Source organism: Phaseolus vulgaris, chromosome 4 (genome assembly GCF_051622355.1).
Source record: "Phaseolus vulgaris cultivar YP4 chromosome 4, ASM5162235v1, whole genome shotgun sequence".
In the NCBI taxonomy this organism is placed as follows: Eukaryota; Viridiplantae; Streptophyta; class Magnoliopsida; order Fabales; family Fabaceae; genus Phaseolus; species Phaseolus vulgaris.
In genome coordinates this window covers 32,730,404-32,802,492 of record NC_143501.1, presented here as the reverse complement: position 1 = coordinate 32,802,492, position 72,089 = coordinate 32,730,404, and the positions used below count along the sequence as shown (strand labels likewise).

Sequence of the window (72,089 nt, the reverse complement as noted above, 5' to 3'; positions counted from 1 at the left end):
TTATTAGGTAGACAACTTATTACCCCACAATTTGGATGTTATGCACATTGAAAAAAATGTATGTAATAATGTGGTGTTTACATTGTTGAATGATAGTTCAAATAAATGCAAAGATAATCTAAAGGCACGACTGGATTTACAATTATATGGGGTATTAGACATGATCTTTGGCCTGATGAGAATGGTAGATATCTCCCTGCTATATATACACTGACAAATGTAAATAAAGATATCTTTCTCAAAACTTTGAAGAACATAACTATTCCAGATGGTTACTCTAGTAACATTAGTAGATGCATTGTATCAAACATCATAAGCTTGGAGGATTGAAAAGTCATGACTCACATGTTTTGATGGAGCAACTTCTACCTTTGGCAATGAGAAATACGCTTTCTAAGGAAGTCTGTTATGTTTTGATTGATTTGTGTTTGTCTTTTAGACAATTGTGTAATAAAGTATTAAAAATAAATGAACTTAACCAACTACAAAGTAGAGTTGTCCTCACATTGTGTCACATGGAGATGTTATTTCCTCCTTCATTTTTCACAGTCATGGTTCATTTAATTGTGCATTTAGTAGAAGATGCAAACCTTGGAGCACTCATCCAATATCGATGGATGTATCCCATTGAGAGGTATCTAGGAAAATTAAAGTCTTATGTCTATAATAAGACACAAGTTGAAGGGTCAATAACTTAAGGATACATGGTTGAATGGGCTTTAACTTTTTGTTCTAGATATTTAGATGTTGAGACTATATTCAATCGATTGCATCGTGCTAATAATGAGCTTGATCTTGTTCCTTCTAATTGGGGGTTTTACTTATTTCACTCTATCTGCAAAGGAAAAGTTGCAAGCACATCGTCATGTGTTAACTAATTGCACCATAGTTGACCCATTAGTAAGTGTATGCACCATAGTAATTTTTTTTATAATTGATTTTCCTTTCAATATATAACTTATATATTTTGTATGTTTCATATAGGGAATTTAGAGACACTCTATGAAGACAAATAAGAAGTCGCACGCAATCATCCTCTGTGATGGACAAGAGGGTTCATAGGGAATTTGCATTGTGGTTTTCACATCGTGTATGTATATTTACACCAGTAATATTTGATTCCTATATATATATATATATATATATATATATTACACCTCATATGATTGTTTATTTTTTTCTGTTTTAGATAAGGAATGAATCAATTGGTATCCATTCAAATGATTTAAAATTCTTAGTTATGGGTCCAATTGATTGTGCAAAGCAATATAGTGCCTACAATGTTAATGGGTTCAATTTCATATATTGGAGCATGACCTTTTGGCTTAAAACACAAAATAGTGGAGTCTTTGGTACATTTGGGACAAGGAGTTATGCAAGTAGTAGTGATAATCAAATGTGGTTTGGCGGTGTGTCGTATTAAGGTCGATTGGTAAACTTAATTGAGATAAATTACCATGATTCATTCTTAGTTGTTTTATTCAAATGTATGTGGGCTAATACAACTACTTCTAGACAAATTATGAATGACGAGTATGGATATACATTACAAAGTTTTTCACATTTGATCCACACTGGTGATAACGATGATGACGAGCGATAATTAAGGCATCAGAAGCTCAAATGGTGTATTGTATAGAGGATGAGTTGGATAAAAATTGGTGCTTACCTGTTCATTTAAAGCCTAGATGTTAGAATATATGGCCTTAAATAAGAGGGGGTGAATTGTTTATAAAAGATTTTCACAAACTTTAAAGCTATAATGAAAGTCAATGAAGAATCACAAAGAAAGAAACTAAGGAAAGCAATGCACAAATCTGTTTTAGTTTATTTCCATAAAATCAACCGGTTGTTTTTACGATTCAATCGGTTGTTTTTATCAACAGTTAATAAAAACAACTTAAAATAGATATATGTGAGATCAGGAAAAGAGAGAATCACACAAACATATTTATACTGGTTCACTCTTACACCAAGAGCTACATCCAGTCCCTAGAAACCACTGGGTATTCCACTATGCAATCAAAATTCAGATTACAAACACCACCAAAGAAGTGACCTTGAACAAGAGGGGGGTGAATTTTTTATGAAAGATTTTCGCAAACTTTGAAGGAAGAGTGAAAGACTATCAAGAATCAATCAATTAGAAATATGTTCAGCCAATTAGAAAACTGTTTTTAGTTTGATTACAGAAAATCAACCGTTTTTTTTTTGCGAAACAATCGGTTGTTTATACCAGCAGTTTATAAAATCAAAGCTAAAGTAGTTTAAAGAGTGTAAGAATAGAGAGATTCACACAGAATGTTTATACTGGTTCACTCTTAACCAAGAACTACATCCAGTCCTCATAAACTACTGAGAATGTAATCAACCCTAGATTACAAGCTACACACACAAAGAGTGATGATCTTGAACCCCTTAAGAACACACAACACTCCTTGGCAACACAAATACATAAATACAATAATCAAGGAAGAAGGGAATAGAATACACTTAGGTATTACAAAACTTAAAATTCATAATTACAACTCAATCCTATTCCACACACTTAAGAATGATCCAAAGCTCTTTCAAATCTTGGAAAAACTGCTTTTGATAAACTCTTTTTCGAAACAATCGGTTGAATTGACTTGACAGCAAAGTCAAGCTTTTCAAAAACTACTAAGGTAAAACAACCTGTTGTTTCGAAATTTCAACTTGTTGAAATTTCAACAGGTTTTATAAAACCCATCTTTTCAAAAGGTTAAAGATTCAAATGAACTTGGATCATTTTAAGGAGTGAATTAACAAGTTTCAAACAACTAGACAACACACACCCAACAGCAAGGTCTTCAAGCTTTCCTCTTGGATTTGGAGACATCAAAGCATCTTGTTCAACATTATAGACTTATACAAATGGTTGAGGATGATGTTGACCATTTTCATGAATTTGACTCATTTGAACAACAAAACTTAGAAGAATTATTTTAGACGAGGAAGGAAATATATAGCTAACAAGGTTTTGTTTTACTATTTCATTTTAAATTAGTATCCTTCATTTTTGAATTTGACGTTTTTATCTAATTGTTTGTAAACCACCTAGAGATGAAGAAAATATCAATTTACAAAAATAGCTCACAATTGGTCACACAGGTGAATCTAAGAGCATTGCAAGGAAAAAAGATGAAATGGTGATAATAATACATATGTTCATGTGAAATTATGTTTTAATTTCTCGTACATTCTGTCATATAATTTTTCTTCAATTTATAGGAAAAAGGGTGTGGCCACAAGGTTAGTAGAGGAGAGGTATGGATAGCTACACATAAGCATGCTAATGGAGCATTTGCGTGTGATGAAGCGAGGGAAATTGGTGTAAGTTCAATTTGAATAAAGTCTATAATTGTCAATCACACTTAATGTAATTTTAATTACTTTCTTCCTGTGTTATTTGTAAGAAAACATTAAAGCATATGAATCAACCTCATCCAAAAAATATCAATTACCGATTCCTTAGCTTATGCTTCCAGAAATCGAGAATAATGTGGACGTGTTAAGGGTTCAGGTTTGGGTTCTTACCCATCTAAAGTGTTTGACTCTAATGCTCATTCATATAGTGGGACATCTTTTAGTTCTCCTTCATATACACAATTACAAAATCTGGTTCATAAACTTTTAGCTTTGAGCATATTTCTTTTAATTTAAAACTGAGACTTGTAGTCAACAGTTCCCCATTAGCAATCAGAACCATAGTTTTGGAATTGCCTCGTGATTTTTCTATGTTTCACACATCACCGATAATTTTTAAATCTTTATTAAATTAATATATTTTTTATAATAATTGGAATGCTAGTAAATATGACTACTTTTTATATATTAGCCATCTGATCAAGGAAGTGTTCCTACGATGAAACAAATGGTCAAGATCAAGAATCATTATCAGTTTGAACAGATTCAGTAAATCTAATACATTGCAAGTAGTATAGTTTATTTTTAAAATAACTTTTGGTGCCCATTTTGTTATTATGGCAAAGAATGATTGGAAGCCATATCATGATAGGTAAAAAACTTACTCTTTGGATCTCTAAGGTAGGAATTGACTTCAAATATACTATAATCTGTTTGACTATTATTATTCTATTTGTTGTTAGAGTTTGTTGTAGTTGGTGAAAATGGATGTTGTAGTTGGTTGATTTTGAAAGCAACATTGATTGGTTGTGAATAATCATATCTTCTAGCTCACTATTATGGATTCAAATATCCATTTGCTAAGTATTTAATGGGGTGAGTTCCCATCACTCACCTCCTATCACACAAAGGGACCCAAACTCATATTCTCACCAACCTTTCATCAATTTGCTTATTTTAATTTAAATCAAATCCAATACTTGTTGCGTCATATGCTGCAACAAAAGAAAAATTACCTTTCAGGAGAGTTCATTATCTCATAATAGAATATTGAGAAGTTGAGTGCAAGTCAAAGGCAGGTTGAACTTTTTTAATAGTAAGTTTTGACAATAATAATAAACCTAGTTGGCCTAAAATATTGTGTTTTCCATTGTAATCCGAAACAATGATTGGGTGTTTTTTTTTTGGTTTTATATTTTAATGATTAAATAATTTGTTATGTGTTTTAGAACTTTTATGTATTCTAATTAAAATGATAATTCCATATACACATAAGTGGGCATTAGGGAACTTGTTTAGGTTCTTCCTCTAAGAAAAAAAAAATTAAAAGTTGGAGCCAATTGAGTTTTCAAAATTTTTAAATATTTGTCTTTTATCATTTTTCAGTAGTTTTAGGATTTATATGCATTAAAAAAATACAATCCATTTAAAAAACACAAAAAATGAAAGTAATGAGGTTTCGAAAACCCCTGGAAATAGTAAGGGTTTGAAAAACCTCTGGAAATAACGGAGGTTTGGAAAACCCCTGAAAGTAACGGCAGTATACAGAACCCCCAAAAACCGTCAGTAATTCATTAACAACGCTGGATCTTCAAAGAGAAAAACAAATCCCGGGTAACACACTTAGCGGGGGTTAAAACCGCTAGAAACAATAAATATAACCCTCGTTAAAAAAAATTATAATAATTTTGGTCTCTAAAATTAGTTTCTATTTAATAAATTTTCTAGTATAAAAGATGAATTTAATGTTAAAAAAATAAGTTATCTTATAATTATGCTGGAATAGTTGTCAATTATTAAATGTGAGAATTGAAAGTTATTAGATAAATTACATTTTTTATCAAAACTCTTGCAAGTTACATTAAATATATCAAATGCTTTGTTTTCTAATTTTTAAGGTCTTTTAGCTCCTCCATTTTATTATCCGCGCACCACTCTATACTTATGACAATGATGGTGTTCTGAAGGAAGAAGATTTTACTAAAACATGATATTAAAGGTTAATTTGTATTTATACAAAATTTCTTCAAAAACTTTTCAATGTTTATATAGTTGTTTCAATTTCAAAATTTGATGTGATAACGCATTTAGTTTTCTAAACCATTAACAGAGTTAGAAAACATATTTTTGGGAGAAAAACAAATACAACTATATATTTTAAGAATTAAAACATATTAATTCTTTTATATAGGGAGAGAGTAATAAAAAATGGATATAATTATTATTACAAGAAAAATAATTGTTATATATATATATATTACATATTACATATTAGATTTATTATAACAATATAGTAATCATAATAACTTTTCAGCTATATGTTTCATTTTATATTTAGAAAATTGGTCCTATAAATTATTATAGAACTCGTTAGATATAACTGATATATTCTCTTCGATTTGTTACTAAAATTTTGTCTTTGCATGAAATTTCTACAAAGACTAGAATATGCTCGCTTGTTTGACTTCTAAAATTTTGATGTGGTTGCCTAATTTTCTAATCCACAAGAAAAGTTAGAAAACGTAAAAGACAGCAATACCTAAAGTAGCACAAGGGAGGATCAGAATGGGAATGATGGTAGAGAGACAACCTAAAACGAAGAACGTAAAAGAGAGAAGGAGTACATCTCTGAAACCCAAAATGGAGATTAAAATAAGAAAGATTTTTATTGTGTGGATGATCAATGGCTACCACGCTTGGAATTAGAACTTAATTAACAGTCACATTATACTAAATGGTAAAAATTTAATTAAAACATATACAATTTTAGGTATTTAATAGATAATATTTTTTTAATAAACTTAATTAAAAATACCTAAATTTATTAGAAACTTAAAATTGAATTAAGTCTTTTTGCTAAATATCGTTACACTTCTTAAATTGCATTTCACATATAATAAATATTTTAAAATATAATTTAGAATTATTAGTGCAAAAAAAACTATTTACGACACTAAATTCACAACGCTTCTACTACTAAACGTTGTTCATCAAAACGTGATGACATTTTTTAAATTAGAAGAAGTGTAAAACGACAGTTGTCAATGAAACTGTTGTTTTAGACCAAAGTTGTGTGGTGTAAAACGACGATTTTACTTAAGAACTGTCATTTTAGAGTTATTTTATTACCCTAATTTAAAGCGCGCTACTTACGCTTTTGTTTTCATTTGTCTTTTCGTTTGTCTTACTCTCGTGCTCTCTACTTCTTCTTCATCTCCGTTGCGACCTTCACTCAATATTGTAAGTTCTTTCTCGTTCACCATTCACTCATTCCATCCTCCTCCATTTTTTATTGGTTTCTTTTTTTTGTTTCTCTTCTCCATTGGTAAGGTTTTCTTTGTTTCCACTACTGTTACATTGGTCCACTACTGTTTTCATTGGTTTCTTGGTGCCACCACTGTTTTTCTTTGCCGTTGCTAGCCGCCACTGCCCTTTACCTTCTTTTCCCTTCACTACCGTTTTTGCCTTCACGCACAAGGTTGGTCTTATTTTATATTTTTTAATATTTTTAGTATTATTAATATGTATATTTTGTATTTATTTTAAATTGTATTCATTTTTAATTTATATTTATATTATTTTAGTTGTTAGGTTAGAATAGAATTATTCATTAGATTTTAAATAGATTTATATTATATATTATTTATAATTAATTTAATGATTTTTATTTTGTATAATTAATATTTATTTATTATAATTTGTATTTATTATTAATTTATATTAGGTTAGTTGTTAGGTTATAATAGAATTATCATTTTGGTATTGAGTTTGGGGGTGTTTGACCCTCGACAATTGATATGTGTTGGTATTGAGTCTGGTAAGACAGCCAGCAAATGACATAAATGTTTATCTAAGTCCCCTATTTGAGGATTTAAAGTTAATGTGGGATTAGGGTGTTAAAGTATTTGACGGATTTGCTAATGAAACTTTCAAGATGAATGTCATGTTTTTTTGCACCATCAATGACTTTCTAACATATGGTAACTTTTTAGGGTATAGTGTTAAGGGTTATAAATCATGTCCAATATGCCAAGAAGACACCGCTTCTCAATAATTGAAACATGGAAGGAAGACAGTATATATTTGGCATCAGAGGTTTTGTAGAAGTCATCATCCTTATCGGAGGTTGAAAAAAGCCTTTAATGGACATCAAGAGACTAGCAGTCCACCAACTCTATTAACTGGTGTTGAGGTTTACGAAAACCTAAATAACATAGACCACACCTTTGGTAAGTCAAAAAAGAAGTCATCTGTGACAAACATATGGAAGAAAAAATCAATCTTCTTTGATCTTCCGTACTGGTAGAGGTTAGAAGTCAGACATTGTATAGATATGTAATGCATGTTGAGAAGAATGTGTGTGATAGTTTAATTGGTACACTTCTTAACATTAACGGGAAGACGAAGGATGGTCTAAATGCTCGTTTATATTTGATTGAGATGAACATATGAGGTGAGTTGGCACCAATACAAATGGGTAAGCATACATATTTGGCCTCAGCCCGTTACATCATGTCAAAAGATGAAAAAAAAAAATTTTGTCAATGTCTAAAGGGTGTGAAAGTGTCACAATGACATTCCTCAAATGTGAATAGCCTAAAGAAAAGTGTTTCTCGCTAACCCCTCTTACTTTCCCCAAGGTCATCACTCTTCGGCGGATTGATTTGTTCATTCCCTGCCTCACTCCTGGGGTGAAAAGGGTTTCGGACTAAGAGCCTTACTGGGCCAATATTGGTGTATGCCAAGTGGGTAAGGACATTTGTCGAAATCTTTCCTTTCCCTCTCTTGGTCTTACTAGCACCCCTGGCTTTTCAAAACCTTAGCTGCTTGCGCTCACACCTGGGGTGAGGAAGACTTAGATCGGTGCCAGTGCTTGCACCTAGGGCAAGTAAGGCCTAACCGATCTCCTGCACTTGCGCCTGGGGCAAGGAGGATTTTAACTTTAATACTTGCGCACACTCAATATGCTGGAAATTCTTTTTTTTTTAATTGGGTGGCCTCGTTAAAAACCCTCCTTAGGGAAAAGAGTGCCCCCTTGTCTGTTCAACTGTTTCCACCACATACAAAGCATGTATCTTTTAGCGCGAGAACGCAACTACTTTACAACTTAACTGAAGTAAAATTTTAAATGGGTGGCGTTCCACGTTCTGGGGATTGCTCCTCCCTCCAGAGTTTCTAGCCGATAAGCTCCGTTCTCCAACGTTTCAACCACTCTGTACGGGCCTGTCCACTTTGGGGACAACTTGTTCTGCATCTCATTTTGATGCGCCTTTCTCATCACCAGATCACCTTCCTGGAAGCGCCTGGGCCTCACCTTAGAGTTGTGCCTCCGCTCTAATCTTCTCTTTACGGCTTCAGCACTGACTCTAGCTTCCTCTTGCACTTCGTCCAGCAGGTCGAGATTCACCTTTCGCTCTTCATTGGACTCTTCAGCGAAGAAATTCAAGAATCTGGGGGAGCTCTCCTGTATTTCCACGGGAATCATGGCGTCTGTCCCATAGACAAGGCTGAAGGGTGTCTCATGGGTGCTGGACTGTGAGGTGGTATGATAAGACCATACAATTCTGGGGACCTCCTCTGCCCAGCCTCCTTTGGCCTTGTCTAGTCTTCGCTTCAGTCCCCTGAGCAGTACTCGATTGGCCGACTCCACCTGCCCATTGGTTTGTGGGTGTTCCACTGAAGCGAAAACCTGTTGTATCTTTAACTCTTCACACATCTTCCTCAGCTGATGACTCGTGAACTGGGTGCCATTGTCGGAGACCAACCTCTTGGGTATTCCGAAGCGGCAGACGATGTTCTTCCAGACGAAGTGCTCGACTTTCTGTGCGGTGATGTGTGCGACTGGCTCTGCCTCCACCCACTTAGTGAAGTACTCGATGGCCACGATGAGAAACTTCATCTGCCTTATCGCCAGGGGAAAAGGTCCTAGGATGTCGATCCCCCATGTGTGGAACGGCCACGGGCTATGGATAGACCTCAACTCCTCAGGGGGTGCCTTGTGCCAGTCTGCATGCAGTTGACACTGTTTGCAGCGCTGAGCAAACTTTATGCAGTCTTCCTTCAGCTTTGGCCAGTAGTACCCCGCGCGAAGTATCCTACTTGCCAAAGCGCGACCACTTACGTGGCTTCCGCACACCCCCTCGTGCAGCTCTGACATGAGTCTGGTGCATTGCTCGCCGTCCACACAGATCTGCATAGGGTGAGAAAATCCAAATCTAAAGAGGTTTCCATCTATTAGAGTAAACTTACTTGAACTCCTCTTTATCCTTTTTGCCTCTGCCACGTCGAGCGGGAGTACACCATCTTCTAAGTATAACTGGTATGGCGTTATCCAGGTGTCGGGTTCCTTCTCCGCGTGGACTTCCATCGACTCATCGGTCTTCGACGGTCGCGATCTCACCCTCGGTGCTCTCAGCGTTTCTTGAGTCAACGACCGATGACCGATCGTTAGACGCTCCATTGATTTGCACACATGGAATACCTGGTTGTCCGACACGAACGCTCGCGGTACCTTCAAGGTCTCCTGAATGACGGTCCTCTGCTTCCCCCCTTTGCCTGAGCTAGCCAGCTTGGCAAGCAGGTCTGCTCTGGCATTTTGCTCTCTTGGCACGTGTACCAATTCGAACTCGGTGAAGGACGTCTTCAGGAGCTGTACATACTCCAGGTAGGCTGCCATCTGGGGATCCTTTGCCTGGAACTCCCGTGTAACCTGCCCCGTGACCAGCAAAGAGTCACTTTTGGCCAGCAGGTTTCTTGCTCCCATTTCTCTTGCTAGCAAAATTCCTGCGATCAAGGCTTCGTACTCCGCCTGATTGTTGCTGGCCTTAAAGGCAAAGCGGAGGGACTGCTCGATCAGTACCCCGTTTGGGCCTTCCAGGATGACTCCAGCGCCGCTCCCCTGCTGATTAGAGGAGCCATCCACCGATAACACCCATCGGAAATCTAAACCTCCTGCAGGTGTCGCGATCGGCGACAGCTCGACCACAAAGTCCGCGAACACTTGCCCCTTGATCGGTCCTCGGGGCTCGTACTGAATGTCAAATTCTGACAATTCCACCGCCCACTTGACCATCCTGCCTGCTACATCAGGCTTCTTCAGCACGCTTTGGATAGGCAGATCAGTCATCACCACCACTGTGAAGCTGTGGAAGTAATGCCTGAGTCTTCTAGCTGAAAACACCACCGCCAGGGCAGCCTTCTCGAGGGCCTGGTACCTTGTTTCAGGGCCTTGCAGCACCTTACTCACGAAGTAAACAGGCCTCTGGGTCTGGTCTTGCTCTTGCACCAGGACTGAGCTGACTGCTCTCTCCGTCACAGCGAAATACAGACGAAGAGGGATGCCTACCTGAGGTTTTCGCAAGACTGGTGGGCTCGCCAGATACTCCTTCAGTTTGATGAAGGCCTCCTCGCACTCCTGTGTCCAGAGGAATCTGCTGTTGCGTTTAAGACACTGGAAGTATGGATGACCTTTCTCCCCTCCAGCGGACATAAACTGGGACAAAGCCGCCAAGCGACCGGTGAGCTGCTGCACTTCCTTCACCGTCGTTGGGCTCCTCATTGCCACGATTGCCGCACACTTCTCTGGGTTAGCTTCGATTCCCCGCTCTGTTAAGAGGAAACCCAAGAACTTCCCAGCCTCCACACCAAAGATACATTTCTCAGGGTTGAGCTTCAGCCTGTACTTGGCAATGGTGGTGAATAGTTCTTCCAGATCAGCTGCATGATGCTTATTCTCTTGGGACGTAACCACCATGTCATCTACATAGGCATGTACGTTCCTTCCCAGCATGGGCGAGAGCACCCTATCCATGAGCCCCGCTGGTAGGTAGCCCCCGCATTCTTTAACCCGAATGGCATGACCTTGTAGCAATAGCAAGATCGTTCCATCATAAACGCGGTCTTGCACTCATCCATGGGGTGCATCCTGATCTGGTTATACCCCGAGAAAGCGTCCAAGAAGCTGAGTAATTTTCCCCCTGATGCGCTATCAACCAGGGCGTCTATACTGGGTAAGGGGTAAGAATCCTTGGGGCACGCCTTGTTGAGGTCAGTGAAATCCACGCACATTCTCCACTTGCCGCTTGCCTTCTGAACCAGCACCATATTCGCTAGCCACTCGGGGTACTGGATCTCTCTGATGTGCCCTGCAGCAAGGAGCTTCTGCGCTTCGTCGTGGATCACCTTCCTCTTCTCCTCGTTGAATTTCCTTCGCCTTTGTCGCACATGTCGAACCTTAGGGTCCATCGACAGACGATGGCAAAGGAAATCGAGGTCGATTCCTGGCATGTCGGACGCTGACCATGCAAAGGCACCCATGTGCTTTTCGATCACACCAACGACCAGCTTTCGCTCTTCTTCAACGAGGGATCCCCCCAATTTGAACTTTTTCCCCTTGATGTCCACTTCGACCCACCCTTCAGCTGGCGATGACCGCCCTCGCGATCCCTGACTCGCGAGGAGCGATCGCGCCTTCCTCTTCTTCTTCAACTTGGGCTACCTGGGAGCCCCCTGCCGCAGCGTTCTCCATCCTCTGAGCGCCCTGTGTCTCCCTAACCACCGATCGCTCTTCGCGCACACCTGGTGGTGGTGTCGTGGTGATGTGGCAAACACTTCTCTTTTGCTTCAGGCTGTTCTCATAACAGCGTCTTGCCTCAGCCTGATCCGACTTGATGGTTATTACGGTCCCCTCCATCGAAGGCAACTTCAACTTCATGTGCCTCGTTGATGGTATTGCGCCCAACCTATTAAGTGTTGGCCTCCCCAACAAGACGTTGTACGCAGAAGGGGCGTTCACCACCAAGTACTTTATCCTTTCGGTGCGGGCTGTCGTCCCATCAGTGAACGTTGTCCTCAGCTCAATGTAACCCCGCACTTCTACCCGATCTCTTGCGAAGCCGTAAAGACACCCGGTATACGGCCTCAGTTGATTAGGGGACAACTGCAACTTGTTAAACGTTGGCCAGAACATGACGTCTGCCGAGCTTCCTTGATCTACGAGCACTCGGTGCACTCGTCTTCCAGCCGTGATGAGGGAGATGACCACAGGGTCGTTGTCGCGCGGGACAACGTCCCGTAGATCAGCTTTCCTGAAGACAATATCTACTTCAGGGTAATGGCTCTCATTTACCGCATCTACCGCCATAACCGACCGAGCGTACCTCCTTCTCTGTGACACTGTGCATCCCCCACCAGAGAAGCCTCCCGCGATCGTCTGCACTTCCCCATGTACAGGGACTTCATGCTGCTGTTCTCCGGTCTGGGATCCCGACGCGCGATCGCCCTGCGGCTCACGCAGGTAATCTGCTAGGAACCCAGACTTCACCAACTCTGCCAGTTGATGACCCAACGCTAAACAGGAATGAAGTGTGTGGCCAAAGGCCTGGTGAAACTCACACCACTCATTCTTCTTTCTACCAAGTACCTTATCAGTTTTCTCCGGTACGCGTAGTCTTGCTGCTACAGCGGGAAGGGCGATGAGGTCCGCCAATCCCACCATGAAGTTGTATCTTGGGGGTGCGTTATTCTCCCTTGCACGCCCCCTGCTTTGATCTTTGCCTGGTGCATAGGGACGAGGTTTTTCCCGCACCTTTTTCCCCTCCTTGGCCTCATGCACCCTTGCTTGCTGCGGTTTCCCTTGCCCTCCACGCGGTCTTGGTGGTGCAGCACTTCCCCTTTTCTCAGAAACCTCTGTTTCTGCCACTATGTGCGCCACCGCGCGTCGTCGGATCTCTGTAAAGGTGTTGGGATGGCTCCTAATGAGAGTCTCGCTGAAGGGGCCAGGCAGTACTCCCTTCTTAAACGCGTGCACCAGCATATCTTCATCTTTGTTGGGCAGTCTAACCACTTGTGCTCCAAAGCGGTTGAGGTAGTCCTTCAGCGACTCGCCTTGGTACTGACGCACGTCGAACAAATCGTATGACACCACTGCAGGTGCTTTGTTGACGATGTATTGCTCAGTGAAGAGCTTCGAAAACTGAGAGAAAGACGTGATATGTCCTTCTGGTAAGCTCATGAACCACTCCATGGCGATTCCGCTTAGCGTGCTCATGAACATTTTGCAGTACACAGCGTCTGAGCCTCCAGACAACATCATCTGGGTGTGGAACGCCGTCAGATGCGCCTCCGGGTCTTCTACCCCCTTGAACGGTGCCTTCACCCCCACCAGGTTGGGAGGCACCATGGTTCCCATGATTTCAGGGGAGAATGCCATGGGGAACGCTCTTGGAGGTGACGGCTGCCTAGACATCCTTTCGTCAACCACGTGTTCCCTCTACGCCTGCAACGTCCTTCTCAACTTTTCGTTGACGCGATTCAGCTCGTCGTTCCTGCTTTGCAACGCGGCCAACTCCGTCTGCATCCTCTCTTGTTCAGCTTTTGACACTGCGGCGTTATCCTACAGCGTGCGCACCATCTCCAGGACCTGCGCCATTGTCACAGCTCCTTCGTTAGCAGATGGCGCAGGTGATGGTTGTCTGTTTCTTGGCATCTTTCCTTGTCAAAGAAGTTGGTAAAACTCTGGTAAGCTTCAAAACTGTGGTGTATATGGGACCACGATTCACTCGACCAAATGATCCTGCCGGCAACTCGAACGTGGAGGAATCGCTTTGTAACACTCTCTGTCCCGTCTACGCGACTGCGTTCTCTGTAGAATCACCCTCAGAACCTTCTCTTGGATCTCCAAACGTGACCTGCAAAACACACAGACGGCGCCTCTAGCGGCCGTTTGCACTCTGACGATCAAGTTAGTCCACAGAACCACCAAAGATGAGAAAAACTAGTAGTGTGTGAAAAACTCTTGTTCTCTCTTTTCTCGTATCCCTCAATCTCTCCCTGATTCTCTCTTTATGTCTCTCTCTCTCTACTTCTGGGCATAACAGAATTCTGTTATGCTTTTCTGGCATGTGTCAGAACCCTGTTATGCCTTTCTGAGACAACGTACTTCTAGAATCAGTAGTGAGAGCGTGAGAGTCTGTGCATGTCTGCGCGTCTCTGCGCTTGGCTGCGCCTGTCTGTACCCTTAGTGGTACGGAGTGCACTTTTGTCTGGACCGCACCCCTCTCAGATGATGACACGTGGAGGCCTGCAACTCACATCTAACCACACACGTGTCACTTACTGGAAGGGCTCTAGCGCTTCTCTTTGTGTGCCTAAGTTACGCCCTTGCGGAGTAACTTAGGATATTTCTCTCATCTGGGTAAATCGCATACTCTTAGGAGAACGCCAGGTGTGGCTGGTCTAGGCACACTCACCAAACGTTTCTCTCTGCGTATACAGCTTACCCTTCACGGTGTCACGCACATAATGGGTTGAGGGAATCACCAATCACTGACTGGTTTACTAGTTCCCTCAGGCCACTCTCGTGCATGATTCCCTGAGATGTGCTCATGCGAGGTCCATGCGTAACGCTCTCGCTGGGAACCTCAGTCCCAGTTTAACTGCGTGTAACACGAGACCCCGATGACTGATCAGTGCTCTATTGCTTCTCGCGTTTGCCCCCAGGCGCTCGCATGGGAACTGATATGTTGGTGGCCACTTGGTTACTGACCACCGATCACCATTCTAGGTGATCTGTCCCCTGACTTCTCTGCCGCCTGATCTGTCGGTGGTCACTTGGTTACGGACCCCCCGATCACCGCTCTTGGCGGTCGTCTCCCTGATCTCTCTGCCACCTGGTCCACGTGGTCCCCTACTGCTGACGTCATCGACGACCGATGACCGATCGGATCACACCTTTTTATTCATTAAGCAATTTAAATTATGCTTTTGAATTATTTTGTGTCAATTTTTTTCCCTTAACTCTTTTGTTTGAGTCTTTTGTTCTTAGTGTTCTAAGAGTTTTTACATCCATTCTACTTATTTTGCTTTTAATTGTGAAGAACTAAAAGCAACTAGAAATTGTTTAAGTGGTAGTTAATTTAGTTCCAAACAAAGAAATGAAGTGGTCATATAAATTGAATCCCATTCTCTTTGTGAAAATTTGAAAGTGAAGTTAAAAAAAAAAATATGCATACCAAGATTATGGACATTTTTGAATCCATAAAACAAAAACAAAGTTTTTGCATTTCACTTTTCAAGATCAAAATTACTAAAAAGAGAATTCTTTTTATGTGGCAAATTGTTTTCATATTTGTGGAATTTTATCCTTCTTGCTTTTACCATTTATAAAAATAAAAAAACTTCACAGTTAAAAGTTTAAGTAAGTTTCTTTGAATCTTCAAAAGTGCTTTTCTTGTTTGTGTTGTTTTAAGTTTTGTCACCATCTTAATTCTAATTTCGTTTAGCTTTCTTTCTTTAACCTTTTCTTGCTTGTCTTCAAATCTTTCTTTAAGTTTTTATTGGGGGTTCTTTGGTGAGAAAGTGTTTAAAGCTTTGACCTCTTTCACTTGAAGTGTTGCTACCAAGTGTAAACCCTTTGGAAAATTTGCAAAACCTTTCTCGAGTGAAGTTAACCTTTTTCCATCCTTCACTAAAAAGTCGAGTGATACACGTGAGTGAGTGCATTAAATCGTTGTTTTCACTAATTGTTTGCTTTGATTTGTGCAAATCATGGCTCATTTGTTTTCAGGAGAATCTTCAAAAACTGCTTTCTCCTCAAAAGACACGTCTTTTGGGGGATACCAAAATGAGCTTGGCTCACAAAGAAGAGGAAATGAGGTAACTAGTGGAAAAAATGCAAAGGTTAGAAGATGCTTAAGAGAGACAAGCTAGAGAAAGGAGGCGGGAGCCTACAAGAACTACGAGACATTACATGCGCTATGGAAATCAAAAAGAAGAAGAAGAATGGAAAGTGCAGAATTATGAATTTAGGCACCATCATCAACACCAACCAAAGAATTCTTTTCCTTTTGTAAAGTTACCTAGTTTTAGTGGGGAAAGTGACCTTAATGTATACTTAGGATGGGAAGCTAATGTAGAACAATTTTTTTAGTGTGTACGAGGTCGAAGAGGAACAAAAAGTTAAGTTAGCTTCCCTAGAACTTTTAGACTATGTCATGCAATGGTGACATCAAACTGTAATGGACATTGAGCTAAACAAGAGATCAGTCGTGGTCTCTTGGGACATCGCTTTCCTTATGCTATACTTGTTTCAAAATTGATTGATTTCTTTGGTGTTGATGCTTCAAATGAGAGAAACGAACCCATCAAGGCTGTAAGTGAGATTGACATTTCAACTCTCACAAAAATGGGATTTCACAAAATAGAGGACAATTGGGTGGTTCTCAAAGGCAAGAATCCTCAAGAAGAACATGGAGCCTCAAACGTCAACAATGAAGATGAGGATGAAGTTGTTCCCATGGAGGATGACACAGTTCAAGCTGCAAAACACTCATGTTATGTTATCCATCACTCCTATGGACAAGAACAATCTGCTGAACATGCTGGAAATTAAAGGATAAGTTCTCCATCTGTAGAAGTCAGAGGAGACTCACCTGCTCCACAATCAGTGCATGAAGAAGCTGCTGCAACTCATCAAAAAGCCATTGTTGCCTATCAAACTCCAGAATATCGAGGTGAACCATTATCCATGTTTGAAAGGCAAGTTTTGTATCGCCTTGATGTCATGACTGCAGAACATAGGGCATATTTTGAGACCACTCAAGCAAGGTTTCAGCATCTTGATCATCAAATTGAAGGTGTTCAGGTGCCGCTTGCAGAGCTATACTACAAGGATTAGAAGTATCTTGCTTTCCATACTTTTTGTTATCAATTTTTAAATTCTGTAATGCTGAACAATTTGTCTTTATTTTTTGAACTATTATGGTTATGTTTCTGGTTTATCTTTGTTGAAGATGGTTGCTGCCCCTTCAAGATTGTGTTTGATAAAGGCTTATTTGTAGTGTTTGATGAAGACCTATATGTACATTTCATTTGTTCTTTGCTTTGCTTTAAGTATGTCTTAGGTGGTGCTTAGAGGTTGTCTAAGAGTATGTCTTAGGTGGTGCTTAGAGGTTGTCTTAGAACCTGTCATTTGCTTGGATCAAGCTTGATCTCATGGCAATGCAAAAAGCAGGCTTGTGTAGCTCTTTCCACTGCTGAAGCAGAATACATTGCAGCAGGGAGTTGCTGTGCTCAAACTATATGGCTAAGACAAAAATTGAATGATTTTGGTATCTTACTTAACCATATACCTCTGCTGTGTGATAATACAAGTGCAATCAACTTAACCAAAAATCCTGTCATGCATTCAAGAACCAAACACATTGAAATTAGGCATCATTTTCTAAGGGAACACATATCTAATGGAACATGTGATATTAAGTTCATTGGTACTGATTTACAACTTGCTGATCTGTTCACAAAACCATTAGCCAAAGATAGGTTTAATTTTCTACTTAATGAATTGGGTATTATAAATGTCAATTGTGCCTAGCAGTAAAAAATTAAATCTGTTTATTCGCAATTAAATGTGTTTATTTTCTGCACTGATATGCATTGATGACTAGGAAAGAGAATTTCTGATCTTTGACTGCTTGACTGACTTAGTGGGCATTAACCTCTATACCTTTGACGGTTTTGGTCATGGTTATGTAACCGATTTGATGGTTTGGGTGCTCAATAAGAGTTTGAGTGTATGCATCGTGACCCTAAATATTTGGTGCATATTTTCAAAGATTCTCTGCACAAATTCAGAGCATAAAATCTTCATGCATATCCACTCATAACTGCCATATCAATCCATTTATTCTGCTATAAATCTGTGTGAATACTTGCTACCCATATTGGCCATTCTCTTTCTGTTCTCACCATTTGAAACCAAGAAAAGAATTCAGGTTCAACCATGGCTTCTTCTTCCAAGAAACAGAAAAATAAGGGGAAGCAAACCACCTCTCAAGGTGTGTTAGAAGGATGGTTCGCTGGAAATGAAGAGGGCATCAATGCCTACATTCATGAGACAAACAGGAAGCAGATCAACATACCCAAGGTGCTGGATTTCAACTGGCTGAAATCTGAAAAATTGGTAGAAACAAGGGCTGTGTTGAAGCACCAGAAACTGAAAAAGATGCTGGAATTAACGGGTAATGTTTATCCTGACTTGGTTAAGGTGTTTTATACTAACCTCACATTGGATGTGAAGAATGTTGTCTCTTTTGTGAAAGGAATTAAGATGAAGATCACAAGTGAGGTGTGGAATTCTGTGGCTGGAATAAAATACGCTGGATTGAAAGTAGGAAAAGGAAATACCAGTGGAATTTCAGAATTCAACAAGCTGCAATATTATAAGAGTTGCATGAGGAATCCTACAGAAAGTATAAACAGGTTTCATGCTGGGCATTTGAACCTCACTCCACGTCTAGTTGCATACATCATAGCTTGGCAACTGATTCCAAGAGGGACAAACCATGCTGTCTTACATGAAGAGGATCTCATTCTCCTATATTGCATCATGAACCAGATTAAGGTAAACTGGGTGTTCATTGTCAATGAACACATGCTCAAGTCAAAAAGGTTGGCTGATTACCGATTTCCCTATGCTATTCTTGTTTCCAAATTAATTGATTACTTTGGTGTTGATGTTACAAATGAGAGAAATGACCCTATCAAAGCTGTAACTGAGATTGATACTTCAACTCTCACCAAAATTGGTTTTCACAAAATTGAAGACAAGTGGGTGGTTCTCAAGGAGAAGGACCCTCAAGCAGAACATGAGGATGAGGATGAAGCTGTTGCTATGGATGATGACTCACCTGCTGCCCAATCTGAACATGAGGAAGTTGTTGCAAATGCCATTGTTGCCTATCAAAGTCCAGAATACCATGGAGAACCAATGTCTATGTTTGAGAGGCAAGTGCTGTATCGTCTTGATGTAATGTCTGCAGAACAAAGGGCACACTTTGAGACTACTCATGCAAGGTTCCAACACCTTGATAATCAGATTGAAGGGGTTCAGGCATAACTTGCAGAGCTTTACTACAAGGATCAGTAGTTTTCTGCTTTTAATGCTTTCTTTATCAGTTTTCAAGTTTCTGTAATGCTGAACAATTTGGTTTTCTGTTTCTGAACTATTATGGTTATGGTTTCTGCTTTATATCCCTTTATTCCCTGTGCTTATATGCTGTTTGATGAATCCAAAGGGGGAGAAAAATAGCTCACCATGCTAGGTGAAGCTAGCTGAAACAGGGAGTTAATTCTGCACCTTAAAACCATGTCTTATGCTATGCAATACTGCTGTTTTTTTCTGGTTTAAAATCTGGTGCAGTGCAGGTGCAATTCTGGTTTAAACTCTGGTGCAGTGCAGGTACTTAAAGCAACAAAGCTATGAGGTTAGCTATGGGGATTTGTCTCCATCAAACAGGGGGAGATTGTTGAAGATGGTTGCTTCCCCTTCAAGATCGTGTTTGATAAAGGCTTATTTGTAGTGTTTGATGAAGACCTATATGTACATTTCATTTGTTCTTTGCTTTGCTTTAAGTATGTCTTAGGTGGTGCTTAGAGGTTGTCTAAGAGTGGGCTTTTTGCTGAGTAACTCACCTCATAACCACTGGCCATGTGATAAGAACAAGCATAAGTTTTCTTAAACTGTTTTTCACATGTTTTACAAAAAACATGTTTACTGCAGCAAAATAAATCTGTTCTTTTCTAAATAAACAGATTCTTTTTTACACTGATGCCTTGGCTATGTCTTGTGAAAATTAGATTTTGTGCATCAGGTATTTTGACTAAGTCTTCTACCTTTCAAAACGACTGAGTTTTAAATAGTTAAACTTTCTCTGTTTTCGTTTTAAAAAATAAATCTGTTCATCTGTAAATGAATAGATTCTTTTTCTCTCTGGTGCCATGACAAGCTTAAACGTTTTCAGTTTTATCTCTGCACCAGAATGGTTGACTAAGTCACCTCTCTTAACAGATTCTCTAACTGCTTTTTGAAAATAAATCTGTTCATTTTATTTTCAATCTGTTCATTTTATAACAGCTTTAACTGTTTTTCAAATATCTGTTATAAGTGGGTTCTCTATAAAAGGCAAACTTGTTTTCTGAGTTAACAATCAATTCAACAGTTCATACATTTGCAAAAACGAGTTTTACAGCAGAGAATCAAAGGTTTACAAAGGATTAGCAATTGTTCTTCAAAGATTTCAAAAATCACAAAGTGCTTGTTCTTGGTTTGGTTCCAAAAGCTTGGTGTGAGGTGCAGCTACTGTTCTAGCAATCTTGCCTACTGGTTTAAGGCAGATCTGTGTATCCTCAGTCAGGTGTAGTCGTTTCACTTCTTATTACTTGTAATAGTTTGGTTGAACACTCTTCTTGATAGGTGTTCTTGGAGAGTGTGTGTGGGAGCTAAAATAGGTTTTTTCAGCAAGAGTACCTAAGTTCTTGTAGGTTTCAAGAACAGTGGGAAGTGTACTTGGTTGTACTGTGTTTTAGTGATTTCCACCTGTTGTTGGTGAAGACTGGATGTAGCTCAGGTTGAGTGAACCAGTATAACTGCTTGTGTTCATTCTCTCTCACTCTCTGCAATTTCATTTCTGCATAATTGATAAAACAGCAAAGAAATAAATCTGTTCAATTGAAAATAAATCTGTTCTTTCTGGGCACTGTGCATACTGTTCTTGATTTCTGAAAAAGCTGTTTGAATCTGATAAGAACATATATAATCTGCAAAAACCCATTGGAACACATTGACTGTGATAGGCTGCTCAAGAAACTGTTAAAGCTATTAATTGAACCTTAAACAATTGCTGAAAGTTGAAGCTTGCTGTTCTGTGATTCATTGTTCTTAATTTCTGAAAAAATTGCTTGACATCAAGAAGAACACTCATAGTCTGTTAAAAGCCACTGGAACAGGTTGTTTGCAAAGGTCACTCAATTTATTAGCATGCTATCAATTGAACCTGAATCACTTGCTTGAAATTGAAGTTTGTTGTTTTGTGTTTCACTGTTTTTCATTCTGATATCTGTGTGTGTGCATCTGGAAAATCTATCTGCATAGTCTTGTGATTAACCTTGCTGTATTAAAAGCGTTTCAAACAAAAACAGTGCTGAAATAAATCTGTTCATTTTCACATAAATCGATTTATTTTATGTAAAACTGGGTTAAACACTGTTTCTGCGAGAAAGTTTTAAAAGCACAATTCACCCCCCCTCTTGAACTTTGGCACTATTAAACCCAACAATCTTCCCTTATGCTTAAATGTTGTTTGATGAATCCAAAGGTGGAGAAAAATAGCTCACCATGCTAGGTGAAGCTAGCTGAAACAGGAAGTTACATTCTGCACCTTAAAACTATTTCACATGCTATGCAATGTTTCAACTTTCTGGTTTAGTATTTGGTGCAGTACAGGTTCTTATTGCAACAGAGCTATGGGGATTTGTCTCCATCAAATAGGGGGAGATTGTTGAAGATGGTTGCTGCCCCTTCAAGACGTGTGTTTGATGAAGACTTTTATGTACAATTCTTGTATATTTCTTTTTGCTTTAAGAATGTCTTAGGTAGTGTTTAGAGGTTGTTTAAGAGTAGGCTTTTTGCAGAGTAACTCACTTTCTAACCCCTGGCCATGTGATAAGAGCAAGCACAAAATTTCCTAAACTGTTTTACACATGTTTTACAAAAAAAACACGTTTACTGCATAAAAATAAATCTGTTCTTTTCTAAATAAACAGATTTATTTTTAAACTGATGCCTTGGCTAAGTCTTGTGAAAATTAGATTTTGTGCATCAAGTATTTTGACTAAGTCTTCTACCTTTCAAAACGACTGTGTTCTAATAGTTAAGCTTTTTCTGTTATCGTTTTGAAAAATAAATTTGTTCATCTGTAAATGACTAGATTCTTTTTTACTCTGGTGCCATGTCCATCTTAAACGGTTTTCAGTTTTGTTCCTGCACCAGAATGGCTGACTAAGTCTCCTCACATAACAGATTCTCTAACTGCTTTTGAAAATAAATCTGTTCATTTTATTTTCAATCTGTTCTTTTTATAACAGCTTTAACTGTTTTTCAAAAATCTGTTATAAGTTGGTTTTCTATAAAAAGAAAACTTGTTTCTGAGTTTAAACATCGATCATACAATTGGGAAAACAAGTTTTGCATAAGAGAATTAAGGATTTACAGAGAATTAGCATGTGTTCTTAAAAGATTTAAAAAATCATAAATGTGTTTGTTCTTGTTTGGTTCCAAAGCTTGGTGAGAGGTGTTGCTACAGTTTTAGCAATCTGTTCTACTGGTTTAAGGTAGATTTCTGCATCCTCTATCAGGTGTATTCGTTTCACATTTCTTTTCTTCTAAAAGTGTGGTTGCGAACTCTTCTTAATAGGGTTTCTTGAAGAGTGTGTACGCTGAAATAGGGTTTTTTAGCAAGTGTACCTAAGTTCTTGTAGGGTTCAAAAGCAATGGGATTTGTGTTTGTTTGAATTGTGTTTAGTGAATTTCACCTTGGTTTAGGTGAAGACTGGATGTAGCTCAGTTGAGTGAACCAGTATAATTGCCTTGTGTTCATTCTCCCTTAATCTCTGCACTTAAATTTCTGCATATTTGTTAAACTGTCAAGAAATAAATATGTTCAATCAATAATAAATTTGTTCTTTCTAGGCTCGTTTCATACTGTTCTTAATTTCTGGAAAAACTGTTTGATTCTGAATAGAACATCTATAATCTTTTAAAAGCCACTGGAACAAGTTGATTGTGATAGGTTACTCAATTAATTGTCAAGCTATCAATTGAACCTTAATCACTTGCTTAAAATTGAAGCTTGCTGTTTTTTGATTCACTGTTCTTCTTCCTAATATTTGTGTGTGTGTATCTGGAAAATTAATCTGCATAATCTCGTGATTGACTTGGCTGTATAAACATTTTCAAACACAAACAGTGCCAAAATAAATCTGTTCATTAACAAATAAATCGATTTATTTTCTGTAAACTATGATAAATATTGATTCTGCGAGAAACTTTTAAAAGGTCAATTCACCCCCCCTCTTGAACTTTGGCACTATTAAACCCAACAGATTAAAGGTGCAATATTGATCTAGCCCAAGCTAGACTCGCTAGCTTAAGCTAAAAATGCACCGAAAGATCTAGCTTAAGCTAAATTGGCTAGCTTGAGCTAAAGTTAATTATATAAATTTTGAAGCACAACTCAAAAGGAAGCGGTGGAAAAAGATTGGATTTTTATAGAGAGAGGTTAGTGAGAGAAAGAGAAGAAAACCTTTGTTCTTAGGAGAAAAACTTGCTTAGATATACCCTTCTTATGTAATCCAGATCAAGAATGAAGATTGGAGGAGCTGTCATGAGTGGCTAAGTGTTTTCTAACTTGGGATTGAATGTAATTTACTTTGATCAAATGTATTCTTGGTGATATATATATATATATATATATATATATATATATAATCAATGGAGTCTTGATTTTGATCCTTAAATTTAACTGGAAAGTACTTTTAAGGATCTAAAATAGACGAAAATACTTGATAACTTGTAATGCTAGGAATAGATTCCAGGTTATTGATTGCATCATAATTCTGTTCCTAAAGCTGGATGATTTGTTAAATATCTGAGGAATCAGTGTTTGAGAAATCATCTTATGAATTTCATCTGTGAGGAATCAAGGTGAATGACTTTAAATTAAGCATCAAGAATAAGTAGTTTTGAGTATTATATATTGTATTATTCAAAAATACAGATGATTGAGATAGACGCAATTCAATCCCAAGTATCTTTCTCTATATTTGATAAGTTAGTTTTGTTACGTCTTGTATCAAACCCTAAACCTTTGAGTTACTTCTTGTGAAATCTATAATTTGGTTATGAACAAGTTCTCAACATTATTTTCTATACATAATGAGTTTTATAACAGAACATCTTAATTGAAATTGTTCCATGTGGGTTCGACATTCGTACTTTAAATAGTACTATATTATAGTTCATTCGGTACACTTGCCGAGAAAAATCAACAAGAAGAAAAACAAGCGCACCACTTAGAAGAAGAAATGCATGCGTTTTGGAAAAAACGAAGCAAGCAAGAAGAAAAACAGAGAACAACGATCATAGGTGCGAGAAATATAAACAGTCCTAGTGCGGTTATGAGCAGATTAAGAGCACAAAATGATAGGCCAAAGGCAGTAACCGGGTAAAGAACGTACGTTGGAATGATTATCAAGAGGAGACAAGGTGTTTGGGGAGAAGAGAGCAGGGCGGTCGAGGCAGAAATATTCAAAGAGATGTGCAAAAAGTGAATGAAACACTGAAGGGAGCGTAAAAATTAAAAGGTTAACGCATAAGGGGAAGCGCAAGCGGCAACGCTTTTCAACCATTGATCAGGTCAGGTGTATGCTGGTGAAGGAGTGTGGTGAAACGTCACCTCGAAGCACTGTGCACGTCCTATCACTCACTAAACACGTAGGTCGCCATAGGCGAGCAGTTAGCCTCTTCACTAGAACAAGTTACAGCTCGAGCATGGGGGGCTTGTGTACTGGACCAGACATCGACATCGAACATCGGCATCGACATCTGTGTAGAGTGGGTCGGCTCGGTGGTATGGTTAAGATAATGGGCCACGTAAATGGGTCCTCTAAGATGCGTGTGTTGAAACCCGTATATATGAAAGGCCAAGTTAGCAAGAAAGTGCATGTGGTGTGTATAGTACCTTTGGGTCTAGCACAAGAAAATATCCCCTGAAGACACCAAGGCCCAAGAGCGCTAGGGTTTCAGGGGAAGGTTGCATGCACAATACATAAAGAACTAGAGCGCCTACAGTGACAGATGAGCCCCATAATGCTAGTACATGAGTTGGTACCCTGGCGGCCATGCTATTAATATCGTGCACTCCAAGGAGGAAGATTCTTTGCGGTTGTTACACTAAGATTGTGTAACAACATAACAAAATGCTTTCCCATCAAGTGCACTTTCATTCGAGGTAGGGTTCTCGTGAGAGAGGGGTTGTTACAATGAGGTAACCTAAAAGCAGTATATAAAAGGGAGTTGAGATCCCTAGTAAAGGTACACTGTTTCTAAGTCTGAAACTGCTTACTTACCTATTGTTTCTATAAACCCTGAACTGACTTAATCGTCGGAGTGCAATCAACAGGTAGGGCCCCCTCTGTTTCAACGGAGCCATGCTCTTCAGCAAACTGTGGCAGCGTCCAAGGCTGATCAGGACAGGATTCTGGTTGAGGTTCAGGCCGAGCAGGCAGCCAGTCAAAACCGATTCCAGGTCGATTTGGACGCATCACGATTGGGTCGGACTAGGGAGTTGGATCGCGCTTAGGCCTTCTAATTAGCTCATAATCGCGGGTTAGTTTCTCTAACCTGGCTCATTATGTTTAGTACTAGTCAGAACATCACCGGGCGCACGTATTGTCTCAGTCGCGATGCTCGAGTCGTGGTATTTTGGGGCCGATCGGCCTGATGGTAAAAAGATAATTGGGTCGATCGTCCAGTTGATACCGATACACTTTCCCCTTAGGCTCGAGGGTTGGTCAAGCCGAAGAGTCTGAAAAGTGAGGTGACGGTCGATTCCTATGGGCTCAGAATGACGATTGGGCTTCTCGATGGGTGACGTGACTTGTGACAACGTCTGAGCGGGTGACATGATGTGCATTTATGAAGGGGTTTTTGGCGATGAGCATTGTGAGCTGTTGGATTTTCTTGATCCAACGGTTGGGAGAGTTGTGACGCATCGTCTTCCGAGACTCTTTTGGGCTATTTCATCCCCGAACTTTGCTCTGACACCCGAGTGCCTCTCCTCTTCCTGTGCCGCGTCTGTCTCCCTTCGAAAGGTTAGTGATGTCTTTTCTATCTCGTCCTATTTCTTCTTCTTCAGCTGCCCCTTCTCCTCTTCCGGCGCCCCCTTCGTCTTCATCTGGTTCCTCCACGACCGAAATTGTGTCAGTCGAGGCAGTTGAAACCCTACCCCTCTATGGGGAAAACAATAAGGGGTGATAATCCGGAAACTGCCTCCGACTAGTCAAGTACCCCTAAGCAGGCGCGTCCCCTTCAGGGGCTTGCCTGGGTGGATCCCAAAATGTTTGGGATTGTGTCTGACTTTCGGACCGAGACCTCTATCTCTGAATTTTTTAAGAAGGTCCCTATCTTGAAGGCGGAAGATAGGGCTTCTTTTTTTAGTTTTGGCCAATGTGAGTTGACCGACCGTGTTTGTCGGGAACGGTCATCTACCGAACCTTCTTTCTTCTTCATATACACTGGTCTTTTTTCTGACTTATACGTTCTCTTCCTTTCGACGCGTTTACGATGGGTGCCCTTCAGGTGCTCAACGTCGCCCCGAGTCAGTTGCACCCAAACACATGGGCGTCTCTTCAGGCCTTCCACCTGATATGTTACCTTTTTCGTTTGTGTCCCTCTCCTTCTTGCTTCTTGCACTTCTATGCTTCTCATCCGACTGACCCTGTCAGTTGGCACTCGCTGGTAAGTCGGCCGGACAATGTTTTGTTCAAAGCCTTCACGGCTTCTTATAAAAACTTCAAGGAAAGATTCTTCAAAGTATACGTGTAACCCGAGGGTATGCCACACTTTTTTGATGAAGCTGGTCGACCGAAGTTTCCTATGTCTTAGTCTACGAACCCAACGAAAATCAAGGATTGTCCTCGTCCGACAAACCCGAGTGCCAATGAGGGGGAGGTTTTTTCTCTATTTGATAACATTCCAAGAAAACTTCCCGCGCGGCAGTTGATATCCCTGTACGCCGCGCTCGATCGTTAGGTGGCATTCGAGGGTATGTTAGTTTGTTAGACCTTCGGCCAAACTTTTGAATTTTGACTAATGTTTTGACTTTTAATGCAGAAATGATGAACAAAGAAGTTCCTCATACGGGAAATATGTTGTAGGCCTTCAAGGCCGTGCCTCTAAGAGGAGGGGTCGTCTGAGCCTGGATTTGCTGCGACCCGAGGCCCATGCTAGGCTATCCAGACCGAATCTAAAGAAAAGGCAATGTGAGGGGGGGAGGGGGGGGGGGGGGGGGGGGGGGGGGACACCGCACGCATGCACTGCTCACCGGGCGAGATGCCCGTGCCTCCAGCACCCCGCGCACCCATTGATGTTGATTTGTCACCGGCTGGTGAAGAAAACCGGTCGATTCCGAGAGCTACTGCGGTGCTGGTGGACGCCGCTTCAAAGTCACCCCTCTCGGTGTTGGGAGGTGACTTATGTTTTTCAAGTGGGGTGAGGGTGGACTTGCCCCCTAACACTGAAGAAATAATCTGGGCGATTCCGGAGAATGACTTGATCCAAGGCGGGATCGAGATGATCTGTCGAGGACTGGTGTTGACCCGCATGGGGGCAGTCGTCCAAGGCCACTGGGTGGAGGAGATCTCACGCCTGGAGCATGAGTTGTCCGAGGGCTCGAGCAACTTGAGGCAGGCTGTTGACGCCAACACAGCTTATGAGAGAAAACTGGCGGAGCAGCCTGCCGAGAGAGAGCTTGATGCGGCTCGGATAGCCGAGCTCGAGTGGCTGGAGCTCGCGAGGGCAGCTAAAATTAACCAACTGAAAAGGGCTTTGGAGGTGGTCGACCACAAGATGTCGAACATGGAGGACGACATGTCTGCCCTGAAGAAGGAAAAAGACGCGGTCAACACGAAGCTGGACAAGACCATCGACGAGACGATGACTTCGAATAATCAAAGGTTTTCCCTAGCTATCCGACAGGCTCACGTTTTGTAGAACGACCCTCCCCCTTCTGATGAATTTGACCCAGACAAGGATGTCTTCGACAATCGGATCTTGCCGATGGACAAGGTTCAAAAGCTGTATAACACGGTTGCGCCAACGCCGAGGAAAGAGTGCGCGTATTTTTATTGATGATTTAACTAGAATAAAATTTGAGGTGTGTGGCATTCCACGTGCTCGGTACAATCTTGCACGATAACCATTCTAAGTGGTATGCCCCCCTTTGCCTACATCACGAACCCGGAAGGGGCCTTCCCAGTTTGAATAGAATTTGTCGCCCAGTCTGGCTTCACTGCGCATTCTTTAGACAAGATCTCCCTTGTGGAAGCTTCTTGGCCGAACCTTCGTGTTGTACCGCCTGACCGCTCGTAGCTTGCATGCGGCTTCACGAATCTTGTCCTTGTCGTGGAACTCGTTGAGGAGGTCGAGTCCGGGCTCGTCCACTTCTAATGGGATCATCGCTTTAGTTTCGTACATTAGACTGTACGATGTCTCTTGTGTCGACGTTTGAGGTGTACACCGATACGCCCACAAAACTTCCAACAACTCCTCCGTCCATTTGCCTTTTGCCGTGCCAAGCCTCTTTTTCAGCTCATGCAAGATGACTTTGTTCACAGCCTTAACCTAACTGTTTGTCTGGGGTGTTCGACCGAGCTCGTTATAGATTTGATGTCGAGGTCATCGTAGAAGGATTGGAGCTCTCGGTCGATGAACTGCTATCCATTGTCATATATGATGGTGCGCGGCACTGCGAACCGACACACAATGTTCTTCCAAACGAAGTTTTGTATGTTCTTGGCGAATATGGACGCGAGAGGTTCGACTTCTATCCACTTCATAAAGTAGTCGACCGCAACCAGCAGATGCTTGGTTAGACCCTTGCCAGGTGAAAAGGAGCCGATGATCCATCCCCCACACGGCAAACGGACACGGAGAAGTCATGCTATGGTGCTCTTCCGGCTTCGAATGATGCAAGGGGCCGAACTCTTGACATTTTGGGCATTTTTTCACGTACTTCGCACAGTCGCCCTGAATGGTCGGCCATTCCATCATGAATGTCCTTCAGCACGTACTGTGCTTGCTCCTTGGTGATACACTTTAGGAGTGGCGTTGAATAGCCTCTCCGGTATAGGTCTTGATCGATCATTGTGTATTGTGCGCATTGCAGCCTAATTGTTTTCTCTTCGCCTAGCTTGCACGTTCTATGTTCCAAATACTAGATGATTGGGCCCATCCAGGTATCGATCTCCACAATAGTTAAGCATTCGGCCCTTGGCTCGTAGCAGATGTTAAATTTCGATAGCTCTACCGACCACCCTATCATTCGGCTTGCAAGGTCCGGTTTAGATAAGATTTGGCGTGATTCTGGAAGTACGGTTGCATGCACCTCGCCGTCAGGACTAGTGCTAGCGCTACTTTTTCGATCATTTGGTATCTTGTCTCGGCCACATGGACCGTGCGACTGACAAAGTATACCGGCCATTCTTCCTTATTCACCTCCTGCACCAGTGTTGCGCTGACAGCCTCCTCCGACACTGCCAGGTAGACCACGATCGGTAGATCGGGCCTTGGCTTTTGGATGACAGCTGGTGACGAAAGAAACTCCTTAAGCTGTTGGAAGATGCCTTCGCACGTCTCGTCCCAATTGAACTTTGTCGCCTTTTGAAGCAATTGCACCATCGATTTGGTTCGTTCGGCCTGCCGAGGGACAAACCTAGATAGCGCCGTCAAACGGCCTATCAGTAGTTGTACCTCCTTGAGGTTCTTCAGGCTTCCTATCTCTACTATCGCCCGACACTCTTCGGGGTTGGCTTCGATCCACCGATGGGTTATCCTGAAACCCAGGAACTTGCCTCCTTCAACCCCGAACGCACACTTCTCGAGGTTGAGTCGCATGTTAGTCTTTCTTAGCGCGTTAAAGAGTTCTTGTAAGTCCTTAATGTGCTGGGTGCACGAGTCGAACTTGACGACTATATCGTCGACGTAGACTTCCACGCTTCTGTCGATCATCCCCTTGAAGATGGTGTCCATCAGCCGCTAGTATGTTGCCCACGCATTCTTCAAGCCGAACAGCATTACTTCGTAGAAGTAGTTTGCACTGTCGGTCGTGAAGGTCGTTTTCTCCTTGTCTTTAGGGTGCATGCTTATCTAGTTGTACCCATAGTAAGCGTCCAAAACACTCAATATCTTGTGACCAGGTGCTTCATTGACCAGCCGGTCGATATTGGGGAGCGGATATAAATTCTTTAGGCATGCATTGTTCAGGTCCTTGTAATCGACACACATCCACCACTTATCGTTTGACTTGGTGACCATGACAACGTTGGCCAACCAAGTGGCGTATCAGGCCTCTCGGATGAACCCGATAGCTAGAAGCTTTTTGGTTTCTTCTCTGGCCACCAGCCTCTTTTCTCCGTGATTTCTCTTCTTTTGCGCGAATGATCGTGCCTCCTTGTAGACCGACAGCCTGTGTGTGATGACGTTGGGGTTGACTCCCGACACCATCCAAGAAAAAGAGATCAACGTTCTTTTTCAAAGCTTGGTGTATAAGTTTGGCGTCAGTGGCTGCCATTTCCATGTCGATACTCACGTAGTGCTCTTCATCAACTAGTGGGACATGGCGTAATTCTTCCTTGGCCTCGAGCCTCGGCTCGACCTCTCGAGGATCGAGATCGACCATAGCGACTGCGTGGTCTGCTGGCCGCTCCGCTCTCCGAGGGGATCTCCTTCATCCGGACATTTTACGCCTGGGTGACCGGCTCCCTCGTACCTCCTGACGAGTGGGCTCTACTCTCAGGATCTTTGCATAGCACTTCCCTGCAAGCTTCTCATGCACATGCATCATCAAGATATCTTCCGACAGAGATGGGAACTTCATCGCGAGATGCAGAGTGGACACGATCGCTCCCAGCTTGTTCAGAGACAATCGCCCGAACAATATGTTGTATGAAGTATTGGCACCGATGACCAAATACCTAATATTCAGGGTTTTTCTTGCCCTTTCCATGCCGAAGGTTGTATATAGCTCGATATACCCCTTTGTACCCACTCGTTCTCCGGAGAAGCCGACCACGTGATCGTCGTACGACGTCATCTCTTCTATAGGTATCCTCATGGCCTATAAGGTTTTCCAATATAGGATGTTCACTGATTCCTTGATCCACGAGGGTTTTAATGATGGTGAAATTGTTTATGTTGACTGATATCACCTTCGGGTCCTCCTGAAAAGGGTTAATACCCTTGAAGTTGTCGTCTGTGAATGGTATTGGAGGCATCCTTGGTCGTACGGAGACGGAATTCACCTGATGTACCGCGCGAAGATGTTTCTTCCTTTCGCTGTTCGAGTTGCCACCTCCAGCGAATCCTCCCGCAATCGTGTTTATCACCTCTTGACTTTGCCTATCCTCTCTTGAAGGGTCGTCCCTCCTCGCCCGACGCTCGAGTCGCCGGTCATCCTCCTTCCTCCTTGGATGGGTACGATCTCTCTTCTTTGAGAACTCATCACCTCGTGGGGAATGCCTCCTACCTTGGTCACCTTGTTCGAACCGACACAGATGCCCGACCTGAATGAGTTCTTCTATCTTATCTTTGAGGGCTTCGCATTCCTCAGTTGAATGGCCGGTGTTCTAATGATACTGACACTTCTTGCTACGGTCGGCATTATTAAGGCTTAGGGCCCTCCTTGGCGGCGGAATCAATTCCGCGCTTAAGGCTTCTTGCATGATCTTTCCCCTGTCGGTGTTCAACGTTGTGTAACGCGAAAATCAAGGCCCTCGATTTTCTCTTCTGGGGTCTCCCCGTCTGGACCCGGACTTTCCCTACCGGTATCTATCTTCCTTCTTCTCCTTGCTTGCCTCCGCTTGAGCTTGGTTCCTGAACTCACGTAATTCCTCAAACTGCATGAACTTAGCGGCTTGGCGCCTAAGTTCATCCAAGCTCATGGCAGGTTGCATGAACAAGCTGTCGGCAAAAGGACCCGGTCGTAGATCTGTGAGCATGTGGTGCATTGCCACATCAAAACTGAGGTTTTGGATGCTCATTGCGACTTTCCCGAACCTGTCGATGAACTTCCTCAGCGATTCCCCCTTTTCTTGGCGGATGCCGACCAGCGCGATGTAGGCCAGATGGTGCAGTCGAGTAGTCACGAACTGGGTGTCAAACTTAGCCACCAGTGTCTCGAAGTAGTCGATGGAGTTGGGAGGAAGCTTTGTGAACCAACTCGGGGCTTCTCCTTTCAAAGAAGTAGGGAATACCCGGCACAAGACCCCATTGTCCAAAGTGTACAAGCTCATGTGCATAGTGTAAGCGTCCATGTGCTCGTCTGGGTCAGTCGTACCATCATATCGGTCCCTGTTGAACCCCTTCCACTTGTCCGGAAGTGGAGTTTCCATGACAAAATCGGTGAACAGGTGGCGACAACCGGTGGTTGCAGTCCCAGTTGTGTTCAGCGACTTGTTGGAATGAGACTTGTCATCCATCTCCAAAGTGTGAATCTTGTCTTTCGGCTCTTCAGTAGCTTTTGGGCCGGTAGCGGTGGCGAATGACCTTCCCACCACATTGGTCGGTTCGCCAGATGATGGAAATCGTCCAGCCTCGAAACTTTCGGCCAAGAAGATAGACAAAGATCGAGCTTTAATGAAGAGTTTGTAGAGTCTTTTTCTTCTTCTTGGCCTTGTAAAAATTGTATAGAGTAGTTAGGAAGTTTTGGGCCTTGTATTTTGGGCCAAAGTAGGGAAGGATGTAAATAAAAAATAAAGTAAAGTGTAAAATAGTAAAAGAGGGGTGCAAATAGAAATGTAGGCAAGGAAGGCATGAGGCTTCACATGTGTTCTCCTCAATGGAGAGGATTTGCACCAATAAGGTGGTGACACTTGTCACACTCTCATTTGAGAGGGTTTGAGAGACTTTCTCCTATAAATAGGAGTCTCTTGTACATGTATTATTTTAACTTGGAATTAGTAATGAAATGCTGCCTAATTTTGGTCATTCTACTTGTTCTTAAGTTCTCCCTAGGTTAGTCTCCTTCAAGACTTAACCTAGACTCTTTCCTATCGAGTTGGCCTCACCTCTCACTCTCACAAATTCCTAACTCCACTTCAATCCATGGAAACTCGTTTTGAGTTTCTTTAATGCTTCCGCTCCTCAAAACTCCTTCATCATCCATCCAAAGAAGAAATTACAAAGATCAGTACTAGAAAAAGAGCGTTTTTTCATCACTAGTCATCCATCTCCAAAGTGTGAATCTTGTCTTACGGCTCTTCAACAGCTTTTGGGCCGACAGCGGTGAAGAAGGACCTTCCCACCACATTGGTTAGTCCGCCAGATGGTCCTCCCTCCACCATCCTCTTCATCTCTTGATTCTCCTTCCTGAGGCTCTTGATCTCTTCCTCGTTCTTCCTGGTGGTTTCCTCATGCTTCCCCTTCATTTCAGCCAACTCTTTCTGCAGAGCCATCAACATTGTCGTCTAGTCTGCCTCAGACATCTTCTCACTTGCCATACTTCGGGTTGATACCATCTACCGATGCTTCGTCACACGAATTCTCTCTGCCCGACAGTGGGCGCCAATTGTTCTTGAACAGGGTGTTGGGGCCCAGAGAACGATTTCCTGCTACTCTTGTTACTCGGTCACTTCAGCTTTCAACCTCCTTTCCTCCAAACTCCTTCCTTCCTCCTCTCTCTGCCTCTCAGTCGTTCGGTAATACAAGCTCAGATGGTAACTGCAGAAGGCACTCCAACGATCAAGTCAGCAAAGGTATCGACACTCGGCTGTGTACTGTAGATAATGGCGTACCTGATTCTTGGAATCTGTGCTATTTATATTAGCATAATAAACCTCTGTTATTGGGTTGGATTAAAGAGTTGAATCGCGCTTAGGCCTTCTAATTAGCTCCTAATCGCATCTTAGTTTCCCTAACATAATACCTGTCGACACATCACCGGATGCACGTACCGGATGCACGTATTGACTCAGTTGCGATAGTCGAGTCATCGTGTTTTGGGACCGGTTGGCCTGATGGTAAAAAGATAATTGGGTCGATTGTCCGTTCCATACCGGACAAGAATGAAGGTCGAGAACAAAAACTAAAACAAAGAACGTAAAAGAGAGAACAAGTACAACTGTGAAACACAAAATGGAGATTAATATAAGAAAGATTTTTATTGTGGGGATGATCAATTACCACATTTGGAGTTGGAGTACTTAATTAACAGCCGCATTACCTAGTTAAAAAAAATTAAATGACAAAAATTTAATTAAAAAATATATTTTTAACCTCGTCATGAATATAAACTTAAGTAAAAAAATTTATTAAATAATTTTAAATTTTATTTCACATATAATAAATATTTTAAAATATAATTTAGAATCTAATCAATATAATGTATAAAATTCATATCAGTACATTGAATAAAGTATAAAAAAAATCCGTCTTAGTTGATCTACATGCTCTGAATGGTAGCGAAGTTCTGATTTACTAGGAAATAATTTTCCTTTCTTTTTTTCATCACCTTACATATTTTAATGAATAATCACTAAACAAAAATATTATCAATCAATTTAAAATTAATTTTGATTTAACTTTTTTAGGTTGTGTTGGGATGAAAAATTATAGTGCAATAGGTCATATTCATCCGAATCAACCAATTATCCTCATTATATGATTGAAAATTAGGCTTGAAAAATGTTTTCTGGTTATACCTAAAATTGTCTTGTTTTGTATGAAAAATGTTTTCTGGTTATGTAGTGTTACGTGAAAGTGTGATAGTTTTGATTTTTTTATTAACTAAAACACTTTGATTTATTTAGTTAAATTTTGATATTTGCTAAAAAGAAATTGTTCCAATTAGACTTAATTAACTTCTACCAAAATTTATAAGATGTTTGTAAAATTTGGCACAAAATATTTTGTATTATTTCCAACTTGAAGACAATGAAGATTGTTCCGGCCGGTTGACCTGAAACGCCTTCGTGCACCTACGTCACTCTCACGTCCAAAATCTCTGCGTTTTCTCGTGCCTTTCCTATGATGAATGCCTGAAAACACAAAGACAAAGGGCGCCCTAGAGGTCGTTTGCACTCCGACGCTCAAGTCAGTATTCGGGCTAGAAAACACCAAACTGTATAACTGTCGTTGTGTGTGTTAAGTGGCGCAAAAGAATAACGTACATTGCCAAGTTTGTTACCTTACTATTTATAGACTGAAACTAGGGTTTCCTCTTTACCCGAAATGGGCTTTTCTGATGGGCGGGCCCAACACTATTGTTACCCTACTTTTAGGATAACCTAGCGCGTGGGTTCCCTAACTGGAGTGCAACCTCTGGCGAGGTGACCACCGGGGTGCCTCCTCGTGCACCTGATCTCTGGGGTCACCCGCCTCTGGGAGTGCTCTAGTTGTTCATGTTCCATGCGTGCAGCTCATCCCTGGAACGCGACCCTCACATGTCATATCTTTCCAGTGGCTCTACACTTGTGTTACGCTTGAACGCATCATCCACTCTCCACGCATGTACCCTTGTGACCTAGGCTTCTCCCTTACTGATAACTGGTGTGTGGTCTGGGATCCACCTCTCGTGGCCCAGCTCTACTGTTCGGGTTCCAGATGTCCGACCTCTCCACACTGTCTAGTGGCACGTCGGTACATCCTGGTGACCGATGTCTAACCACTCTTTGGTTCCTTGGCGCACGTGCTTTGTGAGATACAGGCTCACGCCGCTTGTGGGAACGTGCTTACGTGGCACCAATAGTAGCTGTGGTCAATGACGCCCGAGGACTGGTCGGTACACAAGCCCCCCAGTCTCGAGCTGTAACTCGTTCAGCGAAGAGACTAAGTCCTTGCCCTTGGTGACCTACGTGGCTCTGTGTGACAGGACGTGAATACTGTACCAAAGTGATGTCTTTCTAAGCCTGTCTTATCTGCGCACACGTGTTTTGATTAATGGTTAGGGCTTAACGTCCCTTACGCTTCTTTGTTTCCTTTAAACGTTTGAAAACGCGCGCGTCCAATCACTGTTCCATCATTCTCTGAAACACTCTTGATTGCTTCGTCTCCTTCCTCGAGCACTCTCGCATTTTCCCTACAAACTCTAGCACCTTCATCCTATCTGATCCAAAGGTGCGAACTTTGATTGTTGATCGCACTTATTTACTAATTCTGATGCTTGATAACTGTCTGGGCTATTTAACTTTTTGCATTTCAATCGTCCTCCGTTCCTCTTTCTTTTTCTAGGTTTCCCTCCTTCGATAGGGTTCAAGAAACCCGGGACTCTTGAGGAGCTGATTCTTGTTGTCATACTGTTATCTGTTGGGTTTAATAGTGCCAAAGTTCAAGAGGGGGGGTGAATTGACCTTTTAAAACTTCTTCGCAGAAACAGTGTTTAACCCAGTTTTACAGAAAATAAATCGATTTATGTTAAAATGAACAGATTTATTTCAGCACTGTTTTTGTTTGAAAAACTTTTAATTCACAAGATTATGCAGTGAGAATTTCCAGCAGCACACACACAAATATCAGAATTGAAAAACAGTGAAATACAAATACAGCAAGCTTCAATTTCAAGCAAGTGATTAAGGTTCAATTGATAGCATGCTAGTTAATTGAGTGACCTTTGCAAACAAGCTGTTCCTGTGACTTTTAACAGACTATGAGTGTTCTTCTTGATGTCAAGAAATTTTCCAGAAATTAAGAACAATGAATCACAGCACAGCAAGCTTCAACTTTAAGCAATTTGTTTAAGGTTCAATTAATAGCATTTACAGTTTCTTGAGCAGCCTATCACAGTCAATCTGTTCCAGTGGCTTTTAGCAGATTTTATATGTTCTTATCAGATTAAAACAGCTTTTTCAGAAATCAAGAACAGTATGCACAGTGCCCAGAAAGAACCGATTTATTTTCAATTGAACAGATTTATTTCTTTGCTGTTTTATCAATTATGCAGAAACGAAATTGCAGAGAGTGAGAGAGAATGAACACAAGCAGTTATACTGGTTCACTCAACCTGAGCTACATCCAGTCTTCACCAACAACAGGTGGAAATCACTAAAACACAGTACAATCAAGTACACTTCCCACTGTTCTTGAAACCTACAAGAACTTAGGTACTCTTGCTGAAAAAACCTATTTCAGCACTCACACACACACATCCACTCTCCAAGAACACCTATCAAGAAGAGGATTCAACCAAACTATTACAAGTAATAAGAAGTGAAACGACTACACCTGATTGAGGTAACAAAGATCAGCCTTAAACCAGTAGGCAAGATTGCTAGAACAGTAGTTGCACCTCACACCAAGCTTTTGGAACCAAACCAAGAACAAGCACTTTGTGATTTTCGAAATCTTTGAAGAACAAATGCTAATCCTTGAAAACACTAAACTCTCTGCTGTCAAAACTTGTTTTTTTGCAAATGTATAAACTGTTTGAATCATTCTTTAACTCAGAAAACAAGTTTGCATTTTATAGAAAGCCAGCTTATAACAGATTTTTGAAAAACAGTTAAAGCTGTTATAAAATGAACAGATTGAAAATAAAATGAACAGATTTATTTTCAAAAAGCAGTTAGAGAATCTGTTAAGTGAGGAGACTTAGTCAACCATTCTGGTGCAGAGATAAAACTGAAAACGTTTAAGCTTGTCATGGCACCAGAGAGAAAAAGAATCTATTCATTTACAGATGAACAGATTTATTTTTCAAAACGAAAACAGAGAAAGTTTAACTATTTAAAACTCAGTCGTTTTGAAAAGAAGAAGACTTAGTCAAAATACCTGATGCACAAAATCTAATTTTTACAAGACTTTAGCCAAGGCATCAGTGAAGAAAATGAATCTGTTTATTTAGAAAAGAACAGATTTATTTTTATGCAGTAAAACGTGTTTTTGTGTAAAACATGTGAAAAACAGTTTAAGAAAGCTTATGCTTGTTCTTAACACATGGCCAGTGGTTATGAGGTGAGTTACTCAGCAAAAAGCTACTCTTAGACAACCTCTAAGCACTAACTAAGACATACTTAAAGCAAAGCACAAATACATGGAAAGTACATAAATGTCTTCATCAAACACTACATACAAGTCTTCATCAAACACAATCTTGAAGGGGCAGCAACCATCTTCAACAATCTCCCCCTGTTTGATGGAGACAAATCCCCATAGCTAACCTCATAGCATTGTTGCTTTAAGTACCTGCACTGCACCAGACTTTAAACCAGAAAACAGCAATATTGCATAACATGCAGAATTTGTTTAAAGGTGCAGAATCAACTCCCTGTTTCAGCTAGCATCACCTAGCATGGTGAGCTATTTTTCTCCCCCTTTGGATTCATCAAACAGCATATAAGCATAGGGAATAAAGGGATATAAAGCATAAACCACAATCATAATAGTTCAGAAACAGAAAACCAAATTGTTCAACATTACAGAAACTTGAAAACTGATAAAGAAAGCATTAAAAACAGAAAACTACTGATTCTTGTAGTAAAGCTCTGGAAGCTGTGCCTGAACCCCTTCAATCTGATCATCAAGGTGTTGGAACCTTGCATGAGTAGTCTCAAAGTGTGTCCTTTGTTCTGCAGACATGACATCAAGACGGTACAGCACTTGCCTCTCAAACATAGACATTGGTTCTCCACGGTATTCTGGACTTTGATAGGCAACTATGGCATTTGCAGCAACTTCCTCATGTTCAGATTGGGTAGCAGGTGAGTCATCATCCATAGCAACAGCTTCATCCACATCCTCATGTTCTGCTTGAGAGTCCTTCTCCTTGAGAACCACCCACTTGTTTTCAATTTTGTGAAAACCCATTTTGGTGAGAGTTGAAGTATCAATCTCACTTACAGCTTTGATAGGGTCATTTCTCTCATTTGTAACATCAACACCAAAGTAATCAATTAATTTGGAAACAAGAATAGCATAGGGAAATCTGTAATCAGCCAACCTTTTTGACTTGAGCATGTGTTCATTGACAATGAACACCCAGTTTACCTTAATCTGGTTCATGATGCAATATAGGAGAATGAGATCCTCTTCATGTAAGACAGCATGGTTTGTCCCTCTTGGAATCAGTTGCCAAGCTATGATGTATGCAACTAGACGTGGAGTGAGGTTCAAATGCCCTGCATGGAATCTGTTTATGCTCTCTGTACGATTCCTCATGCAACTTTTGTAATATTGCAGCTTGTTGAATTCTGAAATTCCACTGGTATTTCCTTTCCCTACTTTCAGTCCAGCATATTTTATTCCAGCCACAGAATTCCACACCTCACTTGTGATCTTCATCTTTGTCCCTTTCACATAAGAGACAACATTCTTCCCATCCAATGTGAGGTTAGTATAAAACACCTTAACCAAGTCAGGATAGACATTACCCGTTAATTCCAGCATCTTTTTCAGTTTCTGGTGCTTCAATACAGCCCTTGTTTCTACCAATTTTTCAGATTTCAGCCAGTTGAAATCCAGCACCTTGGGTATGTTGATCTGCTTCCTGCTTGTTTCATGAATGTAGGCATTGATGCCTTCTTCATTTCCAGCGAACCATCCTTCTAACACACCTTGAGAAGTGGTTTGCTTTCCCTTGCCTTTCTGTTTTTGTCTTGAAGACGAAGCCATGTTAACCTGAATTCTTTTCTTGATTTCAAATGGTGAGAATAGAAAGAGAATGGCCAATGTGGGTAGCAAGTATTCACACAGATTTATAGCAGAATAAATGGATTGATATGGCAGTTATGAGTAGATATGCATGAAGATATTATGCTTCTGAATTTTGTGCAGAGAATCTTTGAAAATATGCACCAAATCTTTAGGGTCACGATGCATACACTCAAATTCTTATTGAGCACCCAAACCATCAAATCGGTTACATAACCATGACCAAAACCGTCAAAGGTACAGAGGTTAATGCCCACTAAATCAGTCAAGCAGTCAAAGATCAGAATTTCTCTTTCCTAGTCATCAATGCGTATCAGTGCAGAAAATAAACACATTTAATTGCGAATAAACAGATTTAATTTTTCACTGCTAGGTACAATTGACATTTATAATACCCAATTCATTAAGCAGAAAATTAAACCTATCTTTGGCTAATGGTTTTGTGAACAAATCAGCAAGTTGTAAATCAGTACCAATGAACTTAATATCACATGTTCCATTAGATATGTGTTCCCTTAGAAAATGATGCCTAATTTCAATGTGTTTGGTTCTTGAATGCATGACAGGATTTTTGGTTAAGTTGATTGCACTTGTATTATCACACAGCAGAGGTATATGGTTAAGTAAGATACCAAAATCATTCAATTGTTGTCTTAGCCATATAGTTTGAGCACAGCAACTTCCTGCTGCAATGTATTCTGCTTCAGCAGTGGAAAGAGCTACACAAGCCTGCTTTTTGCATTGCCATGAGATCAAGCTTGATCCAAGCAAATGACAGGTTCCACTTGTGCTCTTCCTATCAATTTTGCAACCTGCAAAATCTGAATCAGAATAACCAGTTAAGCTTAATGAAATATTACCTGGATACCACAAGCCAACTTCTTTAGTTCCTTGCAAATACTTCAAAATCCTTTTGACAGCATTGTAGTGTGATTCTTTAGGAGCAGACTGAAACCTTGCACACATGCACACTGCAAACATTATATCTGGCCTGCTGGCAGTGAGATACAGTAGTGATCCTATGAGTCCTCTGTATTTGGTTTCATCAACAGAAATTCCAGCTTCATCATGATCCAAATGACAGCTTGTTGAGAAGGGTGTGCTGATTGGTTTACACTTGTCCATTTCAAATTTCTTCAGCAAATCCTTGCAATACTTTGCTTGACTCAAGAAAATGCCATCCTTGAGTTGTTTGACCTGCAAACCTAGAAAATAGTTCAACTCACCCATCATTGACATTTCGAACTCACTCTTCATGACTTTCACGAAAGCTTCACACAATTCTCCATTGTTTGATCCAAAAATGATGTCATCCACATATACTTGAACTAGAATTGAATCATCTCCTTTCTTCTTAATGAACAAGGTCTTATCTGATGTGCCTCTTTCATAGCCTTGAGAGGTGAGAAAATCACTTAGCCTCTCATACCATTGCCTAGGAGCTTGCTTGAGTCCATAGAGGGCCTTTTGGAGTTTGAACACATATTCTGGATGTTTATGGTCTTCAAAACCTGGTGGTTGTGAAACAAATACTTCTTCATTTATATAGCCATTTAGAAAGGCACTCTTCACGTCCATTTGAAATAGCTTGAACCCTTTGATGCAGGAAAAGGCAAGCAGCAGTCTAACAGCTTCTAACCGAGCCACTGGTGCATATGTCTCATCATAGTCTATTCCTTCTTCTTGATTGTACCCTTTAGCTACAAGCCTAGCCTTGTTTCTGGTGATCACTCCATGCTCATCCATTTTGTTTCTAAATACCCATTTTGTTCCAATAACATTCATCTCAGGTATTCTAGGAACAAGAGTCCAGACCTCATTAAGAGCAAACTGATTCAGTTCCTCTTGCATAGCTAAAATCCAGTTGCTGTCCTTGAGAGCTTCTTTCAAATTCTTGGGTTCAACTTGAGATACAAATGCCATTGCTTCACAGAAATTGTTCAAGGATTTTCTAGTTGACACTCCTTTCTCAATGTTCCCAATGACATTATCAAGGGTTAAGTCTCTTGGGGTTTTCCACTCTTTTGGCAAACCTGCAGCTGCAGTAGATTCTTGTATAGCATGTGTATCAGCAGTATCAAAATGAATCGATTCATTTTGATTTAAAACAGATTTAAATTCATTATTGTCAGGTTCATCAGCAATTTTAGATAGGCTATGATCAGTTTCATCAAAAACAACATGCATTGATTCTTCTACTATAAGCAGCCTTTTATTGAAGACTCTATATGCATGACCATTCAAAGCATAACCAATGTGCACACCTTCATCAGATTTAGCATCAAACTTACCAAGATTTTCTTTGCCATTATTCAATACAAAACATTTACACCCAAATACTCTAAGGTGGCTTACACTAGGTTTTCTGCCCTTATACAATTCATATGGGGTTTTCTTAAGAATTGGTCTTATTAAGGTCCTATTTAAGACATAACCTGCAGTATAAACAGCATCAGCCCAAAAATACTTAGGAAGCTTAGATTCATTTAACATAGTTCTAGCAAGTTCCTCTAGTGATCTATTTTTCCTTTCAACTACACCATTTTGTTGGGGTGTCCTAGGGGCTGAAAAGGTATGAGCTATCCCATGCTTCTCACAGAACCTCTCAAACTTAGCATTTTGAAACTCTCCCCCATGATCACTTCGAATTGATTTAATGCAGCAACCATTTTCATTTTGCAGAATTTTTGCTAATTTCTTAAAGGCAGTGTAAGCATCATGTTTATGTGCAAGAAATAAAGTCCATGTAAATCTAGAGTAATCATCCACAACAACTAAAGCATACAAATTTCCAGCCAAGCTAGCAACTCTAGATGGACCAAATAAGTCCATATGTAACACATCCAATGGATTTTTGGTAGAGACAATATCCTTTAACTTGAAAGAGGATTTGATTTGTTTACCTTTCACACAAGCATCACAAAGCCTATTGTCCTGAAATTTAATGTTAGGCAAACCAGAAACTAAATCTTTAGATTTCAATTTATTCAAGTGATTTGTGTGTATGTGAGCTAACCTCCTATGCCACAACCAAGACTCATCACTTCTGGACAGCAAACACTCATTTGAAGAGTTAGTTTCCATGATATTCAACAAGTAAATGTTATTCACTCTCTTACCAGTAAACAGTGCCTTACTAGATGAATTACTTGAGATTGTGCAGCCACTTGACTCAAAATTCACTTTGTATCCTTTGTCACAAAGCTGACTTATGCTGAGAAGACTATGCTTAAGTCCTTCTACATACAGCACATTCTCAATGGTTGTTGAATTTCCTGTTCCAACAGTTCCTCTGCCTAAAATTCTCCCTCGGTTATTGTCACCATAGGTCACATGTTCTTCTGCTTTGAGCTTTAGGCTGGTGAACTTTGTAAGATCTCCAGTCATATGCTTGGAACAGCCACTGTCCAAGTACCACTGGTTCTTCTTGCTTCCAATCTGCAAAACAGAAAAAAATATACAAATGGTACCCTTTTCAGTATAGGGTCCAGCACAGATTAACACCTTCTCTTTGGTAGCCACTTAGCTAAGTTCTTAGGCACAAGATGTCTTCTAGCAATGCAAGACCTAGATGTATGACCAGATTTCATGCAGTAAAAACAGGTTACATGAGATGCCTTTTTGCCACTGTTAAAAGCTGAAAAAACTGATTTTGCTGGAACAAAAAAACTTGAAAGCTTTTTGACATTGGTTGTATTTCCAGGAGTATAACCAAGTCCATTCTTATTGAAAACAGCATTCTGTGATCCAAGGAGAGACTCAAGGTTTTCTCTTCCCTTGGTGAAATTGGAAAGGGTTTTCAGCAAATATTCCACTTGTTTTTCCAATCTTTTGCAGTTTTCACAGTTTTTAATAGAGGCATGCAAGCAAGTCAGTTCAAGGCTTACCAAATCTGTTTTGGCCTTATGCAATTCTTCCTCAAGTGTTTTTACTTTAGGTGCAAGCACATTATTTACCTTTTGCAGCTTATTGCATATTACAGCTAGCCTATTGGCTTCCTCATGTGTTTCCTTGAAGGCAGCAAGCAAATCATCATAGTTATCAGAATCAGCAGAAAAGTTACTTACTGATTCAGAGCTTGACTCCTCATCCTTCATCATAAAACACAGATTGTTCTCCTCATCTTCTGTTGAAGAACTACTAGTTGAGGATGCTTCATTTTCCTCCCATGAGATGTAGGCTCTTCTTCCTTTGTTCCTTTCAAATTTCTTGCTGGCAGATTTGTCCCTTGTTTGATTGTCTGGACAATCTGTTTTGATATGCCCTGTTTTGCCACATCCAAAGCAAGTATATTTAGAGGAATTTAAATCATTAGGTTTAGGATACCTTTTTTTCTGCAGGTTCCTATTTTTGCTTTTCTTCCTCAGAAATTTGCTGAATCTTTTTGTAAGAAGGTTGATTGTATCATCATCTTCAGCATCTTCCTTTTCTTCCTTGTTCTCATCCAATTCAGATGCTTTCAGTGCCAAACCTTTGGGTTTCCTCTCTGTTGTTTCCTGTTCTTTAAGTCTTTTAAGCTCTAACTCATGCTCCATCAGCTTTCCAAACAGTACAGTAGTTCCCAATTTTGACAGATCACGGCTTTCAGAGATAGCTGTCACCTTTGGTTGCCAGCTTCTGTCGAGGCACTTCAATATCTTTATGTTGAGCTCCTCTTTATCAAATTCTTTTCCCAAGCCAGTGAGGTGATTCACAATGTGTGTGAATCTTTTTTGCACATCAGCAATGTTCTCTCCTGGTTGCATTCTGAACAGCTCATACTCTTGGATGAGTGCATGTTTCCTTGACCTTTTTACATCCTCAGTCCCTTCATGAGTCACTTCTAAGACTTCCCACATCTCCTTTGCTGACTTACATTGAGATATTCTGAAGAACTCGTCCATTGTCAATGCAGAAGTTATGATATTCTTGGCCACCAGATCATGTTGAGCTTTTCTCCTTTCAGTATCATTCCACTCTGATCTTGGTTTTTCAACTTGTTCATCTTTGACAATCTGCATTGGCACATAAGGTCCATTGACCACAGCTTCCCAAATTAATGCATCAATGGATTCCATAAAAATTCTCATTCTAACTTTCCAAAATGCATAATTCAATCCATTAAACATAGGTGGTCTATTTACAGCAGAACCCTCAGCAAAAAACACATTAAACTCATACATTTTTACAAACAACTTGATTAAACTACAAGTCCCAGCTCTTGATACCAATTGTTGGGATTAATAGTGCCAAAGTTCAAGAGGGGGGGTGAATTGACCTTTTAAAACTTCTTCGCAGAAACAGTGTTTAACCCAGTTTTACAGAAAATAAATCGATTTATGTTAAAATGAACAGATTTATTTCAGCACTGTTTTTGTTTGAAAAGCTTTTAATTCACAAGATTATGCAGTGAGAATTTCCAGCAGCACACACACAAATATCAGAATTGAAAAACAGTGAAATACAAATACAGCAAGCTTCAATTTCAAGCAAGTGATTAAGGTTCAATTGATAGCATGCTAGTTAATTGAGTGACCTTTGCAAACAAGCTGTTCCTGTGACTTTTAACAGACTATGAGTGTTCTTCTTGATGTCAAGAAATTTTCCAGAAATTAAGAACAATGAATCACAGCACAGCAAGCTTCAACTTTAAGCAATTTGTTTAAGGTTCAATTAATAGCATTTACAGTTTCTTGAGCAGCCTATCACAGTCAATCTGTTCCAGTGGCTTTTAGCAGATTTTATATGTTCTTATCAGATTAAAACAGCTTTTTCAGAAATCAAGAACAGTATGCACAGTGCCCAGAAAGAACCGATTTATTTTCAATTGAACAGATTTATTTCTTTGCTGTTTTATCAATTATGCAGAAACGAAATTGCAGAGAGTGAGAGAGAATGAACACAAGCAGTTATACTGGTTCACTCAACCTGAGCTACATCCAGTCTTCACCAACAACAGGTGGAAATCACTAAAACACAGTACAATCAAGTACACTTCCCACTGTTCTTGAAACCTACAAGAACTTAGGTACTCTTGCTGGAAAAACCTATTTCAGCACTCACACACACACATCCACTCTCCAAGAACACCTATCAAGAAGAGGATTCAACCAAACTATTACAAGTAATAAGAAGTGAAACGACTACACCTGATTGAGGTAACAAAGATCAGCCTTAAACCAGTAGGCAAGATTGCTAGAACAGTAGCTGCACCTCACACCAAGCTTTTGGAACCAAACCAAGAACAAGCACTTTGTGATTTTCGAAATCTTTGAAGAACAAATGCTAATCCTTGAAAACACTTAACTCTCTGCTGTCAAAACTTGGTTTTTTGCAAATGTATAAACTGTTTGAATCATTCTTTAACTCAGAAAACAAGTTTGCATTTTATAGAAAGCCAGCTTATAACAGATTTTTGAAAAACAGTTAAAGCTGTTATAAAATGAACAGATTGAAAATAAAATGAACAGATTTATTTTCAAAAAGCAGTTAGAGAATCTGTTAAGTGAGGAGACTTAGTCAACCATTCTGGTGCAGAGATAAAACTGAAAACGTTTAAGCTTGTCATGGCACCAGAGAGAAAAAGAATCTATTCATTTACAGATGAACAGATTTATTTTTCAAAACGAAAACAGAGAAAGTTTAACTATTTAAAACTCAGTCGTTTTGAAAAGAAGAAGACTTAGTCAAAATACCTGATGCACAAAATCTAATTTTTACAAGACTTTAGCCAAGGCATCAGTGAAGAAAATGAATCTGTTTATTTAGAAAAGAACAGATTTATTTTTATGCAGTAAAACGTGTTTTTGTGTAAAACATGTGAAAAACAGTTTAAGAAAGCTTATGCTTGTTCTTAACACATGGCCAGTGGTTATGAGGTGAGTTACTCAGCAAAAAGCTACTCTTAGACAACCTCTAAGCACTAACTAAGACATACTTAAAGCAAAGCACAAATACATGGAAAGTACATAAATGTCTTCATCAAACACTACATACAAGTCTTCATCAAACACAATCTTGAAGGGGCAACAACCATCTTCAACATTATCAACCTGTTGTATTCTGAAATTTGCACGCAGGGATGGTTTTGAGTAAGGAGAAACGGGCCAAGCTAGCTGGTAACCTGACTCGCCGCCGAGGGATGTCTAGGAGTGCGGGCACCTCTAGCCCCCACGCCCTTGCTTCTGCCACAGCCGCGCCCTCGCCTACTCCTTCCATTCCTGCAGTCACGGTCCCTCTTGTCGCCGCCCAATCATCTCCCGCTCCGTTTCCTTACGAGAGTAGGGTGGTGGAAATCGACTCAGATGAGAACTCCACCGAGGGGCCAATCTTTAAGAGGCCTACGCCAGCGGGGGCTTCCCATTCTTCTTCTACTGGTCACTCGGCTTCGCCTGGTGATTGAACAACAAGCGCTCCCTTGATCCCTGACTTTGGTGGGACGAGTGCTTTTACGACTCCTCCTGCCCTTGAGCTGCCCCTTGTCCTTCAGCATGCCCTTAAAAGCATCCAACTAGGGGTGACGGTGGACTCGGATGAGGTCGCTGCGAGGGAAAGACTGGGCTTCAATTTCGGGGCTCTTCTTGCATAGTCCAATGCTCTCCTAACTAGGCCTGAAACGAGGGTGGCGCTAGTAGAGGCCAAGACTAAAGAAGAAATGGCACTACTGGCTCGTTCGTTTGCTGCCTGCGAGACTGCACTGAAGTAGGAGTTGGCTTGCCTTCGTCGTTCTAAAAAAGATCTCTCTAAACAACTTCACGCCAAGTGCCGAGAGGTTGCCGAGCTGGAGCCTAGAATCCTACCCCTGCGAGTCCGGGTCTTTGAGCTAGAAGAGGCTGCTGAGGCATCCAAATCCAAGATGGCGGGGATTGAAAGAAGGTCCATCAATCAAGAAGTGCATTTGGGTCGAGTGGAGGCCGAACTCCTTCAAAAAGCTAAGAGGTTCGAAGAAGCCGAGCCTGAGCTGACTGAAGATGCTATTGATGCCTATGACGCGGGATTCGAGGATGCCCTTGCTCAGGTTGCCTGTGTGCACCCCGAGATGGGCGCTTCACCCTTTGCGGTATCGAACCCTGTTGTAAACGGTCAAATCGTTCCAAGGATTCTTCCTTAGCTTGTATTTGGTTGTCAGACAAACAATTTATTATCCGCTTGTAACTTTACTTTCTCGAACATATAGCTGCTTTTATTTCCTTAAACCGAAAACTGCTCTTTAACTTGCTCAACTGCTAACTTGTGGTGCCTAGCATCGTGATGCTTCTTCTAGCATTCTTTGATATGCTGCCCTCATCGTAAGGAGGGGGTTTTAACTGTGAACTAGGTCGTTCCTCCTTGGCGCTCTTGCTCAAAAGGGGAGGTCTTCTCTACGAACCTACCTCTCCACTTACGAGGCCTCTAACGCAAGGGGAACAAACGCTCAACTAACCTCGGCTTCGCTCAAGGGCGCAGAGGATTTATCTGGTGAATTATTTCGTTCAACCTTGGCGCTTTCACTCGAGAGGGGAGGTGTTCTCTCACGAACCTACCTCTCCGCTCACAAAACTTCTAACGCAAGGAAAACAAGTCCTTAACTGACCTCAGCTTCGCTCAAGGGCGAGGAGGATTTAACTGAAAAACTATTTCGTTCAACCTTGGCGCTTTCACTCGAGAGGGGAGGTGTTCTCTCACGAACCTACCTCTCCGCTCACAAGACTTCTAACTTAAGGAAAACAAGTCCTTAACTGACCTCAGCTTCACTCAAGGGCGAGGACTTAGTCTCTTCGCTAAACGAGTTACAGCTCGAGACTGGGGAGCTTGTGTACCGACCAGTCCTCGGGCATCGTTGGCCACTGGTATTATCGGTGCCACGTAAGCAGGGTCCCACAAGCGTGGCTGGTATTGCGGCATCCACGATTTCTTGTGAGAACGGCGTCGGGAACTCCATGGGCAGTGTCACAGGCTCTTGATCTACCTCCACACGCTCGCCTGCGCGGGTTTGCAGATCCCTGCTCAACTCCTCATTCGAACGGCGCAGTTCTTCGCTCGTTGCTTGCGACGCCACCAAGTCAGCTTGGATGCGTTCTTGGTTTGCTCTTGACGCGACCATCTCTTTCTAAAAGGCTCGCATCATCTCCATAACCTGTTGCAGGGTCAGGCTTTCTCCTCCGTTAGGTGCAACAGGTCCCTGCCTCGTACTTCTTATCTCTTGGATTTGTCTAGTTCTTGTCAGTGGGAAAATGTTTTGTATCATGCCCCACGGTGGGCGCCAAATGTTCCTGTCGGTTGACCTGAAATGCCTTTGTGCGCCTACGTCACTCTCATGTCAAAAATCGTTGCGTTTTCTCGTGCCTTTCCTGTGATGAATGCCTGAAAACACAAAGACAAAGGGCACCCTAGAGGCCGTTTGCACTCTGACGCTCAAGTAAGTATTAGAGCTAGGAAACACCAAACTGTATAATTGTTGCTATGTGTGTTAAGCGGCGCAAAAGAATAGCGTACCTTGCGAAGTTTGTTACCTTACTATTTATAGACTGAAACTAGGGTTTCCTTTTATGATGTTCCATGCGTGCAGCTCATCCCTGGAACGCGACCCTCATATGTCATATCTTTCCAGTGGCTCTACACTTGTGTTACGCTTGAACGCGTCATCCACTCTCCACGCATGGACCCTCGTGACCTAGGCTTCTCCCTTACTGATAAATGGTGTGTGGTCTGGGATCCACCTCTCGTAGCCCAGCTCTACTGTTCGGGTTCCCGATGTCCGACCTCTCCACACTGTCTTGTGGCACGTCGGTACATTCTGGTGACCGATGTCTGACCACTCTTTGGTTCCTTGGCGCACGTGCTTTGTGAGATACTGACCCACGCCGCTCGTGGGCCCTGCTTACGTGGCACCGATAGTACCAGTGGTCAACGACGCTCGAGGACTAGTCGGTACAAAGATAATGAATATAATCTTGCAAAATAATAAAATTGTTGTTATGCACTGAAGAAAAAAATTATAAACATTACATGTTTTTAACTAAGTTTAATTTTTTTTACTTATGGTCTTAGTAGTGTAATGTTATGATTTGGAAGACATAAATAATAATGATATACTAATTGTTTCCGCCTTAAACATTTTTATGAGTAATCTATATGCAAAATTAAGACAAATGTATTTTAACTTAAAGCAACAAAGACAATAAAAAATAGTTGTGGTATAAACCATTTTGAAATAAAGTGGAAGGAAGATTGTGGTTGTTGTGATTTTAAATAACGATTTTAAAAATTTTGTCTTACTAAAAACGGTTGTCTATTACAAATGACTACGTCCACCTATATATATCATGACTAATTTAAATTTTAGGTCACAATTGTTACTTAAGTGATATTTGTTTTAGTGATTCTGCTAGAATTAATATATAATTATTGTCATTGACACAAGAGTAAGGTATATTTTTATCAATATATTATTCATTTTTATACATAGAACTTGTTTGATCGTTGAAGAGCCTTTTGCAGATTAACTCCCAACCAAGAACTAAGGAATGAATACGAGAAGAGGAGAGGAAAGCACTACCAAAGATAAAATGTTAAATGTTCAACCGATAACCGGTACTAAAAATATAATTTATAATTTGTTTAAAAATATTTTTTCATTTTTCACTTTATTTAAATTCTATTCTTTAACTCAAATAAATACGGTCATACTTAGGCTCAGGTAGGAGTATTTCTAATTATTTTTAACAATTACAAAGAAAAAAAAAAGACATGGACATGGTATATATTAAAAATAGTCATACACATAATCATGTCATTTTGTCAAATCTTATAAATGCATTATGCAAAACAACTCAATCAAATCAATGTTATAAATGCATTACTTACTACAAAACATTCAAACTATAATACTAAACAAATATCTTGCACTTTAAAAAAAAACTAACATTGAATCACACAAAAAAAAAAAATGTCAATTGAAAAACACCCTCTGAAAGACTAAAAGTTATGTAGTTAGAATCAACCATAAAAAAAAACGCTAATAAGGTTGGTTAAAATGGACGCAAAACAAATAAATAGTACTTAATTATAAAAGTGAATTCAACGGATGCTAAAGACATGAAAAAAAAAAAAAAAAAAATTTGCCCATACTAAATTTAAGAAAAGAAATAAATTGCCCACACTAAATTTAAGAAAAGAAATATAAGTTATATTTGAGTGGGTTTGACGGACAATAAGTCAATGCTATATAAAAAAAATTTGAAAAATATTATTCCCTTTAGTAGGGTTGGGCGACTCTAACTGGTTAGTGATGATAGTTTTAAAAAATAAATAATATTATTTTAAGTAGGCTTGTCCGATTATGTAGCCAAATTCAGAATCCAATATATATTCAATTAAGCTCAAAGAATGCGATATATATTTTCAATTGAAGTGAGGAAGTTAAAATACATTAATCAAACAAAATGCAATATATTTTTTCAAATTGAGATAAAAAAATCCACATAGCATTAATCTTGCTATTATCAAAATCCATAATCAAATGGATATTTTTTTTTTTCAATTGTAATTTTGAAATTGTAATAGTAATTTTAAATCTTGATGTAAGAGTCCAAAAAACAATATATATTTGCAATTGAGCATAATATAATTGTAACTAGAATACAAAATGCAGTCTATGTTTCTAATTCAATTCTTAAATACAAATTTAAATACAAATATAAATCCAAATCCAAATAGATGCAAACAATATTTGAAAAGTAAAATTAATTCAAACACAAAAGTAACAAAATAAAGTGTCGAAGATAAAATTATACATCATCACCAGATAGAATAAGAAATTAAAAACACCTGTCAAAAAAATCAAAGAATAAGTAGAATAAATAACATAATAGTTCATTAAAAGAAATATGAAAGTAAACTTTCTATTCTATGTGTATTTTAGTAACTTCACTACTACTTGGTTTCTTTTCTTTATTTTGTCCGGTATATAAATTCACTAGTACAAAATATCAATACGACGATCCCAAACAAAGACGGTTGTTGTAAAATCATCGTTAAAAAAGAGACGGTAACAAAGTTGTAATTAATTTTTGTTTTTAACGACGGTTATCCTGTGAACCATCGTTGTAAGTCAATTTGGGCTTCAAATAACGACGGTTGCCCTATTAACTATTGTTATTGTACCGACCCTTCCCCGGACGTTGACCAAAGTCAAAGTCAAACACGTGGCAGGAAAGTCAGAGTTGCCCGCTTTGGGTGTCGCCAGGTGTGGGCGTCGCCGGGTGTGAGCATCGCCAGGTGTGGGCGTCACCAGATTCAGGTGTCGATGTTGCCATCCCCCGATACCCACGGGTAGGGAAGACCGTGGAGGGGACGGCACAATAAGAGGCCACGGTACGGAGGAGGAGGCCTCGGGCCCCAGTACCTCAGAACAGTGATAAGGGAAAGAGAAAGGTGGCTTCAAGGCCATATCCCCAGTACCAGTAGGGAGTAACCTGACTCGTGAAGTACCCACGCCACCTCTGGAAAATCCCTGGGATAGATACGACCCGGGAGAGGGCCACGCCCAGGGGATAATCCATGTGCATGGTGCGAGAGGAAGGCTGATACACTCCTAGGGCGAGTGACTAGAACCTGGGGCGCATGAGTTGGCACCCAGGTATTCACCCCTTGCGCCAGATGCACTTCGAGGAAGGAAGACTTACACGCTGGGATTTCCCTAAGTTGGGTTACAGTGTCGTAAGGCCTTCCACGTGGAGTTGCGATTAAGTCAGAAAGGCCATGTGGCAGTAAGCACTGAAACCCAAGGTATATAAGCTTCTCTGAAAGCTTAGTGAGGTACGTTTTCACAGAGTTTACACACACTCTAATCATTTGCTCGCTTACTCACTGTACGCACGAGTGATTGGAGAGAGAGAGAAGTTAGTTACAATTCAGTTACACACCTTCAGAGCATTCAGTTACGGTGGTCCGATACGGAAGTGTTTGGTGTTTTCTGCTTGCTGACTTGATCGTCGGAGTGCAAACGGCCGGTAGGGCGCCCTTTGCTCACTCTATTTCAGGTACTCACGGCGGAGTAGGGTGAAGATCTGAGTTGAAGACGAAGGAGTCCTTGTTCGCGAGTCAAAGCAACGCACGAAAATCTTTTCGGTCAACCGGCAGGAACAATTATATATAGTGTTTCTAATTCTCGCGCGCCCAACTCCTTTTATTTTAACTATCCGCATTTTCTTTATTCTTTCACTTTGGACACCCATTTTCTCACTTCATGTCCGCTTCACTGCCACGGTCACAGATCCTTCGCAACCCCAAGGTTGCCACTACTAGCGGTCGCCACGCCCCCTACGCCCAGCCCCACATGCGTCCTCTGCGCCCGTGCCACCAACATCGCAGCACCCTCCGCACCCATGTAGCCGACGTCGCAACACTCTCCGCGCCCGCACCGCCAAAGTCACCAACTTCCCTGCTCTCGCGACTAATCTTAACTAGCTTTGGGTTGTTTTGGTTTATGCTACTTGTTAAAAAGGTTGGATCTTGGCTTTGGTGAGAAAAAAACTCACTCAAAATGGCAGAGGGTACTGGTTTTCTTTCTAAAGTTCTGAACTTTTTGTAAGCTCAGGATCAGGATACCAACATACTTGGTCGGTAAGTGTCTCTACTCAGTCACCAAAACTCTTCTATTTGTTTCTCATTATTTGGTTAATTTATTAAGAAATGATGATGGGTGGTTTAATTTGTAGGTCATAGAATTTGGATGGAGAATGGAAACACGAAGCAAAATAGGGTTCCTAGGTCTACAATCGGGACTGTGGGAGGTGTTGGTGGAGGAGGAATATTTGTAACTATCTTTCCATCGTCATTGGATTTGATAAAAAATCAGCTACAGGAATCTCCAAATGTAAGCATTACACTCACTCTACACTGGTGCTGCAATAAATTAGTTCAGATAAAAAATCTTTTAGTCAACATTTTTGTGTATATAAACTAGTTTTTTTAAAACAAAAACAAGAATAAAAGTTGATTGCGTTGTAATTATATCTAAATTTTTCAAAAATCTCTAAGTTAAATTGTGTTAGGTTTGAACAATTCTATATATCACTCAATCCATTTAAGGAATGAGATTTGATTTGTTGGTGTTTCTAATTTTTTTATTAGACTCAACTTAACCTAATCAAATCTTTTTAATTGAATGATGTGTTGAACATCGGAGATTTGATGTTTCAAATCCACATGAAGTATGAAGTTGTGCTGCTTTTTTGGTTTGGGTTTAGATTAGGTTGTTTAGAATCTTTGTTAAGATCAGTTCTTATTCCTACACAAACCTTGATCAAACAATTTTAAAAGAAACAAAGTGTTTTTCTAAGTAAAGAGAAAACAACCGATTGAATCATCGAGATAATCGGTTGTTTGTCACTTAGCTGGATTGAGGTTTGTGAAACTATTTTTTGAATTAATTATACAACTGCTTGACTCATTCAACCGATTATATCGTGGTTTCAACCGGTTAAATGTATGTTTTCATAACAAATTTTTTAAAACTTGTTTTAACTGATTCAGTGATTAAAACGGCCTTAAACAACTACATTTCAAGTGCTATAAATATAGCCTCTCTTTCAAAGAAAAAGGGACGTTAAAAGTACAACAAGTATTGATACAAATTTGAGATCAAAGAAAGAGATTTGTTTTTTAAAGGAGTTTTTCAAAGTGCAAGATTGTTGTTCAAGCTTTGTTGTGGTAACAAGTTCTGATCATAGGAGTTTCTTGTATTGTGTAAATTCAGGTGTTTTCAATCCTTGTCTAGATACTTGTAATAGTTCTTCTTTAACTGTTGGTGTGGTTGAAATCCTATAAAGACAGAGGTTGTTTTGTCCTAAGGTGTGAAGTGTTGCAAAGAGGATGAGTGAGCTTTGTGGGATTCAAAATCACCTCTTTGTGTTGTGTGTTGTAATTTGGTTTTGATTACTAGTGGAACTCAGAGGATTTTCTGATAACTGGATGTAGCTCAAGGATTGAGTGAACCAGTATAACTCCTGCTGTGTGAATCTCTCTATCTCTTTCTCTGTATAATTGTTTGATAATTCTGTTTTTGCTGGTGGTATAAACAACCGGTTAAATCGTTTTTTAACCGATTAATATGTTGATATCTGTTTGTGTGGATTGTTTGATTGCTTTTCTTAAGTACTTATCTGGATTGTTTGTTAAAGATTCATTACAAACCAAGTCTTTGCGAAAATCTTTGATAAAACAATTCACCCCTTTTGTTTAAGCCATCAATTCTAACATGATGTCAATAAAGTAACGAAGTAGATTGAATATTATTATTATTTAATAATTTTGGTTGAGTTGAATTGGATTTGAATTTAAAATTAAAAATATATAATTCTTTACTGTAATATAAAAGATGAAAGATGAAGATGATTGGATTGAATAGAGTTTGATGCAAATTATAAAGAAAATTTATCATTGGTATTGTTATTCAAACTCAATGAATATGTTTATTATATATACTGAACATAAGTACTTGGAAATTTAGTTTGTCATTATATTATTATTTTTTACAACTTTTTATATCAACAAAAAGCACTGCATAGAATAATTTATGTTGAGTAGTTTTAATTTAACTAAGATAAGATATTGATTTTAAATACTTAAAAATAATTAAATTTAACTTTTATGCATCGCCAGATTAACATTTAAGGCGTTATTTTATTAATCAACATATTTATTCCTGTATATATCAAATTATGATTAATTAATACAATGATATGATTTACTATAATTTATGGTTTTCAATTAGTGTGAACAAAATAAAATATTTAATATGATTGGGTATATCTAGAGTAATAAAATATCTTGAAAGAGGTAGAAGGACAACTTTGTCTTTTAAAGAAAGTTTTGTCTGTGCTAAATAAAAACTAAGATTTTGTTATTATTTCTGTGATCAACATTCTATATGTCACTTTTGTTAATTAAAAATCGAAGAAGATTTATGCTGCGAATATCATTGAGATTGGTAGATTTTTTTTTTTAATGACATCATTTATAACGACGTCTTTGAATATTTTATTTTAAAAAAATTTTATTTACGAACTAAAATAATGAGGGTTGATTACGTGTCGTTATAATTCATTTATAATGACGATTAAGGAACCGTCATTATAAATGACTTATTTATAACAACACCTAAAATAACGACGGTTCGAGAACGGTCTTTATATGTCTTTTTTAACTATCTTTATATGTTTTTTTTAATCGTAGTTAATGTATCTTTCTGTACTAGTGATTATAAGAATCATTTCACTCTAATACAATTGTGTATGAGAGAATGAGGTTTTGAGAGAGTATAATATGTATAAGACACGAAATGAAGTAAGTAATAAAGATTAGTTTTACTCTTATACTGAAATATTTTAAAAAATAGGTAGTGGTCGAAGAAAATAGGGAGGGAATGGGGTTTCAATGTATTCAAAGACTAGATCTTATTTAATTGAGTTCTTCTATTTTTGAAAGGTGCGATCCTTTTTCTTTTCAAGTAGTTCAATTGACTTTTATATAATGAAAACGTTGTGAAATTTATATCTATAAATTTTAATATTTATATTATTTTTAATATTTTTATTTGTTGTGTTTTATTTGTAAGGATTTTATTTACTGTTTTTTTAGCATTTTTCATTTAGATTTACTTTTAAACCGTGAGGGGTTTCTTGTTGGAGAGAAAAAAACTCTTTTCTCTCATCTTTCATACCTTTTTACTAATAACTACAAAACAATATCAATATTCAAAAACAGTCACAAATTCCACAATGATCACAAACTACATATGGATCACATACTTATGCTAATATACGGATCATAGAAATAACATTTAATATATCAATCACACAAAATACAATGTTGAAGACATTTCTAACCTTTGCACAAGGATGTTCCAAGTAGCTTCCTTATGTTTTACGGTTGTACTAATATGATATCGGTGGCCAAGATATTCGAATAATGTATATCCTAAACCCTAAACATATAAGAGATTTTATCTTTTTGTGAAGCCAAATTCTATTCAAATTATCAAAGATATACATACATGCATATTATTCTACTCCAATAAATAACTCCTTTCTTGAACAAATATTCAATAAGTGCACCAAAAGTATAATGCTTATATAAAAGGATACAACAATTACCAAAAGTATAATGCTTATATAAAAGGATACAACAATTACCAGTATCTAGGACATGAACATCAGATAGATAATAATCTTGTTCATCTTCACCACCCGTCACAGTAATTTGTTTTCCAAGATGAGCAAGTGTGGCTAACTCGAGGAGATGGTGGAGTGCCAGATGTTGTAGCACGATTGCATGTATATGTTTCTTAATGGTTATTTTACAACAATGTATCACGTCAGAAGTAATAATTTGTTCATAAGGATGAAGTTTGTGATGATTGCAAGAATTATAAAGAAAGCAAGGTAAAGAGTTTGTTGGTTCAATTGGGAAAATTGGGATTGAGGTTCATCCTTCTTACTCTTTTGTATTTTGAAAAGAGTAGTAATATTTTGTTATTTGATTAATATTGATGCTTATATGAAATTCATTTATATCGATTTATCGCATATAAAATTATTAAGAGATGTCTTCTAAATATCGAACTTGCATATTTATAAAAACTTTGTAGCATTAGGATTAGATGATGATACCAATTAACATTTTAAATCTATTCCTAGCATAGGCATTATCATTTGGGTTAGAGATACTTTTCACTCAAATCTAAGGATCTTAATCATGGAAAACAAGCATTGCAAATAAAATGACAATATCAATCATCAATCAAGAATATAATATTATATTTAAATATCACCTTAATACATAATGCTTTGATTGGGTTAAAGGGTGTGGGGGAATGGAAAGTTGAGGGTGTGGGGGAGTGGAAGTGTTAAGATTTGAGAAGAAAGTGGGAAGAAAGATGAGGTTGTTTGGATTGGGGTATGTTACAATGGATGTGTGAGGAAAGTTTATTGAAAGACGCAAGTGATGTGATGATTGTAAGAGTATTTTAAATTATTTTGAATAGTGTAAATTGTAAGATCACAAATTTACCTATATAAGAAAAAAATAAATAATTACTAATTTTGTGCATATTTTACTTAATTAAAATAATTTAAAGTTTCATTTATAAATAAAAGAAAAAATGTAAAATTCAAAGAAATAATTAAATATAATTTTAAATGTAAGTATAATTTTATTATTTTCCATTTTATTAATTTAAATTAATTTTGTTACTTAAGTTAATTTTTTTAGATAATTTTAATATTATATATGATTCTTTAAATTATGCTATATATATACAAAAATATTATTTATAATGATTTTCATTATTATTATTAACAAAATTAATATATTTTAAAAAGTAAATGGATATTTATAACATAACATGAATATTAAGTAATTGTCAAAATATATAATATAAAACCTAATTATTTTTAAATTATAAGGGTGATATAAGAATATAAAGGGGTACAGGGAGAAACAAAGTAATGTAATTTTTTTTTGAAAAGTTGAAGCCCATAGTGAAAAAAAAGGAAGCCCAAGTTAATATGAAAACCTAAATTTGAAGGAGCAATGCGAGAGAAGAGAAGTCGCAGAGGAAGAAGAAGAAGCATGGGGCATGTGAGGATGAAGATGGTGAAGAAATCTTCACGGCAAGTGATCGAGCGTTACTATTCGAGGATCCCTGTTGCTGTTGCATAGCTATGTAATGGCAGTCTATGCAACTGTGTAACGTGAAAAAAAGTAAGGGCACAATGGTATTTCATTACATCCTTCGTGGCTTTCCTCTCTAGCCACTCTCCTTTCTCTTCAATTTTTAGAGTAACCCCAATCCCCTCATGTTTCCATTGACTCTCACCTTCACACTCCCCCTCTCACAATAGCAAATGGGGGTGACACCCGCTAATCCGTCTGCGGCTACAATGCCACCCCCAGAACCAAACACACTGTAAGAGTTTGAATAGATTACTCTCAATCCCAAAAGGTAGAATTAGCCACTAATGTTGGTCATTCCAAGCATAGAACCAAACACACTGTAATAGTTTGAATAAATTACTCTTAATCCTAAAAGGTAGAACTAGCCACTAATGTTGGTCATTCCAATCATGTAAAGCAAGAAAAGAAGATCTAAGATGTTTTTCCATAACAACTGCTTCCTCTATGGTTTTCTAACACCTCTTACTCTCCCAAATGATGTATAGGGTTGTGCCTCACGCCTCATATTTAACCTAGTTGGGCTTGGGCTAAGTGACTTATCGTCTGGCATGATTGGGCTCGCTTCGACGAGTGGACGAAAACTGGTCCAATGTCTCTGAAGTGATCTCGCCTGGACATGATTGAGTGCGCTTGGGTGAGATCCTTTAGGAGCTTCTAGCTTAGGCGAGTTTGAGCGAGTATTTGGAGCTTTCTAACTTTTCTTTTTAATTTGATATATTTTCTTTTCGCCCTTTCATCTCCATTTTTTCCTAAAATCCTGAAATTAACACAACTTTGGGAATAAAATAATCTTATTCATATTATAATAACAAAATATGTAAAAAAAAAGTTTAAATTCATAAATTAGAGGTTATATTATAACTATTTTATCAATTAATATCGATAAGTGCCTATATTTTAATATAAAATATTATTGAAATATGACATTTATCATTTATACAAGTGAAAAGATGAAAATGAATCATTAGTATATTTCTCTTCTTATCCATTAATAAAAATCCGAAAAAGGACTAATGCAAATGGAATGATACAGTAAATTTTTTGATGGTAAGTTCATTTTCGAGGACGAAAATTTTTGTAGTTGGAGATAATGTAACAATGCTTTTCTTTTTAAGAAACAGAACCCCCCTGTCACGCACCATTCTTTTCTTTCTTCTTTATCCCTCCATCTCTCCCTTCTACCTTCTCTCTTAATTTCTCACTCCATACCTCATCTATTTTAGAATCTGATCATACCACCCTGTAGCTGAGAAGTTAAGGAACATTTCTACCCGATCAGATTTTCAAACAGAGTAAGTTCATTTTGGCTCTAAAGTTCCTTTGTTCTCTATTTTTCCTTAGGATTTAGTCATCAATCTTGGTGGGGTCAATTGAGAAGTTTAATCCTCTCAACTTATTCTACTATATACTGAATTTTTGTTATGTTTGGATAACTTGCATTAGGCCCGTAAATCTTGAAGCTTATCCAGACTGTGGGGAATAAAATTCTAGAAGTTACTTGGAAAGCAAGCAATTGAGGTAAGGGAAGCTAAATTTAATTTTTAATAGAACCTTAGGCTAGAAGAACTGGATGTGGAAGGGACGTGGTCCCAATATTCAATTTCTCTTGCAGGGATGTTGTGTGTTTATATATTGGGTTGTTTGTTTATATATTATTTAAATTGGTGGAAATATTAGGTTTTGATGATTTAGTATTAAAGAGTTATTTTTTTATGTCAAATAGACTTTTGAATGTTGTGGATCACTTTTTGAATGATATTACATGATGAAAATCGTATGAAATTGATGTCATACATTTGGGATAATGTATGAGTTGTTATTTGATGGTACATTAAGTATGAAAAAACTATGTTTAACGGAGATCCTCTGGCTTCACTGATGATCTAAGTCATGTAGACTAAGATATTAGGTGGTGAGATGCCGAGAGGGAGTTCATACACACCGGGTTCCACTGTAGACACTCGGTATTGGATTCGCTGGTAATCTTTGGGTCAGGTGTTAGTCTTTGGTAGGGGCATACTTAATGAGTCTTCCGGAAGATGAAGTGGGATTGAAATGAATTCCAATGATTGTGATTGAAAATAGATCCATGTGTGGTCTATATGAATGATGAAATTGATATTGAAATTTTATATGACAACATTTAAAGAAATATTTATAAATGATTTGTTTGATTGGTTCTTTTTACAAAAATTAGATAAGATATGAAATTTCTTTTCATTAGCTTACCCTTGCTTTTCTTGTTGTGTTTGAACTGCGATGATTGTACTACGTACACGAGCAGATGACCATACAGGTGTTGGAGGTTCTGGAGGGCATTAGGATGTTCTTTTGAACTAGATATGTAAATATTTGTATTTCTATAAATCCTAATCATGTATTAGGAATGTTTTGAAAAACTCCAAGTTTGTATAGAAACTGGTAGAACTTTTATTCTAATAGCTATATGTAAATTATGGGGTGTTATATCGAAGCCTACTTCTCGCAAGCATTGCAGGCGCCTTTGGTGAGCTCCTTCCTCGACTTCTACTCTCTTCTAACCACGAAATCGGTAACTCTAACTCTGTCGCAACGAATCTTCAACCAGCAATCTCAAAATTAAAAAATCTTTGATAGTTATTGACAATCCTATAAAAGTCTACAATACATCCAACAACTCACCTTACATATATGACAATTGGTAAATGGATCTTCTTCTCTGCCTCGTCACCATCACTTCTAATTCTCCACCACAAGAATGGGGATTTCAGTCGGAACCCGATTTAAAACTACATCGCAGCTAGGATTTGTCAGTACGGTACTCAACCCTATAAAAAATAGGTATGAAAAAAATATTTAGCTTCTACGTGACTACGAAGGCAAGGCAGCGGTAGGAAACTGAGAACAGTAACGAAAAAGCTAAATTGAGAAGGGAAAAGGAAACTAATGAAAATGTATTATGACTCAATTCTGTATGGAGAAAGAGGGGCCTTGATATTTCCTGAGACTGGACGTACATTTGCTTACGTGTCAGTAATCCTCTCGCTCCTTCCTCATATCTCTTCCCCTAACTGTTGGTGCTCGGTCGGTGGTTGATGCCCAATCGAGGTGACCTGAAAAAGGGACTCTGATGCTCAAGTAAGTACTCTATGTAAAGAGTGTATATTGTAAAGCTGATTAAAACGTACTTTACACCAGCGCAGAGGGTTTTATTTATAGTGTTGCTTATGGTTCATTGCCATGATGGGTCGGATATCAGTTATTGACTGATATGCATTGTGATCCCTAATTAATAGGAAGGTATATTGATATATAATTTTGTTGAAATATCTAGAGAATATTTGTAACATCTTTCAGTTAATCAGTATTTAACTGATTTGTCGGAGATATTTCCCGAAATATATGAATGTGACTCATTAAGTGTTATTGTAGCTGTCGTTACTATTATTTATTGCATTTCTTGAGGTGTCCTTTGGCTCGAGCGGTCAGTCACTAAGGCTGAGATTGGCTCATTTGGTACCGACCGATACAAATTCCTTTCTTTGCTATCAGTCAGTTACTTTTTTAGCATAGGCTAAAGACACGCTACCACGTCAGTTACATCGATCTATCATATTATAAAATTAAATTTCTTTTAGGTGATTTTTTTTTATAAAGCTTTCATGTTCGACATCACTATGAAACTTGACATCTCAGCTATGCTGACACCTTAAGTAACAAGAATCATTTACCATCACAAGAAAAGAGTATTATTAAAAACCGCCACAATTTGCTGTATAATAAGACAGTTTCATAGACGCCATAATCTCCCTTCAAATTGTGGCATGTAGAACCGCCATAATTATCCTTTGAAATAAAAAATCTCCCGCGTTTCGTTCCCTCCGTAATAACAATGTGTTTTAGTCCCAAAAAAGCCCAATAGTGGCCCAAACATTAAAGTATTCCTCTCTCTTCAAACACCTATTTTCGTCAGCGTTGCCCCAAAACCCTAAACCCTTCGAACATTGTCTTGGCAACCCTCTGTGGCTGCATTCTCTGATCACTAAATAATTAGATCCCTAGAAGCGTGGGCGCGGTGGAGGTTTCAGGAGTGGCCGCGACGGTGGCGGTTGCGGTAGAGGTGGATTTGGTCGTGGCGGTGGAGGACGCGGCGATTTTCACAACGAAGGGCCACCCTCCGAAGTCATAGGTTGTTCTTTCTTCTAGAACTTAAGAAACATTTCAATTTCTTTGTTTTTTGTTGGGTATTTAACGAACAGTGTTTGAAGCCTGAAAAGTATCCTCTGGTATGTTGCTGATGAGACAATTCCATGGGAGGAGAAATCAATTGTGGCTAGGTTGCGTGTTGCGGAGATGATTGCAAAGGTTGTCCTGCTTTGGTTTGGTTTGGTTTTGTTAGGTGTTAACTTCCCCTTCATTTTAGCTGCTATTAGAAATTGATTAATTAGTTGCTTTCTTTGTTGGATGATTGGATTGCTAGGGAAAAGGCCAAGGAAATTGCTAACAACAAGGTATGGAAACTCTTTCAATCTATACCTGCTTAGTATTTTTTTTCTACTCGAGGTTGAATGAAATAACATGCTAATATGATTTTAAATTTTAATTAGAAAGGGTTTTCAAAAAGATATACGATTAGGGTGGGTGCTTAAGTAAGCGTGGACTATTAGTTGATTATGGTAAAGTTCTCATACTTATTATTATTATTATTATGACTTATAGTGAACTTCCTGTTACTGTACTGTTTATATGGCTATATACTTTCAATTTCAGATTAAGAGTGGGGCTAAGTGAAAGGCATTCTGTTTATGGAATTTCAAATAACACATTTGTACATATTGGTTTAAACCAATGTGCCTATTTTTTGAGTTGTTTCAAACTTTTTGCTGCTATATTGTCTTTATTGTTATCTGTGGAAAATTGGGAAGGTTAGATTCATTGTTTTGGTAGTTGCTTATGGATATATTAGCAGTTACATTAGTTTGCATTGCAAGTCTTATTTAGGAAGAATTTCTGTTTACAGTCCTAAATATGTTATACTATTGTTTGCAGTCCTTAAAACTTTATTATAATATTATTTTCATTTATTTTTTAAAAATTGAAAATTAACTCTAAACATATTTTTATTTATTTCAGGCACTGAATGTTAGAAGTGGTGCTTCATCACCAAACCAGAATATTATTGGATCAAGTGGAGGCAGTAAGACAAATTAGAATTAGGATTATGACTTTAGTTGTAATATGTTCAAATATGAAACAAATTATATTTTGACAATTTACTTTACTTGTTGTTTGGATTATTTTGACATTATCAACTCTGTTCTCATAATAAATTAATGAAGTCATCTTTTGATTATGTTTATCAATTTTAATTATATTATAAAGCTTAATTGTATTATGAAATTAGTTTATGTTATAATTTAATTATATTATGAAAATTAACTGTGTACTGAAATTTAATTATAATATGAAATTAAATTATAAAACAGAATTAAATAAATTATTATAAATATTAAAAATAAAATTAAATATTTAATATTTGAATTATGACAGTCATATAGGTTATCATAAACGTCATACTATACTGTATTAAGTGGCGTTTATAACTGTCACAATTTACATTGGAATTGGTTTACCATATTGAAAATTACGACATTTATAACTAACGTAAGTTACACGCTTAAAACCGTCACATTATACAATGTATAATATGGCGTCTGCTACAACGGTTCTCACTTGACCGCCACATTAAACTTTGTGGCAGCAAGAATGCTGGCGTTATGCGGTACCGCCACAAATGTAAAATGTGGCGGTTATAAACGTCAGGTTATACGAAAATAACCGTCACCACATACACGTTTTTTTGTAGTGATAAAAGAAAAAAAATCCAAAAATGTAGGGAGACTGGACCAAAATTCATATGTTAACAAAAACGGTACATAGGTAATTAATACCTATTCATAAAGAATTCTAAAAACATACTAGAAGAAAACCTATTATACCAATGAAATGATTCTCTATGAATAAATCCTAAATTAGCCAACTTATCAGCACACACATTCCCTTCACGAAAAATATGAGTAAACATAAACCTAATTTTGTCATAGTATTTAAGACAAGTATTTCATCGATTACGAAGCATTCACGGTACATTAGTCCTAGCAGTAAATGCAACACAAATCAAGGCAAAATCACGTTCAAGCCATACAGTAGTAAGCCTCATCCTTTGTGCTTTCTCCATAGAATATATAACTCCATAAAACTTAACAACCAAATTCGTTTTAACGTCAAGAAATGCAGAGAACCCACCAATAAACTCCCCCATATTGCCACGATAAATACCTCAACAAGTAGCAAGACCAGGATACCCTCGAGCAGCCCCATCAATGTTAATTTTAACCCAACCTGGTGTAGGGAACTCCCATATAACACGAAGAGGATGAAGAACTTTACCAGTACAAGTATTAATACCAAAAAACTTAATAATATTGAAATCCAACATATCATTCTTCATTGAAACTTTAGACAAATTTCCCACAGGGTTTTTGACCATGATGGGGTTTTTTTTTTTTTTTACCAAAATGGGATCTGCTTAAAAAAAATTACAAATTTAGGCAAGTCGTGTCAATTTGATACGACTTCATCAACACAAATTGTCCCAATTTGACACGACTTTGCCATGTCATACTAAAGTCGTGCCAATGGCACGACCTTCTGCCACGTCATAATTTAAAAAAAAAAAAATTATTGTTTATATATTGGGTAGTAAGTTATGTAATGTTAAAAATTAATTTGATACATAATTTTCTAAGAGTGTTAGTTTTAAGGAACAAAAAAAATGGATAATCGTGTATGGATCATGTTTGAATTGAATGAATAAATACATAGATAAAGAAAATGAATGTTCTAAGAGTGTTATGAATGAATAAATATATAGATAAAGAAAATGAGGAAATTAATAATCAAACTTGAATTAAATTTTGTAGCGTCGATGTTCGATAGTCAGCATATCTTTTACGTCAAAGACTGAATTTTCTCGGTCATATCTTTGCACATGACACATAGCAGATTGTGCTTCATTCTTTCGTAGCAGAGCGACTATATCTTCTGGGAATTGATGTTCGGCTCGCAACATGCATTGTATTTTGGTCGCTCGTCAACAAACCAAGCATTTATTCTTTCAAATATAGTCTTAACCAAAGCACAAATCGGTAAGGATCGGGTCCCTTTCAAAATGGAGTTGATGCTTTCAGCAAGATTTGTATTACCGTCAAACATGATCCATACACAATTATCCAAATTTTTGTTCCTTAAAACTAACACTCTTAGAAAATTATGTATCAAATTAATTTTTAACATTACATAACTTACTACCCAATATATAAACAATAAAATTTTAAAAAAATAAAATTATGACGTGGCAGAAGTCGTGCCAAGTTGGCACGACTTCAATATAACAGGGTAGAAGTCGTGCCAAGTTGACACAATTTCAGTATGACATGGCAGAGTCGTGTCAAATTGGGACGATTTGTGCATATGAAGTCGTGCCAAATTGGCACAACTTGCCTAAATTTGTAATTTTTTTTAAACGGACCCCATTATAGTAAAAACCAAAAAAATAACCCCATCATGGTCAAAAATCCTTTCCCACAAGACAAGTTAAATCTTTAATTACCGAAATAGCCCTAGAAACATCAATTTTATCCTTAAATCTAGCATAATTTCACATATGTCATATCATCCAAATAGAAAATGTTATCACAGCAAGCTTAAGCAATTTAATCAAAGGACTACCATCACTCTTATAAAAGAAAGAGGATCATCCTTATTAGAAAATTGAGGAGTGAGAAAAATTTGTCGAACCCAACTCTAAATACCTAAGTACGTTTCTTTTATGTGAAGTTAACCACTCAAAGTTCATTTCTTTAATTTCCAAAATTGTTATTTATGTCCCTGAAAACCACGTTAATAACTTTTTATTTTATTTTATTTTAGTGTCACAATAACGTTCGTTTAGCAAACTCAATTTTTTTAATTTTTTTACTGTCTTGGTAGGGTGAGTTTGGTACACTCTAGTTAAGTCCACTACTGCCTTCATTTTTTTTTAGTGATTCCAGATCAGAAATACGTAGCACATATGCAATTTATGTACAACCATTAATGTGGTTTATTACAAGATAAACAAAGACCGAATCATATTTTTCAATGTGAAATTGTAAATGAATGTAATTAAACTCAACTTATTTGAATTCCAATTCAATAAATTATATTAACCATTATAATTATATTAGTCTACAAGAAGATTAAAAAAATTAATATCTTGACACTATATATATTGTAAGTTAAGAGGTAACGCCAAAACCCTCAAATGAACTCGACTTTGTAATAACCTTTGGTAATCTGTTTTATTATTTAATGAAAGAAAATATTTTTGATTTGGCATTTTGTTTCCAAGTTGAGTAGGAATGCTCCCACCAGAATAGGAGAGATTGAGACTATTCAAGTGCGTGTCTCTTGAATGGATGAATGGAAGAAAAGGAAAAGATAATAAGAAGGCATTATTATTATGATGTGGCTGATATGATATGAAACAACTGTTTAAGTATTGATGACTCTTCCACACACTATGTAAGAGATATATTCTAACACCCTTTTCTTGTTATACAAATTTATACATATCTTATCGCACTTCTGGTATTTCATTAGCCTATATTTGAACGAAATGTATCATTTTGTATTCTTCTATTTTATATAATTTAAAATATATGATATATTTTTCCATGTCACTATTATTTTTGTTATCATTTTTAACTTTCATAAATATATTATATTATTGTTCCACTAAATTATACATGTGAGGTTCACCTTCGAGTAATTTTAAATTTCACTAACAAATGTTTGTTTAGAAAAACGTGCATAGACACGGTTTTAACAGAAGTCCTAGAAATGGCGAAAGGATAGGCTAAAAATATGTCTATTTTTTTTATATGGGCTAGAACTTTTTTCTTATAATCATGAGTTTTTTTATTGGGCTAAATTTATTTTACCTTCATCTATTCCACCTTTTAAAACTCTTGTCTTTTAAAAAATATCATGGACGGAACATATTCAAAAAAGGTTTGCATATTTGTTCTATGTATACGCTTTGTGAAAAGAATGTGGAATCTATTCAGCATTTATTTTTTGAAGGCCTTAATGCTTTGTATATTTAGAGTTGGGTGCGACAAATTTTTGCTACTCCTCATTTCTCTAATAAGGATGATCTTTTCTTTATTAAGAGTGATGGTAGTACTCTAGTTAAATTGATTAAGCTTGTTGTGATAACTTTTTCTATTTGGATGATATGGCATATAAGGAATTATGCTCGTTTTCAGGATAAGATTGAGATTTCTATGGTTGTTTTGGTTATTAAAGATTTATCTTGTCTAGTGGGAAAGTCGTCTAAAGTTTCAGTGAAGAATGATATGATGGATTTCAACATGATTAAGTTTTTTGGTATTAATAATCCTATTGGTAAAGTTCTTTGTCTTCTTCTTGTTAGATGGGTGTTTCCTTCTCCAGGCTGGGTTAAAATTAACACTGATGGGGCTGCTAGGGGATATTCAGGTCTTGCCACTTGTGGAGGTATTTTCCGTGGGAGTATGGGGGAATTTATTGGAGCTTTCTCAGCGTGTTTTCTTGAAGTTCAAACTGTTCTGTTTGCTGAGTTTTATGGAATTATATATGCTTCGGAGGAAGCTCAAAATATGAGGCTTACTAGTGTCTGGCTGGAATGTGACTCTACCTTGGTATGTGCTGTGTTTATTGCTAGGACAAATGTTACTTGGATGCTTTGTAATCGATGGAATACTTGTCTTACTTACTGTGGTAAAATCAGGTTTAGGGTTACTCATATTTTTCGTAAAGGGAATGCGTGTGCAGATAAGTTGGCAAATTTTGGTTTTATTCATAGAGAATCTTTTCATTGGTATAATAGACTTCCATCTAGTCTATTCTTAGAATTCTTTATGAATAGGTATAATCTCTTTATGTATCGTTTTTGTTAACATATGGGTTTTGGTATAATTCCCCCATATTTTTGTTTTTTCTTTTTTTTTAATAATATTTTTTTCATGTGATAGCAAATGGTTGTTGTTACTTTAGGTGTTAGTCTAGTTTAGATGTCAAGTTGCATAGTGATACCTAATATTAAAACTTTTAATAAAAAAAAAGTTTAATTTATCTTTTATAAATTTTGTGAAGACTTGTAACATCACGACATTTTACCAAAAGCACGAAAAAACATAAGTTTAATTTGTCTTTTATAAATTTTGTAAAGACTTGTAATTTCAAAGTCTATGCAAATTGGTTCATATTCTAAATTTGATATCATTGTACACATAATTTTCTAACCCATTAAAAGGGTTAGAAAAAAATATAAGACAATAATAATATTTATTATATATTATTATACTTTTCGTATTTTTTTTAAAAACACTAATATATTTCGATAAATGTCATGTTCTAAAAAATTATAATGTATGAGACAAAATAATATCAAAATATTTATCTAACTTAACTTATTTAAATTAAAATTAAAATATTTCATTATTCACCCAGGTTTCATTATAAATATAACAAATCATAATTTATTATTATGATATCATTTGTACCACAATACTATTGAGAAAATCACAGACAAAAAAGGAAAAAATAATTCAGATTAATTCTTCTTTATATAAATAACTGAAAAATATCAAGTAATAAAAAATAATAATAGACAAGATAATGGGATATGCTATACAGAAAATAAAAACTAACAAACTCTTAATGTGAACCAATTAGTCCAAAAAAACTTCCAGTAATAAAAATTAATAAGTACACTCCAAATTTGTTTTTAACATTTAAGAATCAATAATAAAAAATTTATCTTCTCTGTGATAGGATGGATAATAACAGAAAAACTAAACAATAGAGAGAAAAACACTTTCCTTTTCTTTCTCTTTAATTAAGTCAGTATCGATCTAGTAAATTAGAAAATTACCTAAAAAATACCTTTAATAATATTACAAGTAAATAGATAAGTTTTGAACTATAATATTTATAGTTTTAGTTTTATAATAAATAAATATATTTTAATATATTATTGTTAAAATGTTTAAATATGTAGTGTAACACCCTAGAAATATACCTATTTACAATACAAGTTCTACACGGTTTTGTACGAGTCTTTCAAATGTTCCTAATACATTATTAGAATTTATATAAATATAAATAATTACATTGCAAAGCTTAAATTAAAATCCTGAGGCCTTCCAGACATTCCTGCACCCCTGCATCAACATTTGTTCGTGTACGTAGTATAATCATCGCAATTCACAACATAACAAGAAAAAGAAGGGTAACCTAGTGAAAATAAAATTTTATAACATGAATCAATTGCTCAATTAAGTTATTTTCATTTTATTCATACTGACTGCTCATAGATCCATTTGCATCACAGTACCTTGATTCCTTTCAATTCCCAATACTTTTGATTTCATTTCAATCATAATGATATTATATGGATCTATCATCTTCTGGAAAACTCATTAAGTATGCCCCTACTAGAGACTAATATCTAATCCACACCTTTAGGATCAGGGTAAGTCCAAACATCCAATATCTTGTGTCAAGTCATTGTGTGTATGAACTCTCTATTTAACTTCTATTTGAATGAAATTTTTATAAGTTCTTTCGGGGAATAAATTTGATTTTCTTGTAATTTAAAATTAATTGTTATATAAAATAAAAGTTAAAAATTTACAATAGTTATATAAAATTGTATCGGCCGGTACTGGACGAGTCATGTCACTTATCCTGGGTGACCGACCGAGTTAAAACATATTTAAAGCAATTATAATAAATAGCCGTTGTTGAGACTCTCTGAGAATCAAGGTCACATCCCACTAAAATGGGTAACGTCCCGGGTAATCGGGGAACCTCTCTAATTAACACTGATATTTAATAGATTCGATCCATCACAACAGAGGGTCCATGACCAAACACTATAAATAAAACATATGCAAATGAATAAGGTATGCTTTTTGTACCGACCAGTCCTTGGGCGTCGTTGACCACTAGTAATGTTGGTCCATGTAAGCAGGGTCTCACGAGCGGCATGGGCCAGTATCCCATGAAGCACGTGCGTCAAGGAACCAAAGAGTGGTCAGACATTGGTCACCAAGATGTATCGACGTGCCACTAGACAGTGTGGAAAGGTCGGACATCGCGGCCCGAACAATAGAGTTGGGCCACAAGAGGTGGATCCCAGACCACACACCAATTATCAGTGAGGGAAGAGCCTAGGTCACGAGAGTCCATGCGTGTGGAGTGGATGACGCGTTTAGGCGTAACACAAGTATAGAGCCGCTGGAAAAGGTACGACCTTCGAGTTCCACATTCCAGGGGCGAGCTACATGCATGGCACATGAACAGCTAGGGCACTCCCAAGGCAGGTGACCCCAGAGATCAGGTGCACGATGAGGCATCCAGGTGGTCACCCTGTTAGAGGTTGCACTCCAGTTACGGAACCCACGCGCTAGGTTATCCTAGGAGTGGGTAACGACAGTGCTGGGCCCACCCCCTCAGAAAGCCCATTTTGGGAAAAGAGGAAACCCTAGTTTCAGTCTATATAAAAGAAAGCAACAAACTTAGCAAGGTATGCTATTCATTTGCGCCGCTTAACACACACAGTGATAGTTTTACGATATAGTTTGGTGTTTCCTAGCCCTAAGATTGACTTGAGCGTCGGAGTGCAAACGGCCTCTAGGGCGCCCTTTGTCTTTGTGTTTTCCGGCATAAAGCACGTGTGAAGCGCAGGGATTCTGGACGTGAGAGTGACGTAGGCGCACAAAGACATGTTTGGTCAACCGGCAGGAACATTTTGGCGCCCACCGTGGGGCACGATCTAAAACACTGTCCCACTAGCAAGAACCAAAAAGACTGAGAAGATGAGAAATCCGAGACAAGGACCTGTTGCACCAAACGGAGGTAAAAGCCTCACCTTGCAACAGGTTATGGAAACGATGGAAGCCCTTCAAGAAAAAGTGGTTGCGTCAAGAGCAAACCAAGAACGCCTCCAGGATGATTTGGCGATGTCGCGGGAAACGAATGAAGAACTACGCCTTTCGAATGAAGAATTGCACAGGGTTCTGCAAAACCAGGCAAGCACACGTGAGGAAGGAGATCGAGAACCTGCGACGCCACCTAGGGAGTTTCCGATGCCATTCTCGCAGGAAATCATGGATGCTATGATATCGACCACGTTCGTAGGGCCCAAAGTTACCTTCGCTGGAACAGAGGACCCGGAGGCCCATCTCACGGTTTTCCATACGCAGATGATGCTAGTTGGGGGCTCCGATGCGGTGAGATGCAAGTTGTTCATGAGCACCTTGGTGGGAACAGCGATGGACTGGTTCATCAGCCTCCTTGATGGGCATGTGACGTCGTTCCCACAGCTTACAAAGCTGTTCAAGGTGCAGTACATTGCGAATCGGGCTCCCCCACCCGTCTCTTATGATCTCTTTGACATAAGACAATATCAGGGGGAGTCCCTGAAGGAGTTCCTTCACCGTTTCGGAGCACAGGTGGTGAGGTTGAACACTACGGACGAAACGATGATGGTGCACGCGTTCAGAAAGGGCATTGTGCCAGGGCCCTTTAGTGAATCGCTTATCAGAAATTGCCCTAAGACATTTGTCGAGATAAAGCGTCGCGCGGTGGCTTATATTGCGGCGGAAGGGGAAGTTAATGA

The 72,089-nt window shown here is 38.6% G+C and overlaps 2 protein-coding genes across 2 annotated transcripts in view; one reads left to right on the top strand and one right to left on the bottom strand.

Moving 5' to 3' along the window:
• Nucleotides 1-33,618: 33,618 nt before the first annotated feature.
• Nucleotides 33,619-44,802, bottom strand: LOC137838637 (uncharacterized). The gene is made up of 2 exons (XM_090301002.1): nt 43,748-44,802; nt 33,619-33,718 (listed from the first exon to the last, which is right to left on the bottom strand). The coding sequence occupies exons 1-2, from the start codon at nt 44,800-44,802 to the stop codon at nt 33,619-33,621; spliced, it is 1,155 nt and encodes a 384-aa protein (XP_090157128.1).
• Nucleotides 44,803-71,286: 26,484 nt separating this feature from the next.
• LOC137838636 (uncharacterized) overlaps nt 71,287-72,089 on the top strand; it is a 945-nt gene continuing 142 nt past the window's right edge. Inside the window, exon 1 of the mRNA XM_068647875.1 lies at nt 71,287-72,089. This exon is cut by the window's right edge and continues 142 nt beyond it. Coding sequence (XP_068503976.1) covers nt 71,287-72,089 — 803 coding nt within the window.

Bases quoted from the DNA above. Each gene is read 5' to 3' on its own strand.
- LOC137838637 (XM_090301002.1), bottom strand. From the start codon at position 44,802: ATGTATGAGTTTAATGTGTTTTTTGCTGAGGGTTCTGCTGTAAATAGA. The intron at 33,719-43,747 runs GTGTTTTATGAT...TGCCTTCTGCAG, and splicing joins GAAGATGAGGAGAACAATCT to TTACCATCTGAGCTTGTATT.